Source organism: Opisthocomus hoazin, chromosome 14, assembly GCF_030867145.1.
Source record: "Opisthocomus hoazin isolate bOpiHoa1 chromosome 14, bOpiHoa1.hap1, whole genome shotgun sequence".
Lineage (NCBI taxonomy): Eukaryota > Metazoa > Chordata > Aves > Opisthocomiformes > Opisthocomidae > Opisthocomus > Opisthocomus hoazin.
In genome coordinates, this window is record NC_134427.1 from 21,335,109 (window position 1) to 21,396,056 (window position 60,948).

A 60,948-nucleotide genomic window follows, 5' to 3' on the forward strand; every position below is an offset into this window, starting at 1 on the left:
GCCTGGAGTTAAGAAACACACGTGCGCACCTTTACATCTGGTGCTTTTATGAATCGTTTTGAGGAACTGTTACTAAGCAGCAGCAGCAGCTATGTCAGGGCTCCATTTTATAAAGAGGAAGGGCTGTGTTACTCATTTTGTTTCCAAAAAATTCATTTGTTTTGCATTCCCAGAAGGTACTTTTATTCTCCCAGAAAGGTCAAGCAGAAACATTGATGTAAGTCCTGTTTATGGCAATTTTGTTAGATTTCCAGCAATTGCAATGGAACAAATTTTAACAAGTATGTTTCTCTCTAGGGTGATACCATTAGTCAAAATATGCTTTCTCATATTTCTACTACATAAACACAAATACTTTTAAGATTCAAACTTACTGGTCTTGAGGATTCCCACAGCCACATCTCATTAGTGGTTCAGAATGCTGCACTAGCCATGGTTTCAATTTGGGATGAAAAGGTTTTGTTAGGAGAAAGAACTTCAACCAAACCAGAAGGCTGGAAAACAGGATAATATTCCATGTGTGGGCTGTTGTCCTGAACAAAACAGCTACCATGAGATTCATAGAATGGTAAAGGTTGGAAGAGACCTTAAAGATCATCTGGTTCCAACCCCCCTGCCATGAGCAGGGACATCTCCCACCAGCCCAGGGTACTCAGAGCTCTATTCAACCTGGCCTTGAACACTGCCAGGGAGGGGGCAGCCACAGCTTCTCTGGGCAACTTGGGCTAGGGTTTCACCACCCTCATGGGGAAGAATTTCTTCTTAATATCTGATCTAAATCTGCCCTCTTTTAGCTTAGAGCCCTTCTCCCTTGTCCTATCACTACACACCTTTGTGAAAAGCCCCTCTCCATCCTTCCTGTAGCCCCTTCAGGTACTGGAAGGCCGCTATAAGGTCACCCCGGAGCCTTCTCTTCTCCAGCCTGTCCTCATAGGAGAGGTGCTCCAGCCCTCTGATCATCTTCGTGGCCCTCCTCTGGACCCACTTCAACACATCCATGTCCTTCAACATGCAACTTGTGATTCAATGTACTAAGGATCTGGGCAGGTCTGTATTTGGTGCCCAGGTCTCGGCTGTGTTACTGTGCCATTTCCACAGTAGCTAGCATCTCACACATATAATTATGTGCTACGTGCTAATAATATATCTGTCATCCCTGATGCGATGTAGCCACTGACTCTGTATATGGTTCTCTACAGGTATTCCAAAATATGCTGGTATCCTAACAGAAACTGTATGGAACCAAACTGTCCACTGATACAAACGTCAGGAATGGACAAATGAAAATGCGTTACTGGGAAAACAGCAGACCAGAAGTTGTAAGTACCATAGCCATGGTGATAAATGAGTTATATATCTCCACTTTCATTTAATTTCATCATTCACAAGGCTTCTGCTGAAATAACGTGACAGTGCTAATCTAGAGAGTGTCCAGATAAAGAGGCAAATACCAGTCGAGTTGAAACGACATTTTAAAGCTTAACGTAATAATGAACCGGCTATGAACTAATTATTGAAAGAAAAGCAACAGGCTCCAAGCCTCATGTGAAGTCTTAGGAGGATTTGTTTATAGTATGTGTCAGCTGTCTCCTTCTACATACACCTCAGTATGAACAGAGCTTGATACAGACACAAAAACTGGTTTTATAAGAATTTTAGATGCAGGATACCTTGAACGCCACATTTAAATGAAAGTCTCACAGATATACGTGGAGTGAAAGTGAATAAAACTTGGAAGTACAAAAATTAGTTTTCTTCCTCCTGCAGCAGTTGAAATGCAGCTGTTTAAAATGCAGACACCCCCCCAACACCACCCCCTGCTTGGGGTCTATCAGCAAATTCATTAACTATTTTTTGGCAACAATATCACTAGCTGATCTACATGTCCTAGGACCTAAGTGAGTTGAAACAGAATTTCAGGACAAAGTTCCAAGGAATAGCATTAAGGGCGTTGTTATGTATCACTATGTTAAAAACACTAACTACAATTTAGCTGGAAAAAAAATGGCAAAATACTGCCTACTTCAGTCTGCCAACATTTATGAGTACTCTCGGGGCTCATCGGCATTACAAGGGAAGATTCAATCTAGTGGTTATATTATGTTCCGAAAATTTTGGGCCAAAACTTGTTTTTCACACAGCATTTCAAGAAAAGTATTTTGTTTTTCCCACAGATTACAATGGACAATTGACAATGAATTGCATTTTTCTCAGGGTCATCAGCTATAATTCATTACATCCTTAGCAGTTAGAATCTAGATTAGCTGAAGCTTGTATAAGGCAAGAGATCATGGTCGTGGGCTGTCAAAGGCAGGTTTCACCAGCAGCAGTCACTACACTATTTTATTCTTTTTATATTGAAGACTAAAGGTGACAATTGCAGGTATTTTAAAGTGTCCTAGTTTTATATTGAAATGGATTTATTGGAGATTCATAACAATGTGAACAGAACATTTATCGCTGATGGACTCAGTTGTATCCCAGTGAATAGAATTTGCTGTCACTCAGGGCTGATGGTAAAATAGATTATGTGCCAGGTTAGAAGAGAAAAATTGTCTGTTCTAGAAATAGAGAATATGAATGACACAATACCCACCAAATCTTCTTTACTGTCTGATTAATGGAATGTCAGCAGGGAAAAAAAATGGAAAAACAGAGGTAAAGAATTAAACCATGATTTTAGAAATCAATTTCAGTGCAATCAGACTTTCATCAACATTTTGGCCATTGAAAATAAGTTTAGGAATAAAGCCATGTGGATAACATGGTCTTTTCTTCTGATTGCTTTAATTATGTCTCATCAGTTATAGACTTCTCTATACCCCCGCTTCTCTACCCTAAAGTCTCTTATCAGAAAATGAAAGCGAAGGAAATGTATGCTGGAATTGAAGGCAAAATAATAATGAAGAAAATGGACATTATCTCTAAAACATAGTAAAATGAACAATTTTATCCATTAGAATACTGTGTAGAGAGCAATGCAATGAGCTGAAGGAGTCCATTAGGGACAGTGGAGAAGACGAATCTCTAGGTGATTACCAATAGAAAATGATTCCCTGCACATATCACAATGACACTGGAGTAAATCTGTCACTGCCGAGGTGGCTGAACATTGTGAAAAGAAAAAAAGAGTAGGGAACCGCTCATGATTGACTTTTGAAAAGAGATTAAAGGATTAAATAATTATAACTTGGATAAACGACAATTAAGGATGAGAAAACCTTCTAAAAGTAATTGAAGTTGAGCTCTGGAGAGGGGGTAGAACTGTTCAGTGTTTTCTATGGGGCCACAGGTGGGAAACGGAGAAAAAGAACCTGAGGGTAAAAACTAAAATTTGGTCCAGTCGTTCTAGTTAAGGTGGTACAAGCTTCATCACCGAGTCCTTCACATTTCAATGTTACATATTTTTTATGCTGTAGAGGACGATCTGTTGCTGCCAGATGTACAAACTAAATCTAATATACTTTATAGATATTTATTGTCCTCTGTGTGTGCAATGCTTTCTCTGTGTGTGCAGCTCAAACAGGCGAACAGAGAAAAAAGATCATGGAAGTAAACATTCATCAGCTATAACATGCTTCTTTCTAGGACTATATCTGATAGAGGTATTAGCTCCTTGTGGGTTTTTCCGTAGGTTTTCCTGGTCAAGAGTTAATATATTACTTCTATATGAAAGCACCAAAAAATTGTTCATAGGACGAGCTAAACTTTTGTGTATCTTGGATTTGTAACTTTAGAAAGGGAAATATTTTAATAGATCTTTTTTTTAAAAAAATAAACAATCCCAGTATCTTAGCTACAGTTACATAGCTGATTACAAATGTCAGACTTCCCTGGGTATTATGGAATTCATTCTAACAATCCAATTTAATTAATTCTGTCTTCACACTAATTACCAGACTGACACTGGTTCTGAAGTTTGGAAGAAACATCAGATGCAAATGAGACTGGAGCATCCTCCAGGAGATGGGTACGCATCAGTGGAGAAGCAAGGAATAGAATAAATACATCAAGTCAGTAATTATGGCACAGATTTTAAAAATACCTAAAAATGAAGCTCATTTTTCTTACAAAGCCTCTGTTGGCAGTTTGTGGAGGAGGTAGCAGCATATCTGAGAGGTTTCTGCAGCACTGGTATTTATCACGTATTTGGATGCAGTGGAAGATCTGAGGCAGTTAGCTAAAGAAGTATGGACGCTACTGCTCGAGAGGACTCTCTGTCTTAGGAAGTACAAAACCCAGAAAATCTTTCCAGCTCAGAAAGTTCAGTTTGTTTTACTTTCAGAGGCTGAATGCCAGTGCGCTGCTGGGGTCACACCGGATCTGTTCTGTGGCATACGTCGGGGTTTTGTCAGTATGAAACCAGCTAAAAGAAAAACAAAGAACACCCTCCAGTAAGACAGGTGGAATTATGTAAATAGAAAAAGACTGTTGCTTTTTCCACGTGAGTGGTTCTGTAGGCAAGATAACATTGACCTGAATGTTGAAAATGCCTCCCTCTCAGTTCGTTAAAGACCGCTCCTTGCAGTGATGAGTCCAGATTGGTGTGTATTCTGTGCTGGTGATCATTCATGGGTGCTCATCAGACAGACCATCCTGTTGGATTTCTGGGACCTTGAGACCATCCGAGGGACAGGCTCTTCTTCAAGCACTGGCTGGTAAATACAGTGCTCTTGATGGTCTGCTGCTGGACTACGCTGTCATCGAGAGAGTGCAGGTACTCCTGGCTGAAATAAATTTACATTCCGTTATTTTGCAAAGGAACATACTGCAAGGACTATGAACAATGTTTTCAAGTCTATACCTTCAGTAAGAACTAAAAGCACAGTCATGCTGTTCTCCCTGTTTCCTTGAGATTTGTCCTCTTTAAGTGCCTCGGGGATGGAAACCAGTAATTTGGAATTTGCATCCATATTACCTGTTGCCTTCCCCATCCATATGCACTGTCTCCAAGAGCCCAGGGCAAAGATGCCATGATACTCAGTCACTGACAGCCCAGGTGCAGTCAGGAGGTCTAGCAGGATGTTAATAAAAGGTCTCATGAAGAACAAAAAACAAACAAGCCTGCTATTGTGCCTGTAAGACTTGCTGCTACCAGGAAATTAAACAATTACACGTGACATATGCTGCCTGCCTACGCTTAGCACTGCTGTTCAGCTCTGAAATCGTGTCCACCAGGTACAAAGAAAATCAAGTAAATTGATTTGCAAAAAATCAATTTGCAAAATCTGGTGAGATTACAAAAGATGTCATTCTCTTCTGTGCATCTCTGAGGCTACAGACCTGTTTTTATGGTTTAAAACAAAGCTCTAAAGGTTCACCTAATTGTGGACATCTCATTCTTGAAAGAGGGCATAGATTTAAATTTGAAATCCTGAGTTTTGCTGAAACTTCACCATGGTCAGAGGACTCAAAACCCCACGATCTGTTGTTTTAAAAGATAAGGAAATAGTGAATTGGCTAGACGTGTGTTAATCTGGTTTCAAAGTTCAGTAGTGTGAGGGAAAAAAGATACTGGAGAGTGATTGAAAAAGACATAGATTTTAAAAAGAAATAATCACAGAATACAGCTGTTTTAGAAGCCGGAAACTGTGTATCCTGCTACGGCACTCACATGGGCATGAGAGCTGGACCTGCATAAGCACCAGGAATCAAAAAGCCCACGCTCCTATCGGAGATGTGTTCTGTCGGACGTCGTTCCCACTGCTGCCTGCCTGTCAGAGGATTGGACGGGGCTGGGAGGCACTGGGCAGCTCGCCGGGATCCCGGGGCCAGTCCGTCAGAAGAGGCCATGGGATGCTCTTCTGAAACCTTTGGAGCGTACTCACCATTCGCAGCAGGGTGCTGGCTTGGTGGAGCCTTTTGGCTTGGGAAAGGCTGCTGGTTTGTTTTAGAGAACTGCACTGACACTTGGCTGATTCCAACCACTGAAAAGCAGGGTTTTCTCTTCTTTGTATTCCCCTCGTGAAATTTTCTGTGCTGCAACTGTTATGCGCGTGTCAGTTTTGAAGACAGAGGTTTGTTTGGCCCCAAAGAAGCAGCAGCACATGCTGCGCGTGGAGTTGCTTTAACCTCTGGAGCAGCAGGTCCTTACCCAGGATTTGTCCTCACCATCCCATCCCCTCTTTTGAGGGTGCCACGTGAGACAAGGACGCCGCTTGCTGAAAGGATACAGAGATTTAAGACATCACAGAAGTGTCTCCCCACATGTAGCGTGTTGCTCTCCTTACCCATTCTTCTCTGGGGGTGCTCTGTGAGGCAGGCCCCCCCTTTTGCTTTACACTTTTGCTTTGCAGTGGCAGGAGAAGAAGTCCCATCCGTGACGTTAGGAGACTTGGTTACTGCCAACAAATGTAGTTAGTCCAGTGTCAAATAGCAAATGTCTGTGACAAAATGCAGCATTCAGTTGGTAACTGCAGGAGAGGAAGAGGGATGAGAAGGACAGGTTTGCTGTAGGTATATGGAATGAAATTTGTTTTACTGTTTTACCTTTAAAAGATATGGAAAGATAAATATCGACTGTCGAATTAAAAGGATGTTGTTTAGGGTGCAAAATGAAGAACTCAGAAAATGTCACACTTATGGTATTTCACGTGACTTTTTACCTACATCTGTACTGTGAGTGCAGTTGATCAGATTTCCGATCTCTCTGGAGTATACGAAGACAGTAGTTTTGGGGAAATATTTCCAACAATATTCGGGTAAGGCCATAAATGTGACAAAACAAGATTATGATTTTTCATCCCTGGTGATTTATGTTTCTGTGCTTTTATATTTCTGATGATTTATATTTCTGTGCTTACCAGCAGTGAGGCTCGTACAGGTCAGTCTCCTGGCCCTGCAGTGAATGAGCAGCTCTGGAGCTGGAGGCACTGGTCTGCAGAGGGATATTGTGTGGACTCCAGCACCCTCTGATGGTGCAAGCCCTGCTCACCAGATGTTCCTGTATCCTTACAAGTGACGGCGCTGGTAATAACGAGACAAATTTTGCTGCAAATGGCCACTTTTTCACGTGGTGGCAGTTAAACGCTTTGTAATATTTTAAACAGCTTTACTTGCAGTCTAAGCTGCCAGAACTTGCTGTATACTCCATATACCCTGCCCGTATTTCCACATTAAGTTATGACAACATTTTAAAGTGGGGGATGGGATGACTGAGAAATCGGAGAGAGCGGGAAGCAGGTGATGAAGGAGAGCAACGAACGACGCCATGCATGCATCTCCCAGTCAAAGGCAGGGCAGGTGCTACCCGATAGCACCAAGAAAGCTGGGAAACCTCTGGGGGGAAAAGCCAGTCCACTTTGGTTTCAGGATTAGTGGTAGGATAATTGTCGAAATCTAACTTGTGTCGCAAAGCTGTGTAGAGAGATCTGAAAACGGGTATGTACAAGCAGCTCTGCTCACTTTGTTAGAGCTCTGCCAATTTACATTGAGTATGTGCTAGCGGTTTCCTTAATTTACTTTATCCACTACAAGATAGTATCATGATGTTGTCTACAGGTGTTGTGGCTAAATGTATGATGGCACTGTTGTATGTGTGCACAAGCTCATGTAAAATTCAGGAGTCCCAGTACAGAGACGCAAAGTCCTGCCGAAAGTAACAAAAAATAGGTTTTCCTGGAGTTTCTGGGAAGGCGTTAATGTGTAAATGTGGCAGCTTATCACACGTAGTGGAAAGTTCTTACTGAATATAACAAAAATACAGCTTGCTCATAGTTTAGTACCAGTCAATCCTCATCACACTTTCACCATCTCCAAGTGCTTAGCTGAAAAAATGGGGAAGAGAAGGGAAAGCTTTTATGAAACACGGCTCTCTGACAAGTCACCAGAAAAAATAATAGGATCCCTTGTCAAGTCTGAAGATGATCAGCTGCATCTACTTTTTCTTTTTAAAAGTATTCCCTAATCCTGATTCTTTGGCCCGTTAGTCCTTTGAACTTTCTGATACAACAGCACTCAAACAAAATTGCTGAATTCCGGCCTGTCTGAAACTAACAGTGAAGGCTACCGAAAAACTCAGCTACAGCAAAACCTGCCGCTGAAAGCTGGGCGACCTGCGGTTTGTGCTGCAGTGACTACACACCGCAGGCTGGGTGACAGCCAAGACATTAATCAGTAGGTACGGAGCTCTGCCTAGCCAGTCTCTGGACCAGCTCTCTTTTTTCCCTCTGCAATCAGCTGTTGAATTTTCATTTTTCTGCAAAAGCATGGTCTAACTCTGCTGCATGAGCTGGGCTGCAGCATTTTTGATACAAAGCCCAAATCTGATATGATTAGATTTCGCACGTAAGATTTATCTACTTACTTAGAAGTATGGTATGTGATAGTCCGAGATACGATCAGGGTAGGGAGAGTTGCTGTCTTTTCCTACAATAAATGACAAAACGGGGCAGCCTTTAGGCCCAGAAGCCTCTCTCAGATCAGCAGGGAAGTCAGAAGCCAGGGCTGTCAGCTGCCAGTCAGCGTTGGGTTTGGTTCCCTTTTTATGCCACAGATTATCACAGCTTCTTGGGTGTCTCTGTCAGTGGGGAAAGTATCTTGCGCAACTTGGATTTTCTGGGTTAGAATATAATTTTGAAAGGCTTACTGCAGTCTCTGCACAGTCTCACGTTCAACACTGGAAATATAAACTGCGTTTCCAGCTGTGTTTTTGTTTTTTACAGGACAATACAATGTAACTTTTAAGAGCTTTTTCTCCTATGAAAGATAGCATTTCAGTGAAATTGGTACATGTAGTCCTTTGGGCTTTTCTGCAATAGGTAAATTGGTGTAAAAACTGGCATGTGTTTCCTGAGTTTGTGTTGTTTCCTGATGTATTTTAGCTGTTTTGGGGTCAGTGACAAAGCCGGTGCCATCTTAGCTGGTGTCAGTCTTGCTACAGCTCTTTGTAATGACGTGTTCCCTGATGCGCTGCTGAGTCACCCCCTGCCTTTCTTCAAGCACCCAAAAAAGTTACGTTTTTTGAGAAACAGCCAGTTGTGATGGGCCTTATTTAAATTACCCTAAAGCTGCTAGTACTTGATTTTCTTGCTTATCTGCCCGCCTTAGTGCTGCAGTCTTTGACAGTAGTTTTAAATAGTCGAGCTACACCTGTGGACGAAAGCACAGCTTTCTGAACTCTGCAGAAGTTTGCTCCTTGGTTTAAGGAGCGGTGTGTGATGTGTGTTAGCAGGAACTGCTCCCGGTCAGAATGAAGCTTGAAGATACAGGTATTACTTAGGGTATCCCACGTCTCCCTAAACCTCTCGCTTAAGTCAGCCTGCTTGGAGCTGTTGGAGTTGCTGTGGAGCCCAGTGAGGCTGCACATCCAGGGAGGACTTTCTTTCCTTTTTAAAATTGGCTGAAGCGCAACTTTAGATTCAACGCTTATTTTAAATAACATGTGTAGTGTTGATTTCTGAAAAGGGCACAAGGTGCATTGTAGCAGTTATATCCAACTCCAGCTGGCAATTTCAAATGGGGAGCTACCATATGAACCACAAGTGCCAAAAAATACGTTATAAGAATCACAAGATTTCAAGGTCAGTTGGTTATTTTTGGTTTTAAAGAGCTGTATTTGGGAATCTCTTACCTCAGATGAGCTCATGTTTATATGACTAAGTCTCCCCTGGAAGCCCATGAAACAAAAGAATTTTGAAGATAATCCATGTGGATCTTAGAACACATAGAAAAACTGGCCGTCGAACAAAAAAAATAGTCTTAACTTGATTTACAGAGGCATTATCTGAAAATGTCTGCTCACTTTTACAGTGTTGCACTGCTGTCTGTCAGAGAGGTTGCCCTCCTGCTTTACATACGCACGCGCAGGAGAAACATGCCATGGATGTGCTATATGATCATCTGTATGATTAGCAGCTCTGAGATTTTAGGAGAGGAGATCTGCGAGTGGCTTCAGGCAGCGATTTAGCTCACAAGAATGATTTTTAAATCGTACTGTTTGTAAAACGTATTGCCAGCAAAAATGTTGGCTTCTCAGCTCTAAGCGGCGTGGGGCAAGAGGGAGAAAGCAAGCAGGCATTCACATCTTCCTCTTCCAAATCCTCAAAACATTGAGTGTGTGTGTCCAGAATCCCCTCCCTGAATGCCTGGAAGGGGGCATTTCTCTTTCCATTGACTCTCTCTCTATATATATTTATATTAAACACAGATTGTGGATTTCACAGTCTAATTCAGATGTCTGAGATTTTAGGTTTACACGCAGCTCAGGCCAACATGTGTTCTGGTGTCTGCAAAACACTTTTCCTACAGCAGGCACTGTCCAAAAGCTTGGTTAAGCTGGACCACCCACAGAAAATTAAAACAAGTACCAAAAATTTCAGGGTTTGTGCTAGGAGAGTTTGGTAGCCTGAAGAAGAGTAGAACAGTGACTGTACCAGCTGTGGTGGGTGGAGAAGAGGTTCAGAGACCTGTCACCTCATTACTGAACAAATTCTTTGAGACAAACAGAGGTTGTAGGCCATCATCTCCATCTTAAAATACTGAAAGAACTAAATGCAGAATTACAAATGCAGCTGAGGATTTGTAGCTGGTGTCTAAATTTTCAGGGATTTGGTCAGGAGAATGGCAAATGTACCTGCCACCCTCAAAGAGAGAGAGAAGTTGACAGGAGCAGGGCAGACCTGCGAATTTGATACCAACAACAGGGAAAATCAAGTTCTGAGAGGAAAAGATGAAGAACAAAGAGGTGACGGGAAAGCGTGGTAGATTACCGCAGGGTTTTATCAGGACTACGTTCTGTTAGATAAATCGCTCTCTTGATGAGAAAACTAATTTCCTTAACGGGGGCAGTAGAGTGGATTTAATTAACTGAAGCTTTAATTCAAAACACATTACTGAATGTGGAAACGAGGGGGATTCCTACAGGAATTCAGAGGGGTTGTGGAGCAGACCGGAGGATTCATCTATCTTCTCCTTTTTTACGTTACATGCCATGATGGCAGGTGGTTGTTGGGGATGCTGGTTTTGTGCCGCAGGTTGCCTTGGATCAGATCTCCCACGTGTATCCACGAGTAACCTCGGCTTGCGCGTAGGTAAATTTGCAGAGGGCAGGATCGCCCGGCAAGAAAAACAAGCCAAGCTGAACAGAACAAAGCACAAAACCGTATCATCACTGGTAAACAGAGCTGTTAGTAAGGAGAGTCATCAGAGAACGGACTGCTGAATTGCCTGCTGTAGGTGACCCTGCTTCGGCAGGGGGTTGGACTGGATGACCCACAGAGGTCCCTTCCAACCTCTACCATTTTGGGATTCTGTCACTGGTGCGTTTCACCGCTGCTCCCGCTAGGGGGCGCCGCAGCGCCGCGCCTCGCCCAACCCTGTCGCTGCCCGCCAGGCTACTCAGCCGAGCTCCGAGCGCCGCGCTCCTTCCTCCCCCGCCGCTCAGCCCCGCTCAGCCGCTGCCCGAGGCGGCCGGGCTGAGGGGGAAGATGGCTCTGTCGCGGGGGCTGCGGTGCTGCCAGAGGGCCTTCGCCTGGCTGCCCGTCCTCATCATCGCGCTCGTCGTCCTCTGGTCCTACTACGCCTACGTCTGCGAGCTGTGCTTGGGTGAGCGCTCCGGGAGGGGACGGGGAGGGGGGAGGGGAGCTCCGGGGCCCCGGCCCTCCCCTCAGCACCGGGCTCGGTGGCGGGCTGGCGGGGGCCGGGCGGTTCGGGCCGCGGCGGGCTGGAGGGGAACCTCCTGCTTCTCCTCCTCTTCCTGCTGTTCCTGTCTGCGGGGCTGCCGGTGTCCCCCCGGGCTCTGCTCAGGGCTGCGGCGGGGGAAGAGGCACTTTGTTCCGCGGCCGGGCCTTGGTGGGGTCAGTTAGCGGGGTTTCTGTGGTGCGGCGTCCTGTTGTGCCATGAGGTTTGTAGTTTGAGATGTTTCTGTGAAAGGAGCTGCCTTCTGGTACCGCACAGCAGATGTAAATCGGGTTTTTGTTAGGGTTGCCAGTGCAGTAAGACCTGTTGTTTTTGCTTGATGGGGACTGTCCTGGGTTTGGCCAGGACAGGGTTAATTTCCACCGGACTCCAGGAAGGGGCACAGCCGGGGGGTGGGGGCTGACCCCACCTGGCCAAACTGAGCCCGGTATTCCATACCATGTCACGCTGGGTTCCGGGGGAGGGGGGGGGCGGGGACTCACTCGTGGCTGGGGAGCGCGCGGCGCCGGTCCTGTCTGAGAAAGCGGGTCTGTTGTGCAAGTTTGTGTCGTATCTTCTCCTTACCTGTATCGTTGTTGTTCGTGTTCCCTTTGTCTGCTGTTCTGTTAAACTGCCCTTATCCCGACCCACCGGTTTCTGCCTGTTTCTTTCCATTCTCCTCCGCACCGCAGCAGGGGGAGGGGCGGCCGCGTGGCGCTTTTTGTTGCCGGCGGCAGCCGAAACCCAAACAGGGACTAAAATGAAATGCAGCTTTTTTGATCTGTCTTAATTGGCAGCTAGGCAAAACCCCCAAACACTTCATGGCATTTTGTTCCATCTTGGAGGTTGTGGGCTGTTCCTTTCAAGAATTCACATGGAGCGATATCTCCAAGGTACATCTGTCAGTTAGACCACGTGACAAATCAGAGCATTTTCCTGAAATGCTGTCAGTCCTGTGACACGTACTTTGTTTGCAGTGCTGTGCAAATTCAGTAATGTTTAACGTTGGTTAATTCCAAGTTTCAGTGCAGCTATTAGAAAAGACCCTGCTGATGTGAGTGGGGTTTGGACTGGGCCTGTGCTGCTCTGCAAATGCTGGGTTAAGCTGGCAGGAGCTCATCTCACTGCCTAGAATCGCAGCTTAAAATCACTCATTTGCCCACACCCATCTGTTTTTTTGCCCTATCTTTGTCTCTCATGCATTTTATTTCTGTGTGGAGGAGGTTATCTATACAGAAGTTGAAATGACTACATTAATTGTTTTAAAATTTGAACATTAACTGTTTGCATATGCAGTTACTTGAAAACCAGCTCTCGGGACATTCTCTCTCCTCTGGATTTCTAACACAGCAAGGCTTTATGTGTTGGCTGCTTTTTTTTTTTTCAGGTATCCATTGTGTGTTGCCGTTTCAGCTGTTGCAACCACGTAAATCGTAGCTGCTCTGTCTGGGTTCTCGATTTTCATCTTTAGTTGTGCAGGCTGCTGAGGATTGAAAGTGTGGGGGTGACGTCCTTGAGGTAGCTCGTGATACTGGGTTTAAACTTTCGATGACTGGTGTGGCCAACAAGTTGTAAGGAGGCTTTGATTGCGTGTCTGGTTGGTGGTTGCTGCCACAGTGAGAACAGTGACCCAGGGTCCTGTGATAAAACCCTTCGTATAATCTTTATTTAGGAGTTTGCACTTTTCTCGAGTAAAACCCTTAGAAAGGCCGTGCTGCAAGTGTGACCTGTACTTCGGGAGGGAACCAGGCAGTATTTGTGAAAAGCTGAGGTACTCTTCATAGATTGATTTGTAGCAAACCAAAGGAAAAACTAAAGGCTTCCTAACAGCCTTGTTCATCTGAAATTGAGTGTGCAGAGATACAGTGAATGTTTGGTCTCTTCTTTCATCTACATGGTTGTGTAGCATGGAGCGTGCAAATTAAAATTGTTTGTTAGTGTGATTTGAAGAAAAGCTCCTTTCATTAGTAAAAGCAGGACCTCTTGATTCCTACTCCGATTTCCATTTTCTGAGTCTGTTATTCAAGGTGATAGAGTGGGTCTTGAAGAGTGGAGCCTCTTTCCAGGCGTTGGCTGTAGGCTAGAATTATAAAGCTCCAGTCCCTCGGTCCCTTCTTTTTCTGTGCAGTCAAACAGAGTCACTGAAGGGGTCATTGCTGATATGTGGAGTCTCTCAAATCTTTGGGTCTTCCAACAATGCGATCTTATTTTTGTAAGGGTACTGTGCCTCTGGGAGATGATCTGTGGCAGCTGGTTTCCTTTCATTCCTCTGTTCCTCCAAGAAACAACACATCTCAGTTGGAACCGTTAGATTCAAGGCTACAGACTCAATCTAAGGGGCTCCCATCCCATGAACGATCTTTATCTTCCAAGCAGTATTCTGTCAAGATGTCACAGAGCTGCTCTATTTTCAGTTAAAGGTGTCTTTATCTTTTCTGTTAAACTTGGATGATGGCTTTGAAAATAATGAATGGATTTTAAAGTTATGAGTGTAAGCAGACATTGAGCAAAGTAGCCTTTGCTGGTTGCTCTAAGTAGTTCTGTTAGTAAGGAGTGCTTCTGTGATTATGGTAAAGTAAGGAGGGGCTGTAAAAACTCTGCTAGTAGGAAGTGTAAAAGTAGTTGAGTCATTACAGCCTATCCCTTTGTTGCTGACTAGGCCAAAGCAGAGACGATTTGTAAGTCTTTATTTGTGCTGATGCAGAAATGCATGGGGGCATGGCTTGCTGCAGAGGGTCAAGACCACCTGGAGACTAGTACAGAGCAGGCTACGAGTGCGTGCCTGTGCATACGTGTGCAGAGGTACTGCTTGGACAGCTGCTGGAGGAGCCCTGGCAATCTTGTCACACCCCTGTCACCAGTGGATTATTTTTGTCATATTTCTAATGTACAAACATACAGAATATGTTTTGTAACAAGGGAAAATACAACCTAAGTAGCAGTTGTTGAGCATCTTGTTGTGGGTGTCATTTGTGTGAGTAAACAAGGAGTTGTTGTGGATGCTTTTGGTTTGGTGCTAAATTGGGGACTCTCTTTTTGTCTGTTGAATTTGAGCTTTTTTTCCTAAAATGGTTGTGTTTCCAATAGAAACTTTATTTGTCACAAGCATTTCTGGGAATCCTATTTGCTCTGTAGACACATGTTTTTTCTTTTTCAGTGACTCTGAGCAATCCTGTGGAAAAAGGTACGTCCATTCAGTTTACTCTTTGGCATTCGGTCCTTGTGTAAAAAGATTCACAAATGTGCTGGTTAAAATATCAAGAATACTTTCTGTCAATTTTTTTAAACTCACATACTCTTTCAGTGTTTCCTTCGTATGATTACACATTCGTAAAGTATACAGCACGCACTGTTAGGCATTCTGTAACTTTTGAATGTGCTGGGAAATGCTCCTATTTAGTCACAGTGCGAGAATGTAAAAAGGCTTTGATCCCTTTTACTCTTTAAGAAAAAAATACGTATATCTCTCTGTATAGACCCACGCACCTTTTCTCCCATTGTGTTTTATGTTTTCAGAGATGATTTTACAAGCAAAACAGAAAAGGCTAGTTCTGTTCTGCGGCCGCCTGGTTTTTTTCACTGTTTATCTGATCTTTCAATGAAAGCTATTTTTCATGGGTTTTGTAGGGAGGCCTTTGCAAAAGATTTTTTGCTTGGTTCTGTTGACCGCTAACGAGATACTGAGTGGTAATTGAGTAACTTTTGGTTACTACCATGGATGAGTTAGAGCAAAGGTTTCTGCCCCAGACGCAGGGTCGTGAGGTCGCTGAGCGAGCTGGCCAGAGCAGCAGGATCGCTTGACCAGAGGGCTTCCACCGGTGCATTCTTGGATGCCACAGCCCCATTCTAAGAATAAGGGGTTAGTGGCCCTTTTAGTATGCCTCCTCTTCTTTCCTGGAGGTGTTTTGGAGGCATTGGGCTAATACAGATGGCCTCTCACCTTCATTTCTTCTTCCAGGGTTGTGAAGGATAGCAGTAGGTGTAGCAGGTTTCAGCTGGCAGGTTGTTCCGTGAAGAACAGTGCCAGCTGATACTTTAAAGCTCCTCCAGATTGCTGCTTCAGGTAAATTCTCTTTCCACTAGAGAGCTGTCGTGATATTTGAAACTGTTACAGAGAAACTATAGAAAGCGTGATATTAATGATTATTCAGCAGAAGAACGTTATTAGTCGCCTAATCTGTTAGTGCATCTCCAGGTCAGCTTCCTGTAACATGCTGCTGTATGGCTTTATCAACAAAATTAAACCTGTTGCAAGATGTATCTCCTTATATATTAATTTAAAAATGACTGAGCTCCACCTGCATGTAGTAGAAGGATAACATCTCAGGCAAACTTCAGAGCATAATACTGAATTCTCAGTGATTCACAGATCAGTCACACAGTCCGTCACGCTCTTGTGAGGCATGTCAGATCATTTGTCATCTCCTGAGTCTCAAAGCTGTGTTTGGCCTTTTGACCGATTACATTTTCACACAGTCAGTCTTGCCTGAGAAGTTAGGAAGCGTTTGGATTTATACTTCTCTTTCCACTAGCAGGAGTTACTTTAATTTTAGTTTGCTAGAATTTGAAGCTTAAAAGAAAAGGGGAGAATTAGGTTATTAGTATGATTAAATGGCGTGTTTACAGAAAACTGTCTTGTGAGTGTTAGATAATGTCTTAGTGAGATGAGCATTAAAGAAATAACGATGGAATAGTTTGGGTAGCTGAAGGATAGCTGACTTGGCTTTCTGAACCACACTGTGCCTGCTTCTGCCAAAGGCTTTGAAACGAATTTTGCAGATTGAAGTAAGACTACTCTGACACATGCTGGATTTCATGTGGTAATGTTGTATCTAGTGGATTACAATTCTTTCTCAGTAATCACAAGACCTGTTTTGCTCAAATTGAGGGATGCTTTCCTGATTTGCTCTATTATAAAAACTGTGGCAAATCTAAAAGCTGTTTAATAAGAGATTTGAGTTTTTCTGGTGATGTAAAGCTCTGCTCGAGCATGTTATTTCTCTCCGCTCTCACAAGTGGTGAAGAATGCATTGCGTGAGTGGACAGTGCTCTGACAATATGGTACTGGGATTCTGAGTGCTGCTAGTAGCAACTAAACCCAAAATTTGGAGTTGCTGGAGTATTGCGGTATTAACCTTTATGCTGCTCAGCGCCAGCCGGTTCTGCTTTGCCTATGCCTTGGCTATGGGGAAGAGACAGGGATCCCGTCATCCCCGGTGACGCAGGGCTGTCCCCTGCCCCGTGGGTGAAGTCTCTTACAGCTGTGTTCTTCCTCACCCACGGAGTCGGATCGGGTGAAGAAGGGGAGGTTTCTGTGCTAGGTAACCCCTAACTGCAGCCACAGAACTCTGAAATTCAACTGACCCTTGGCCCGTAAGGTTTAGCTGTATTGTAATACTGGTTGGTACTGCAAATCTTTCTCTGTTCCCCCCCCTTTTTTTTACATTGTGATGAAAGATTGGAATTATGCCCATTGTGAATGAAACTTTTGCTTAAGAAGTCATTTTTTTGCTTCTGTTTTTTGTTTTGTTTTGTTTTTTAGTGGCCTATCTTATAATATTCCATATTCTCTTTGTGCTCTTTGTGTGGACATATTGGAAGTCTATTTTTACTCTCCCGGTGCAGCCAGGCAGAAAGGTAAGAGTCCAAGCACTATGCATCCCTGCTTTCGTTCTGCAGTGAATGATATCTGGGTGGTCTGGGCAACTGATCAGGTGTCCTAAAGAGCTGGAAAGGGACATAGAGTTGTCCATAAAAACGGATTAATTTACTGTTCTGAGAATCCCTTAACTGCCCCAAAGAGCATCGTTTAAATCAGAGATGGTGTTAACTTTTAAAGCTGCCTTTTCAGGCGTTGCAGGAGCTGATAGGATTTTTCATGTTGAGAGTAATAGGATTGGTGATTATTAACTTTTGTATGTATATGGTGTGGCTGATCTCTAAGCATTTAATACATTGCAAGTCAAATCCTGAGGAGCTTCCTTAACCTCGCCCTACTGGAGTCTCCTGAGATAGGACCTTCAGTTTTGGTTTTCACTCTTCACAGAAGATGTGGCAGTGCAGATGGAAATGGCTGTGTTCGTAATGGTAGTGGCGTTTCTTGATCTCTTGAGCCAGATCATTGTGGTGCGTCTGGGGATGTTCAGTGTCCCACCAAAGTCCGGCATGCCTGCTCTGCTGGGAGCCCTTTGCCGGCTGGAGGAGGCCTCGCTGGAGTGGTTAAGTTTGCTTTGTTTGTCAGACTGTTTCTTGTGATAGTGGAGGATAGAAGAATCATTCTCCTTTTAAATGTGCTGAGATTCTGCTGCTGCCTGTGTGTGGTCATGTCCACAGCACATGGCATTCGGTTTGGTGTGAGGAATACATGTAGCTCCAGGAGCTCCAGTCCTTGGGCTTTCCTGGTCAGCAGCATCACAGAAGATAAATGTACCAGTATGCTATGGGAAGGAGAAGCCAGGGTTCACTGTGACAAAAGTAGATTGTTTCATGAATAATACTTTAGTTACGAGTTTGGCATGTTTTTTTTAATGTAGGTGGCTTCTTTTAGGACAAGAGTATGATGTCGTGGTTGGGGCACAGGACAGTCAGAGGCAGACATTTGTTTCAGTTCTTTTTCTACCAAATATTTACTTTTTCATGTTCTTGAATGGGTTGACTTTTTTTGGCATTTTGTTTTACCTCCTTATGAAATACTAGTAACACACTGCATTTGGAGCAATGGAATGAGGGTGATGCTTGTGTGGCACTCCACATCTGCATGGCCATAATTGGATCCTAATTACAAGAATGTAAATTTATAAATAACAACTAATCCCAGTTTTAGAAATAGAATACTGTGGCTAGGGACTGGATCTTGCTCACAAGGGAAATGCTTAAAGTAACCTGATCATAGTTAGTAATGTTATTCCTGAAAAATAGTAATCTAAGGCAGCAGTAGTAGCAATTCTAGTATGTTCGTTCGTGATCCTGAATTTCACTTCTGCGTTTCTTATTGATGTATCACATAGTATCCCGGCTGTCCAGCCCTTACTCTCTCTATTTGTCTTCTTAACAAATACATTTTCATGTTAGATTAATCTCATTAGAAGCGGTGGGAGATAAAAAGGTTTCCAAACTTGCCTGTGTTTGAGATACTATCTCTGCTGCCCATGGGTAACTGCTCCTCTCGTGACTTCTGCTTCCAGTACCACATGTCCTACGCTGACAAAGAACGCTACGAAAATGAAGAAAGGCCGGAGGTGCAGAGGCAAATTCTCGCTGAGATTGCAAGGAGGTTGCCGGTGTACACCAGGACGGGGAATGGAGGTCAGCTACGCAGAGAGCTTTGTTTCACTGAATCTAACCAGGCACGCTGAAGCAGCCTGTGCTGGCAGAGATGATCCTGCCAACCAACACGGCGTTCCTAATGCCCCTGCGTGCCCCGAGTCACTCTGGTGCGAGTCATTCCTGTGCCTTTTCTCTCAGGCTTTATGTTTGGGAAAAGAAAAAAGCCTTGAATGCTTCCATTCCTCCTCAGCGCAGTGCCAGGTGCTGCCTCTGAGAAACAATGCCTTACCCTTTGCATTGACCCCTCAAAAGCCTCCTTACGGCGTCTGCGCTCAGTAACAGCAATAGTACAGCAAAGTCTGTCGTCGTTCTTACTTAAAATGGTGCCCAGCTTAGAGAGGCAGGGCGTTATTCTGTGAGCAGGTTTCAGGACCCTGTTCTGCGGTTAAATGCCTCCTGTGCTCCCTTCAAAGGCTGAGAAACCTGCGGTCACGCTGGAGGCTCTGACCTGTTCATTCCCGGCAGAGAAGCCAGAGCATTCTGCAGTAAGGAACTGCTGTGTAGGCCCTGCTCCTGGTGACGTGTGTAAAGTCAGAGTAAATGTGGAAGCCAGAAGCCCATCTTGTGAAGTGACTGAGAAAAGAACACGAGTAGTTAGGAAATGAGCAGAATAGTAACTAACGTGTGAAAAAAGAACACTTTTCTGTTACTTGGTGTTAATGTGTCTTTAATTTCAGGTGTTCGATTCTGTGACAGATGCCAGCTGATAAAGCCTGATCGTTGTCACCATTGCTCCGTCTGTGCTATGTAAGTTCCTGGCTTGTTTTTCACCGCAGTGAATGTTGTCACCACTCAGTTATGTGACCGGGCTGGTCCTTCGCGTGTCGTTCCACACGTAAAGGTACCCAGGTGCCTCCGTTCCAGCCGCAGTCAGCAGCGCACGCTCGGGTGTGACAGCATCGGCATTTGCAGTTCTGCGATTTGTGGCCCTGGAGCGTTGGCAGTTCCCACACCTACAAGCGTAGCAGCGTGAGGTGGCCAGAAAGTGTGCTATCTGGTGAAAGTGGACTGACGAACCTGGGCAGATTAAAATAGAGTATGATTTTGAGGTTTTAATATTATTTTTTTTAAAATATTCCAGGTGTTTACCTCTACTCTTTTGCAAAAGTTTTAGGCCCTCTAGGGAACAAATAATTTTCATTTCTTTTTAATTTGCAGAGTACCAAGGACACTGGTTGATCTTGAAAAAGTAATAACTTTCCATCTTAAAATGATACCTTCCTTAAAAATTCAGAGTGACAGTGTCATCTTGAGTTGTGTCATGTAGAAATCTCAGAAAAAAACAGAGGCTTTTGCTGTTGATCTGCAGTTGGCAATTAAGCGCTAAATAAAAATCTTCCATTTTTCTCTTTTGTCCTTTTGCAGATGCGTGCTAAAAATGGATCATCACTGTCCCTGGTATGTCCTAGATACTGGTTTGTAGTTTTTCTGAAAAGAGAGGCTGTTTAAATACATTTTTTCCACAGAATAGTATCTGTGTGCCTCTTTCATTTTAAACTGTACATCTCTTGATGTTGGGAAATTCATAAAATAATTACACTTTGAAATTGCCTGGAACATTTGTTATTTTGAAAGATAGATCATTCATGTTTGTTCCATAAACTATGTGTAAAAAAGCTGTTATATTAATATACTTTAAAGCCCAACTGCTAATTCACTCTGATGATTATTCAGATTTTAAAAGGACTTCAACTTAGCCTCTAATTTTGGGTACATAATCGTTCCAGCATGCAGTTGGTGGTTGCTTTCAGTAATAATATTTGCATGGAGATTGTTTCTGAAGTGATGCCTGCCACCTGTGCATGGTCAAGACCGTTTGTTTAGAATGGTGCATGGATGCAGTAAGCTTTGTACTTTTTGAGAACTACTGCCACTAAATTTCTTAAACTCCTCCTTTTTTTTAAAAGGAAGACTTCAGAAATCAGAAGCAACATTTCCCCATCTGAACCTCCCTGGTAATCTAAATTGTAGAGGATTTGTCCAACCTGAGTTTTGAAACAAACACCTATCCTTTTTTTCTGCATTCCCTTGTTCCTTTCTAGAGTTGTCCTGTGCATGGAGAATTAAAATGCTATTTGGTTTTATTTTTTTTATATGCAAACAAGCAAGCAGTGGTGAATCTGGCTCGTGAGTTTTACAAATGAACGCAAAAAGTAATGCAGAAGTCGCAGATCTGATTGCCTTTGTAGACAAGGAACAGACATGAGTCATTAGAGCCTGTCTCTGTGACAGATTTACCAGCCGTACCAACTTAAAACAGATTCCAAAATTATGAACTGTCCTTTTACTTGGAATAGCAAGAAGTCCTCAAGTGAAAAGCAAGACTTCAGTTGTATTTCTTTTTGACCACTAAGAGGAGCTATTTATTGACAAAATTGTGTTGTATAATCAAGAGGCTTAATAAAACCAAAAACATTGTAATGTTCATTGTGTTACAACTGTGTGCTGTACATATCCTGATTGATTTCAACTTTGCTTTTGTTCTCTAGGGTGAATAACTGCATTGGATTTTCTAACTACAAATTCTTTCTGCTGTTCTTAGCCTATTCTTTGTTGTATTGCTTGTATATTGCTGCAACAGTCTTCAAGTATTTCATTAAGTATTGGACAGTAAGTCGTGAAATCTGGTTACTTTTTCATATCTATGAGTCTCGTGGGGTTTAGTCACTCTTGTTACTTTTTTGCTTTCATTCGATGGAGGGGCTGTGTTTCTTCCCTGAGGTGTTTTCCCACGCCCTTTTTTGAGTAGAACTCCTGTTATATGTCTGAAACGCACAAAGTGAGAGGCAAATAGACCTCAGGAATTTCAAACTGTAGTTAGCGTCTGGCGAAGAAGTTCGATCCTTTCCCTGTTCTTGTGTTTGCTTGTATGCATCTCGGAATCTTTGGTATCAAGTAGGACATCCTGGCATTGATCTGTACACATTTACTGAACCATATCAAAAAACCTGGTTCATTTCCTACTGCCTATATGGCTCCTTTCTCAATCTAAAAGTTCACTGACATAAAGTATGCTTCTTACAGGGTGATCGATTATCATTCATGTGCAAGCAATGCCAGCTGACAGTTCCACTAAGAGACTGGCCTTTTGTCTGTAGTTTTTTTATGTCCCCTCTTCTGCTAACTCTGTATGACTGCATTGGAGTAACTTAACTTTGTTGTGCATGAATTTACTAAATTTCTGTTGGTGTAATGGCTAACCACTTACATGAAATGCCTCCTGAGATGCTCGTGGGACACTAGCAGTAACTGTTTCTTATGCTAAGAAAGGCACGGAGACTTGAGCTCTGTGGCTGCATATATGGGATGTGCGGAGGCTGAGGAGGGATTTTTTTTGCCTTGGAGGCCCCTGCAGCCTGCATGGAGATGTATGCTTAGGAGGATCTCTGGCACTTGGCTCTTCTACTGTGGAAGGAAAGAAGTGTTTCTTCTCCTTGTAAGATCCCGCTTGGCTTTTAAACCTCTCCAAACTATCTATGCTCAGTTCTAACGCTCCCTGATTGCTGTAGCTATGGAGGCCAGGTTTTCTTGGCGTGCCTTATACTGCAAGAGGTGCAGAATTTTGATACATGGACAGGAAACTGCAGGACGTAAGCAGGGCTTCAAGAGCTCGTGCCTGCTCGTTTCCCTGCAGGCACAGGGCATGTTTCCTGTGCCCAGGCGGGAAGCTGTGATTGTACTGACTTGGTTACATACAAACAGTTAGTAGCAAAACCCTGCTCTTTCTGCTTTGGTTGCAGGAGGGGAAACGAACCAGGTGATTGCTTTGTCTCTTCTTGCTTTTCATAGTAGGGTGTGACTTTCGTGTATACAAGTTTGAGAACTCCAAGTAGGAGTTTTAGAGGATATCTTTCTTCTCTCTAGGAACAAAGAGTTTCCGGCTTTTATTTGTTCCTATCACTTGTTCTCTGTTGTTTTTCTTTCCAGGGTGAACTGACTAATGGACGTTCCAAATTTCATATCCTTTTCCTTCTCTTTGTGGCGGTCATGTTCTTCGTGAGCCTTATGTTTCTGTTCGGCTACCACTGCTGGCTCGTCAGTAGAAACAGATCTACTTTAGGTAAGGCTCTTACTTCTTTAAGTAAGACACACCAAAAATGCTGTAAGAAGAAAAAAAGAAAAAAAAAAAGGCATTTGTTTTCTATTTCTATACATTCCTGCTGGCTTATGAGGGGAGGAAGATTTAAGATCTTGGCACAATGCTGCAGAAATTTGTCACTTCAAATGAGCTGCATTTGTGAGCTGGTGTGACAAAAGCTTTGTTAGGGAAGCGAGAGCCTGAAAGTGTAAGAGTCCGATTATAAAAATGTTATGTGTATGTATAACTACATTTTCTGTGAAATGAGTGCAGCTTTTCGGGCACAAGGGTTCTTTATGCTCAGATGCTGGACTGCATCCTAAGCCAGCTTAGTAAGGTTGGGAAAAGCAGTATCTATCGACAAAGGCAAAGAAGTTATGACTATGAAACCAATGAAATGAAGATCTGAGAGAGTATGATTTTGTCAAGTGATTTCTTTGTCTTTCCTCAGATAAATGTTGTTCAATTTTTAAAGGTTTTGGATAAAGTTTTATAACAAAACACAGACTATCAAGAGTTTGAGCAAATATTCTGATTCTGTATAGTTACTAAGTTTAAAACTCATTTCATGGGGCACTGAAGCTTGTCTATCCCAAAACGTCAGACCTCTGCAGCAGCTTAGAAGGTAGATAAAATTGTTTCTAGTGCCACTCTAGTTCTCCTCCCCTCTCTTTCTTTTCTTAATTTTATGCCTCACCATAACAGAGGGTCTATTTGCATATGTTTGTTCCTAATGCTTGTTCAGTATATCATTAATGAATGAGGCAATTCAAATCTCCAGTGCCACTTCTGAAATATGCATTGAAGACCAACCTACTTAATTCTCTGATTTTTTGCTTAGAAATTTGTACCCACTGAATTTCAACAAGTCTTACGCAAAGATCTTTTAACTCTGTTCTCTAGATTAAAAAAACCGCTTGTAGTTCGTCTGGACTGTTCCATATGGGTCAGTTGTAAGGCCAAATTCCTGCCTTCAGTTTGAAAATCTTTACAGGCTTGCAAAATTAAAAAAATACTATTTTCAAACTTTGTATCTTTGTAATGCTAGTTCATAATCTGTTAAATCATGTTGTCTTTAGATGGCTACAACATGCACGATCCTGTTTCAGAGTATGTGGCATTGATTTTCATTTTTTTCACTGAAATTGCATCTGTGTGTAGAGGCTTTCTCAGCTCCAGTGTTTCAAAATGGCCCAGATAAAAATGGATTCAATCTTGGCTTTGTAAAGAATCTTCAGCAAGTGTTCGGAGAAGAAAAAAAGCTCTGGTTGCTACCTATTGCCTCTAGGTAAGTAGGAATCAAGCCAGTGCTAAAAGCTCATACAACGAAGTGAAGGAACATCTAAATGTCTGCTGCAGCCTCGTGCGTTACGGCTGTTACCGTGTGGCTCGGCTGACTGTTGTCGTGCATCGTTATCAGGGAACCACCAGCCACCACCTGCGTTCATCCTGTTCACCAGAAGTCTGGAAGGGAAAGGTTTTTGGGGGCTGATGTGTGGCGCAGGGTGTTTGAGCTCTTCCCAGACTCCTGTGGCACACGTGTGGGTGGGGCTTCACTTCAAAGATACCGTTTTCTGCTTCCGTCAGACTCCTCTGCCTGAAACAGAGTTTAGGTTTCTTAATGTAGCGGAAAATGGTGTTTTGGCACTTAGCAGACCAGTAGTGAAGTACACTGGAATTGAATTTCTTCAGTAATCGTATAAAGATAACTAATCAGAGGAGAAAGGTGCTTCGGTTAGGGTATAGCTGCTCTGCCTGCACTGCTGGGTGTAGGGAATAGAGTGGTGCAGACCAAGCTGGACATCCCGGGTTTAGCTCTGGCAGTTTACGCTACATGAATCTGAAAGTGCTCTCAAACTCTTTTTTGATATCTGGGTACGCATTCCTGTTTGGGCAGTAGTAAAGCAAAAATAGTTTTAGCAATTTGAGATCTTTGCAGAGCGGTTTAGGTTTGTTGTTTTTTTTTTGTTGTTGTTTTTCGATTTTGTGCACAGGTTTAGGTCACAAGAAAGTGGGTCTTTATTTGTGATCGAACTAAGATTTGGGCCATTTTCTATTGGGTATCATTCAAACACAGAACTGTAATTTCTGCCCTCAAGAATCTGTGATATAAACTGATAAAATTGCTCCTTCCACATAAATGTTTTCCTTAGTTCTGCCCTCACTTCAAACTGGCCACAAGTTAATTTTTTTCTGTTTTTTGTTCCTGTATCCCAATGACTTGATCAAGTTAGGCACATGTAAGTTCTGCCAAGAGTTACTTAATTCCAGAGTATAGGTCTGAACTTTCATTCTCCAGAGAGCTTGAAGGAATTGGGGACCAAAACTACTCGCAAGTAAAACTTGGTATCCCAGCTGCCACAAAAAATAAACACGGTATTTTTCAAAACTTAAAAATAACGTCAGGTAAATGTTGGAAATACAGGCAACAGAAAACTTTGTTGGCAGATGAAACGTGTAGAAATGGTCATCCGTCAAGTCACCTGCTGCTTTTTACAGTGTGTTTCTCTGCCTTCTTCCACGCAGCCAGGGCGATGGACATTTTTTCCCAATGAGAGCTTTGTGTGAAGCTCAGAATCCTCTCCTAGCACATGAAGAGCAGTGGGAAGACGATGGAATGGATGAAGACCCTCATGGTAAGGTAACGCTAAAGGAAATTCATTGTGTCTTGACCTACAGTGACTAATGGATGAATTATAAGACCTAGTCAAATAAAAATTGTTGGCTACATCACTGGGCAGCTCTGACTTGACTGATGAACACAGACTAAAAATAAACCCTACTTTGGAGTCAACTTTTTTTTTTTTTAGTAGCTTTCTACTTGCAACTGAATGAACTGAGAGGATGTTGCAGGTTGCAGGGAGAAATTGAAATTTCCACCAGCGGAGTGTATTTATAGGTAAGCGTTGCTGCCTGCAGCACGGTTGGTGGAGACAGAAAGTTGTGCCTGTAAAAACGAAAAGACTAAGATTCTTTTTTTAAGTGCATTTATCCTCTGAGAGTTTGTGCAAACATGCGTGCAAACCCCTGAATGCAGTGATATGTTTAGGAAGCTACTTTATACTTTGTTTGCTCAGCTTTATTACGAGAGTGAAGCAGCTCGGTTGGCTTTGCTGCTTGCCTCGCTGTGCGCTCATCTCCGCAGAAGAAACCAATGCGCTCAGAACAATTCTAGGTGAACTGGCGTGTTTGTACAGTAGATTTGATCAGTTTCTGAAGGTAAACAAACCTTTGATGCTATGGATGTCCTGTTAGAAAAAAGACTTTATATGTCTGTCCGTTCTTTGATGAGCTTTGTTAGAGGGATTTTTAGTTTAGCGATTCTTCACTGTTACATTTCTTTGTTTGCACTTGATTTTTTTGCCCTTGCGTATTTACCGCACAATGCTGCATTGGTCCGTTCAGTAAACTGAGACAAAAGACTAAGTTTGCTTCTCTGGATTTTAGCCACGATATAAATGGTTAAATTGTGTCTGACAGAAAAAGACAAAGTTAAAGCAGTGCTAAACCCTGCATCAATGACTGCCCCACAGTCAGGTTTGAAATGACGGAGGGGTACCTGTGTGGGAATCTGTGTCAGTTCGACTGAACTAATTGGTGAATATATTTAGTAAAACCATTATGGTTTTGTATGTGGATCAGACCTGCAGCTGCTAAATCAATTAGATGAAAAAAGATGTTCCACACAAAGTCGGTAGTGAAATTTCAGTGAGACTGATGTCCCAGAGGCAGCGTGTCTTATAGATCCTTTTACCAGTTCCCTTTTGACATTCACATTCATATTCTGCTTTCCTAAAGGTATGCAGAATAAAGGGTTGTTTTCTGGAACTGCCCACCTGCATAAATGGACGAGATTTTGCATGGTAAAATAGATGTCTGTGCTAATAGAATAACTTGATAATGAAAATAGCACCGATTCTTTCTTACGTAAGAATGAAACAAGAGGCCTAGGCAGCTTTATTGTGTATGTATCATTGAGTGGTAAGGGGGAGGTGTTTGCTCTTTGTTTTTCTTTCTTTACCTTCACAGAGAAAATTAATTTGGAGAAAATTAAAGTCCTGTGGCAAACTGATATTTGACACTGCTTGATGCCATTGTTGCATTTTGACAATCATGTATTACAGTGAGCTCTGGATTTTAAAACTGAGCAGCACAAGACCCGTATAAGATGTCTACAGAGCAACAGAGTTTTGAAATCCCGTTTTTGGCAGGCAAGGGAACAACCCTAGAAGTACGAATTTGGGAACTGGATCTTATTCCTATAGCTGCTGCAGATTTTATTGGGGTTGTTTCACAGGACATTGTGTTTTACTTAACCATGTTTTGCAGGTGGGGAGTGATACAGCGTGATAACCTGCTATCTCTCAGGCAGGCTGTGCAGATAGATTTATGCATATGAATTGCTTTGACTTTCTTGGGTATTAGTTACTGTAATAATACAGATCTACAGCAGAGCAAAATGTTGTTGCCTACCATCAGCAGGATGCTGTTTCCATTGAGTATGAGGTGTGAGCTGCTCTCAGGCTGGTTGTCATTTTAAACAGTCTCCGTAGTTGCAGACTGCTGGTGGGCTGACCCTGAGCTTCCTCTTCATCAGATGAAACGAGCCCAGCTGCCTCAACCTCTCTACATAGGTTTAAAGTAGACGTTTCTGTGCTGCTTCTATACGGCTTAAGTCAAACCTCCACAGCTTCAGTTTTCCAAGATTTAGACTGAAACTGTGTTCATAGAAAAATTATGTTTTTATTTTGCAAGTGAAAATGTTTAGGAATAAACTTACCGTGAGTGCATGGAATGTATTACCGTGTGTTTCTACCCTGGCTGTACTAACCCAACGGTATTCAGAGAACATAATTTCCTGGTTCATTAAGCTTTGGTACCCTCACTCCCATCTGGCTGAAGGGTTTCAGGAGGCTGCGTCGTAGGCACAAACGATGTTTTACTCTTCCTTGTTTTCTCACCACTGCTCTTCTTTCTTGTAAGGCATCAGCAAATGAAGTGCTGTAAGCTTAGAGTTTTCAGATTCCATCTTACACAATAGAAGTAAACCATTATAATTTTCTAGCCGGAAAGGCCTGAAATGTTCCATTAAAACTGAAAGGTCTTTATTGGTCTGTCTGGCTTTAAAGCTGGTGACAGTTTTAAAATGGATAAAGCCAATAATAGAGTAATCTGGGTTGAAAAACTGCTCCTCAGTTAGCTCTGACACTCCCACACTTAGTGAAAAATATATTGTCAGTGAGAAAAACAGATGTACGTACCTCTAACTACCTTGTTTTTCCTTCTGTAGGTTCTGGTGAAGCTTCATCCCTTGCCATAGAAAGGGAGACGTAGCAGTTTGAAGACGCAGCAGTGTAAAGCTTGTTCCGAAAGGTCAGTATTTCTTTTGTCATTACCTTCAAAACAGCTGCTCCGCGGGCAGGTTGGTGGGTCATGGTGGGCGGGTTTGGGCTTTAACAGCAGCATGCCCCACAGCGCACGGGCAGAGTCACCCAACGCGCAGAAGGCTGTGTGGTGCAGACCCTCACGCTGGCTTTGTGGTGGTGCAGCTGCAATGGCAGCATGCCATCCTGCCCCCTGAGCCCACGGACGGGCAGAGACCCTCTCACCAGAGCGTCATGCTGATGTGTGGTAGTATTTCACTGGTATTTCTCCATCTTGTCCAGAAATACATTGTTAAAACAACCTGAAAGAAAACGGTGGCTATCGCGTAGCTCAGGGCGGGATGTCGACGCAGTTAACACAAGAGCCGAGAGCAGTTTGTAGGGGAGGATACAAACTGTGCGGCTCCACTGGTAAATGTGGCAGGAATGACTCTTGGCATTAACTTGCACGATCACAAGACTGGAAGTCTGTTCAGTGGTTCGTGCAAGGTGCAGTAAGGTGGCAGACACAGTCCTGAAAAAAACTGAAGTTTAGATCAGCCAAGTTGCAGTTAGGAATAGACGGAAGTAACTTGCGGTGCCCACATCAGCTGCTACTCTTTTACATATTTTGTTTTCACCCTGGAGAAACTTGGGTACAACAACGGAAGATACGGTTTGGGGCAGGTGCTGCTGCCAGGGTGTTCGCTGGGGTGTAACCTGTTCTGACTCTTGTCGCAGTGGAGGGGGGTGTCCTGCAGGCTGCATCCTCTTCCGTCTCCGTGCAGCACTTTCACAGGGGAGGGCAGCTGACCAAAACGTAGGACGCTGTCCCACTTGCAGGAGGTGGAATAGTCAGGTAGAATTTGCCCTCTGTTTTCCGTGGGTGTTGAATAACTGTGTTGTATGGTGGAGCCCTGTAACCCGCTGCCTAGCTCTGCACACAAACGGGGCAGCTCGAGACTTTTATAAATGGGCTTCTTGCATTTTCTAGATGCGACTCCATTTTCTTCCACTGAGGCGAAAAACCCCAAAGTGTTTTTTCTGTCGATAGTCAGCGAGGACTGCGTATTGCCATGCTACTGAGTGAAAAACCAGCGTTTTCCCTGTCGTTCTGCTTGGCTTTGAAACCAAGCGCAAAGTCAAGATTTGACAGCCATCTGTTGCTCGTCGGATCAGTGCTTACAGTTCTGCATTCTCCTTTATTTAAATTTCAGCTTCCCTCTCAGGACTCAACATCCCTTCTCTTGGCATGGACTTCAGTTTTGAGGGGCAGAAAACAAATGGATCTTCAAGATGAGAAAGCATCATGAAGTATCATCTGATCGGAATCTGCATTCTAGAGTGCTTCCTCAGAAATCCTGCTATCCAGATGTTTCGAGGCTTTATAAGTTTAAGTTATGGAGTGAACAGAACAGTTTTATAGAGTGATTGTGGCCAATCTTCTATGGCCTGCTCTTTATTTTATAAATAATATATATTTTTTATTCAAAATAGGTAAAAAGTATTGATGCGAGGGCATTTCCAAAGGCCTTTTCATTGTGCAAACATCAGGGACTCGAGTTTGTGAAATTCTTCCAAGCCATAATATTCTTGGGGATGGTATTTATTTTGAGACTGATTCTCCAACCTTCTCTGATGGGTGGCGTTTCCCAACGCTTTTGAAGTTCTGTCGGAGTCAGTTCAACTCAATGAGAGACAGACCCACTTAAATTTGGCACTAAATCGATAGTTGGATGTAAGCGTGTTGAGAAAGTGCTGAACATGCATATATACATGTGCAGCTGTGTATGAAAATAAAATATTCACATTGCTGGTATGAAGATTCAAGAATATTGTGGCCATAGATCTTTTTAAAATTGATTTTAGGAGGATGTAATTGTCTTAGAGTTTGATTTATAGTACCCTTTAAGGCAAATCCTACTTTCAGGCACCTAAAATGCAAAAGGGAACTTCAGACAGTCCAGTTTGCATTAATTCCTAGGGCTAAAATATCAGCTCATTCCTGGGTCGGTGTTTGATGGAAATGTGTGTGGTTATGGAGTCAGAGAGGAAGATGTAAATTCAAAACAGGAGTTGGAAATGTGCACTGAAAGTTTAGCTCTGACGGTAGTGTTTGGAGTTTACGCTCCGCGAAGGTGGTTTTAGTCCCATGATGCTGAAGAGACAGTTGATGCCTTGAATTTTTTCAAATTCTTCCTAAGTAAACGTATCAGCCGGTGGTTTGAAGGGTTGGCAGCACTACGAGGTGGTCAGAGTTTTTCTTCATTTTGCTCCATTTGCAGGCAAAGGAACGTATCGCTGTTTTTATTCAGTAGAATGGAACGGAGAATTTGCTGGCAGGATTATAGGCATTTTTCTAGACTTGAGTCTTTTTTTTTTTCAATCTGCATGATTCAGACCTGGCAACTCCGTCATTCATGTTTGAATTAGGTGCATGCTGAAAGTATTAGTACACTGCCTTTAAGATCATTTGTTACCATTTTCTATCCCGTTTTTGTGTTTGTTTCTCAGCCCATTTGTGTGGACAGTGACTACAGAAGCAGTTGTGCGTGTCATGAGGAATTACCTGATAAGTATCTGTTTGGTGACAAAGGCCTTGCCTACATACTAAATCCTTTTTTCCCTCTGTTTCCTCTGCCGCTGCTACCAGTGGAAGTGTGTTCGTGAGACAGAAGAGTCTTGCAGAGACTATCTGTCCGTAAGAGTCGACGTGTAACTCCCTGGTATAACCCGTGTCCTGTGGACAGACATTTTATCCGTCAGCCTCTGTGGTTTGGTGTAGAGTGGGCAGTAAGCTGTAGAAGGTCTTATAGCTGAAGCTGAGTTAGGACTCGGGGTGGGCTCAGCCCGGGTCACTCTCTCTGCTCCTCGAGGTAGAACTGAGCACTCTGAGTGTTCGTGTGTCAGCCACTTGTGTCTGTTGGGTGGTTCTGTCAGCAGATGGCTGTTGAGCACTGAAAGTATTTTTTCTCTCAGTCTAAACCTGCATTTCTAATGTAAACCTCGTGGTGGACCTTATGCTGTATTCAATGAAAGATGGCAGTGGAAATAATCACCTCATTTCTGGAAAAAATGTGTTCTGGAGGGGGAGCTGGAGGGGAAGATGGCAGCTAAACACAATAGGAAATGTGCAGGAATTTAGCACCAACAGAGGTGCTGTCCGTGCCTTTTAAAACTCTAAATTCCTTGTATGTAAAAGCAAGAAGATGAGTTGGTGGCTTTCTGTGTCATCCCAGCTGCAGTGTGTTTTTAAGACAGGAGTCGCAGAGCTGGGTCTGAAGCCGCGTGGGTTTACGGGAGTTTCCTGAGCGGGTTCTCGCCCCCGTTCTGGATTTGGTTCCGTTTACAGCCGTGTCGTTCCTTCAGCGCCGTTTCTCCGCCAAGCAGCAGCAGCAGCCGCCGGCGAGATCCCGAGGCAGCATCCCTGCCTGCGGTCCCGCGGCAGCACTCTTCAGGAGGCAGCAGAGAAAACCAGGTTGTGTCTCCTAGCTCTTGGTGAAACAGATGTCTCTATGACAAGGCAGCGATCCAGCTCAGATTTGGGACCCGCGTTAAGGGTTTCCAGGTAACTTGCTCTCATTCAGTAACTGTTCTTGTAATTAGTTATGGCCAACTTTGCTCTTTCCCTAGAAGCAGCTCAGCCTCGCTTGGTTCTAACAAACGGGTCCAGGTGGAAGCAGCAGATCGTTTGATAGCTGCAGAACCACTTTGAATCAGCAGTCACGCGTCAGGTTTTTGAAAGCTTCAGAATGAAACGTGAAACAAATACAAAAGTTGTGTACAAATGAGGCAGAAGAAAATGTGGGAAAAAAACGCGTGTCTGAGTGACCGAACAAGCTCCATTTTGCTCTCTTCTGCTTACTTAAAGGAGATGCTGAGAGCAGAAGGCTGCCGTGGAAGGTCGGTGTCCGGGAACGCCGCGGCAGCGCAGCGTTTGCTGGAGACGTTGTGCGTCCGTGCTCGTCAGGGCAGCGCAAATGAGCGGTCAGGTCCCTGGGGGGAACTCGCTGTTCCTCAGAATACTGGCGCCGAGATGTTTTTGCTTGGTGCGTTATTGCAGTGGATGCCACTAACATAAATGCAGATGGCCTACTAAGGAGAGTGCAGTTTTTCCAGTTGGTACTTCTGGCCTTTAAAAAGGCTGTTAACTAGAGATCTGGGCAGCGGAAAAGCAGTAATTCTGACCGCAGCCCCCGCTACCTGTTCCCACCAGGATTGCCACCTCACGCTGCTTACTGGCAGTCTCTGCCTGGCTAGGTGCTGTGAATCCGATTACACCCAAGAAATTGGGTAGACTCCTGAGGTTTGGATCTCGGTTCTGATGCTGGCTGGAGCTGCGTGACCGTAGTGCTCCTTCAGCCGTTGCGCGGCAACCTGGTGCAGTGTGGAAGCACCAAGGCAACTGCCTCAACCCCATCCAGGGAGCTGTCTGCTCTGGCTTAGCATCACAAATCTGCTGCAGAACAACGCAGAAAAGTGGTTTGCAGCTCAGGATCAGACACAGTTCTGTCCTTGGGGGAGCTCAGACTGCCAGTAGAGCCTGAGTAGAAGCACCTGTATGTAGAGAAGAACGACTTTGTGGGCTTAGCGTGACATGGCCAGCCCTGCTGCCAGTTACTGCCAGGGTTGGTGTGATGAGACTGTGGAAGCTGGAAGAGGACCGCCAGATGCTGTCTGCAGCGTTGCCAGCAGTCCTCAGGTAGCAATATGTGTGGCGTGAGTGACGGCCGGCGTTGCAGGTGTCGGAGTCGCCAGGATTTGGATCTCTGGAAGTGTGGAATGCAAAGCTTACATCAGGGCACAGAAGTGAGAGTTCAGCCGGGGTACAGCACATTCCACCTTGCCTTCAGCCCGTTTGCTGTTTGTATTTCAGCGTTTCACAAATGCATTTCACCTCCTTGGTGTGAGCGAGGGCTTCCTCTGCTGAAAGCAGCTTTTCCAAGTGGATGTCATTGTGTGGAGGAACGACCATTCTTGCTGGACTTTACTGTGATACCTGCCACTCTGTCTCGCCCCTTTGCTCGTAGATCAGCGCTCCAGAACAACTGACCACTATCAACCACCTCCTCACCTCTCTCCCATTCACATTCAGGTACACTTTACTCTTGAAAAGAAATAGAGAAAACATCACATTGATGTTTCTGTGGATAGTATTGTGGCAAGTCCTCTCCTTGGCCGGCGAGTCCTGCCCGAGGAATCAGGACTCCGTACGCCTCACTGCGCTGCGATTTTGGTTTGTCTCTTGCTGAGTTGGTACGGTGTGGATCTGGAGTAGGGTAAGATTGTGTGCCTTTACCGGGGACACAGTCCTGTGTGTTTCCAGTAGGCTGTGCCTCGTGTACCTCCTGCAGTGTCCCGTCGCTGCCCAGGACCGGGAGCTTCCTGACAGCACTCGGCAACGAGTGTTTGCGTCCTGCAGCAAACCAGAAGTGTGATTCAGCAGAATCTACCCTAGCTGCAGTTTTTTAGCTCTGTGTGCTGGTGTGGACTGAAAGCACAACTTAGTTTTAGTTACCAAACCTGATGCATAAAGTCTGTAACGTAGTATGAATGGAAAGTGTCAGGGGGGGTGGAATTACCTTGTCTGCCCGGAGTTAGCTGGAAAGAACGGTGTGCTCAGATGTATTCAGGGACCCGCTGCCTCCCGCCTCGTCGTGACGCCAGCAGAGCAGATTTACTGTTTGCATAGCGGGCTCAGGCACGAAAGCATTGCATTAGCAGGCTCAGGAGCTACTGCTGACCTTGGTTATTAAGCCAGAATTAATTAGCTCAAAGGGCCACATTCTCATTTCCGTGACTCCTGTGGTACAGATTTTTGAAGTTGATCCATGGTACTTGAAAATACCGTCATTTTATTGGTATTTTTCCAATTCTGTCAGCTTGTGTTTTGATACAGAACGCTTGCAAAAATAAAGTCGTTCTGAACCCATCAGTGAAAGCGTTTGCATGGTGGGGTGGCTTTTGTCATTATCATCACGGTCTGTCAGAGAGCGTGGCCGCGGCAGGCATTGCGAGGTTGCGGCATTGCCCTGCGCTCTTCCTGCTTGACGCTCTCAGTCCTCTTCTGGTGACTAACCTTGAGATCATCCCCACTGTTACCCCATTTTATTCTTCTTGTCTTTTCTCCGTCTCCCTTTGAGAGAGTCCTTCCTCTTCCTCCTGCCTATACAGTTAAAATACTGTCAGCTTTCCGCTGTTTGTGCGGTTGTGTGGATGCTCTGAAGGTGAGTAGGAGTCATTTTAAGCAGTTGTGCTGCATATTGATTTGTAACTGATCTTAATGTTTGTCAGGTACTGGCTTGAGACTCTCCTCATTTGGCGTGAGATTCTCCTCATTCAGGCTGAGCTTGCTTTGCTCGGAGCGCTGGGATCCAGCTGCCCACGCTGCTTTTCTCTCTTTCCTAAAACTCTTTATTTCTTCATTGCCTAGCTTCAGCTTGGAATGCAAACCTTGTGAAATAAAGTGTAAGTTTACATTTCAGACATGAGCCTGTAACTTGGTTATGCTTTCATGCTGCTTAAAATATTTCTTTTCTGTATGAGGTTTTAAGATTTACAGCAGCATTTGTATAACTTTAGTGGATAACAGCTGCTGTTAAAAAAAAAAGTAGAAGAGTTAAGGAGGGGAAAAAAAACCCCGACCAAAAAAAAACCCAACAAAAAGGACAAAGGGATCATCTTTGCTTCTTGTTCCAGTTGTGTTTGAAAAGAAATGCCTGGCTGCATCAAACACCCCGCAACACGCGGGTACTTCCCCTGCAGGCATTCCGGCTGTTTCAGTACTTACTAGACTTGAACTTTTCTTGGGCTGATGCTTGAGCTCAATCCCATGGGAAGCCTGGAAACAAACCAACGAAATTGTCCTCCATGACCCCTTCCTGAACCGGGAAAGGTATGTGCTGCGCCTCCTCGGATCAGCACTGCCCTTGGTAACAGGCAGGAAAATCCAGTGGATTCCTCAAAGTGTTGGTGTCTGTATTTTTATTTATTTTTGTTCCCCTGCCTTTTTCGGGAGGATCCAGGAGCCTCCAGGATGTGCAGGAGAGGGAAGTCTCTGGTATTGGCGCCTGGTATCCTGATGATGTCGTGAATGATGTAGAGAGCTGTGGTGCCTCTGTTTTTGTGGGGAAGAGGTTGTGCGAGGAGGCAGGTGGGACCTGGCGTGCTGAGCTGGATTAACCCGGTGTGTGGGCATCCCACTCCTGCCGCGGTCACGTTAACTGCTGCCTCTTCCCGCCGCGCTCACGGGCAGTCTGAGCAGGAGCTGCTCCCGAGTAATTCCGCACGGCATTGCTGGAGCTGGGAACTCCTGACAGCGTCCCCTTCACCAGTGACACAGAAAACGGAAAAGGTGATGTTATTTTAGAAATGATTCTGTCCGTCTGGCTCTTTGTCATCTGAAAGTGATCTGTGTTTGTTGTGAAAGTGGGTCCCTCGAAGACAAAAATTGAATCTCAGGGTCAGATAATCACAGCCCTGTCTGTACTTCACAGTTCGGCGTTAGACGGGGTTTTCTGCCTTGCTGGGACGTGAAGCAGGTGGGTTTCACTCACTGGCGCTTTGATGGGCAGGGGCGGCACAGAACGCTGCCGGCCAGCGCCGGTCTGGGATGGGACTGGGAGCCCCCACACTGCCTCTGTGCTGGCTCTGACCCTTCCCCGCAAAGGGCTCTCGGGCAGCGGCTTTTGCCCGCCGAGGAAGGGAGCTCTGCAGGCTCCCTGCCCGTAGCTGCTGGAACGCTGGGAACGGCACCTGCACCTCGTAGCACTGCTCCATCACCGCGTGCGGCTGCTCTGCGGCTCGCCAGTACGGGCTGCTGGTGGTGGCTGTAGGTGTCCTGCACGCTGCCAGTGCTGTTCCGCGCAGCTGAGGACGTGCCACTCCGCCAGGGTGTTTCACCCCCATTTCTACCCTTTAATTTCATGAAGCAAATGTCCCAAATGCTCTGCTGACCCTGCCTGGGATGGTCCATCGGGTTCAGGAGTTTAATGCAGCTGCCGGCATCGAGACTTTTGGTCTCAGGTGGGTTTTTTCAAGAGCTTTGGATACTCGTTTTTACTGTCCGACACTCTGACTTGATGCTTTGTGTACGGTTCACTGCCGTGTTCCAAGTGTTTGTGTGGTTTCTACAGCTGAAGTACCGTCTGCTTTGTCGTTTTCTATTACGGTTTATACTGGGAAGCCTGCACGGTTTGTACTGTACTGCAGCAAGGACTGCATTAAAACCATTTTTGGCTAATTTGTTGTACTTGTGAATGGTTATTTCCTACGACTTAGACTGCGCTCGGGCTAACCATTCTCTCTCTGGAAGCCTTACGCATCGTAATGAATTGAAATTACTGCTTGCAGTGGGGGTTTTTACCTGTGTGGAAAAAAGGATTCACCAAACGCTGCCCGTTGTCGTCCGAGGCTGGGGCAGCCCAGGCCTTCGCATTCCGCTTGTCTGACGAGAGCCGTGAAGCACTCTGCATGCGAGGACGTTCTGTAATCCTGCACTTCTTGGGATATGGATATAGTTAAAAAATAATAATGGGCGACATTGTCTTTACAAATAAATTTACCCAAGGTTCTAGTGAGGTAAGATACGAGCTGGGTTAAGTGTGGGATATTGGGTACTTGGTGTCACGGGATTTAAAACCAAAGGAAGAATCTGGCGGCAGATTTACCTTTAATCTGATCGATACGATTACCGCGCCGAGTGTTCTGAAGGGGTGCTAAGCCACGAGGGCCGCGTTTGTCTGTGGACTGGAAGCCCTGCTGCTCTGCCCAGAGAGCTAGAAACAGTTCGGCTTCCTGCCGCAGCTCTCCCTTGGCCAGAACGGCTGGCGACGCCGCTGCAGCCACAGCCGCTGCAGGAGGCAGACCCTGAGCGCTATGCGTACCGGGTGGCTGCGGCAGCGCTGCTCCCGCCCGCCTGCCAGGGCACCTGCACCACCCTGGGGAGCTGCTCTGTCCAGTGCCACCGAGCAGGGCACCTGTGGGCGTTTTGCTGTTTGAAAAGCATCTATGCAGAGCAAAATTCAACCTGTTGTGTCTTTAGTGCTTGGCCACCACCCAAAGACTGAAAAATTCTGCCAGAAATTCAGCGTGGCCGCTACGAACTACAGCGAGTTCGAAGTGCGCACCCCGTGCTGTGGAAGCACTGGGAGTGGCCGTACCAGTTGACCTGCAGCGACGTAAGTACTGCCACTAGAGAGGAAGGACACGCCTTCGTTGTCATTTAGCTGTTTTATTCTGCTCTTGCAAGCAGCCACAAGACAGGCTACAGAAGAATAAATAAGTTAAAGCAGAGAGTGGAGCGGTTTACATGACCCCGGCACTGAGATGCTTGGCTTTGTAACGGCAGGGTGCTTCGCTGCGCACCCCAGTCCGTGTCCAGGCAGCGACTGACCCCAACTAATCTAAGTCAAGTATTTCCCCCTTTGGCCATAAACGATTTTTAAGCATGCCCTCGACCAACTCAACAGTAAGAAAACGTAGAAAAAACCCCTCTGGTAACATCGTCCAGTCATAGCCGTGTGTTCCACCTGTGTCAGTCTGTTCCAAAATACTTCTGTCCAAAGTGTGTGGGTGCAACAGGGTGAACTTCCGTCGTTAAAATGGTGATCTCTGGGAATTCCTGGATGATGGATTTGGCACCTTTAGAGAGAGGGCAAAGGCAAGAATGACTACCGCGCTGCGGCTCTATTTCAGCACCACAGGTTAAATCATGATTAGCAGAATTCCAAGGTAAGTCAGGCTCTGTTCCTGCATCTCCGCTTCGTGTTTCTGGCTTAGCTGACCGTCTGTGAGGAAGAACTTGCTGAATTTCGTGGATTGCTTTTTGGGGGTTTCTTGTTTTTTTCTGTTCTTTACCACAGACTTATACGCCCAACCGAATCACCAATAGGGTTTCAGACTGCCACGAACAGCTCTCTGCAGTCCAGCTGACTCTGGACAGTGCTTTCTGCCATGGCCAATTTTTAAAGCAAGGGACAGGATCCATTTTCCTACTGCACAGAAACACGTTCTGTTTTTGGATCCCCTTTCATAGCAGCAGCAGGACTGCCGCTGCTTTGCGAGTCACTGAAGCATTCTGCTTACCTGGCAGTGCCGCAAATTCCTGCTTTTAGGAATACGTTACCGTCTGCAGTTCTGCCTGTTGCTGTACCAGGCCTTCTCCTGTCTGCTAGCCCTGGCCTCTGCCCACCCGGACGGGTCGCTGTTTGTTCTTGGCTTTACAAATCAGCCAGGAAAAAAAAGAAAACCCCTCTTTTCTAGCAAAGCGACGCTGCTGTCGTTATTTGCAAAGGAACAGCTCTTCACCGCCGTCCGAAGCGCATGGCAAATGTCAGTCTTGCCACTAAACGTACCTGGGGTCGCTCGCTGTCCCCCCCAACTTACCGTGAGGTGTGGAGAACAGGCTTAGCAGGATAATGACGCTTGGTTGTACGCCGTGTTCCACGAGAACTTTGACAGCTTCAATGACAGTATTCCCAGTGCCTAAGAGGGGAAAAAGGGAGATTTTCACTTTTATGGTGTGTGACTGGCTGATGACGCTGTCCTTTCCCCTGGAAAGCTGTCACCTCTGCCTGTAGTAATTGCAGCAAACTTTGGTCCCTTGATGAAGGGACTTCACCTCTGCTCCTAAACAGCCAGCTCTGCCAGGCTGTGAGCACTGAAGCCGCTGGATTTGATTAAAGCCCTGAGGCAAGAAAGCTCATCTAAAATAGTAAAATGGCAATTAAGAGCTCCACGTGTAGAACCAGAATTAAATCTTAGACTGGAAAAGTTACTTCATCCTGACAAACTCCTTACCACGCTTACCAGATTTTTTTTTTTGCAGTATTAACTGTATTTAATTTTACAATAATTTACCTCTAGGATTATAATATTAATCAAAAATTTCATAGCATGAGAAAAATAGTATTTGAGTCTTTTCTCATGGCACAATTTAAAAAAATAAATTTATGTCAAGCCTTAATGCTTCCCCCTTTCTCACAGAGGCAGGCACGCCCGAATGCTTGGCTCTGCATTCACGCCGGTGCAGGCTGATACGTTTCCTGGCACAGCCGGACCAATGCCCTGCTGCGTCACCTAAATCAAGGAAAGAACCTAATCAAAGTCCCCAAAATTGGGAAATTTTCCTTTAAATTCAGCACACTCCCCGCTCAGGTGAGTCCAACTGTACGTAATAATGAAAGACACTTACTCAGTATTGGGTACATAAGAAGAACTTTTCTCCTGTAAATGTCTGGTGGGAACTTAGCGTAGTACACTTTCGCTCTTTGAGTCTCCTCGTCGCTCTGTATCAGGATTTTTCCGATGCGGATCGACCTACAGCAGTCCCGTAAACCTTGTTCCATTGCCTCTCCTCAAAACGAGCAGCAAAAAAACCCAACAACAAATGGTTACATGCTAAGAAATGGCACCTCTGCAAGATGCGACAATGAAACAGACCGTCCCAGGACTGTACTGGGGAAGGTTCTAAAAAGGAGATTTTTATTTCCCTCAGTTCTAAGTGTTAAAAGCCCTTGAAGCTCTTTTGCTGTCTTCTCTGTTCAGACAGAATGACGAGGCTACGTGGTGTTACTTAGCTGCTGGGTATCAGTGTTCCCGCGCAGCAGCGCTGAGCTCTCCAAGGCGAGAGCCGGCAGCGTCAAACCCAGCGCTGGGGTCTGGAGAACATCGCTGAGCTCTGCCCAGAGACACCGCGGTGCAGAACGCAGTGCAGGGGCTGAGGAGCCGCAGGATTTTACCCCACAGACACAAAGGTTTTCGCAGCGCGGGGCAAAATCCCAGTGCCTCTGCCACCAGTGAGCATGGCTGGGCTGGAGACCAGTCTCTGAGCAGAAGTCATCAGTGGCAAACAGGGGAGGAGAGCTGGCCCAGCCTCCCTCAGTTAGCAGCTGCTGGAGAAGAGGCCAGGTGGAATCTGTTGCAGCTATTTGTCTCCTGACAAGTTAATGAAACACATTAGTTGAAGTTCTGTGACCAAGGATACCTAGGAAAGACTGACAACTAGCAGGCTGGGGTAAAACTTTGCTGCAGGGAAGTGTTGTTGCACATTTTTGCAAGGCAATTTCTTACGGCTTTCCAAAACGTTTAATTCGGGCTCATTCAGCGCCCAGGAGCTGCCTACCACTTCTCATGATGCTGACTCCGCAGTTTCCCTTTTCAAATCGGACTCCTTCGTACTTGTGCCCTGTGAGAAGAAAGAAACCAGAGGTCAGTGGCAGTGACTGCTCCCTTCTGCCCCATCTTCATGCCCCTTTGGGGGATACTGCTGTAAGTGACCTTGGTGTCACAGAATCCCAGAATGGTGGGTGTTGGCAGGGACCTCTGTGGGTCACCCAGTCCAACCCCCTGCCCAAGCAGGGTCACCCAGAGCAGGCTGCACAGCACCGCGTCCAGGCGGGTCTGGAATATCTCCAGAGAAGGAGACTCCACAGCCTCCCGGGCAGCCTGGGCCAGGGCTCCGTCACCCTCAGAGGGAAGAAGTTCTTCCTCGGGTTCAGCTGGAGCTTCCTCTGCTTCAGTTTGTGCCCGTTGCCCCTTGTCCTGTCGCTGGGCACCACTGAAGAGTCTGGCCCCATCCTCCTGACCCCCCACCCTGCAGATATTTATCAGCATTTCTAAGGTCCCCTCTCAGCCTTCTCTTCTCCAGGCTGAACAAGCTCAACTCCCTCAGCCTTTCCTGGTAGGAGAGATGCTCCAGTCCCCTCATCATCCTCGTAGCCCTCCGCTGGACTCTCTCCAGTAGCTGCTCAGTGGAACCAAGACTCCCTTGCACGCCCAGGGGACAGCAGCGGGCTCCGCGTCTCTCAAGAAGCGGCGCGATCCAACCTGCACACCCGAGCCCCCAGCCAAGCAATGGGAATGGGGCCAAACCCACCACTGGTAACAAACTGGTGTTTTTTTCACCTTTAAAAGTGGTGACGGCGAAGGGGCGCAGCAGTGACCCTTTCCAAGTACGTGTTTTATAACTCAGGTGTTCTGTGGTTATTTTAAGTGAAGGACACTACGCAAAATTAAGGTAAAAGGGATGTCCCCTACGCTGCCAAGTAACGGTGGTGCAGTGCTGCAGGTGGCAGAGGCAGAACTGAGCCGTGATGCTACAAAGCTGCTGTCCCTGTGCTCCTGAGCACTGACAGAAAAACGTGGGCAATGGCATTCATATGGGAGAGCTACGGTCACCGCTGCTGTGAGCTCAGGTCTCCTGTGAGTTCAAAGACAGCAAAGCGGGACTGTCCCAGCCGCTGTTCTCCAGATCTAACCCCAGAAGCAAGTAATCAGCTTGCCCAGCACCACTGCTGGGAAGAACATGTGGTGATGTTCCTCACAGGCCTTGCATACTCCGCTGCCTGCCCGAAAAAAAGTCCAAAGGTTCCCTTAAAGGAGAAGGAATGAGGTGGGTCACTGATGTCTGTGAGGGGTGTTCTGCTGCTGGGCCCCAAGACCAGAATCACCTGGGCAAATGCGTGGAGGGGAGGAGCTCGGCACAGACAGGCAGGAATTCATGCAGGAGCAGCGGAGTTCTTGGGGCCATGTCCCACTGGAGGAGCATGGCTGAGGCCATTTCGGCTCCTCACAGGGCACAGGTGTGGGAGTGAGAGGGCAAGCCCTGACAGCAGAGCCGAGAGGTTCACACAGCCCGACTCCCTCGGCGGCGCGGCTAGGAGGAACGGCAGGAAACGAAGCCTGCTCAGCAAGGCGCCATGCGCTCGGAGGGCAAGCGCCGAGACTCTGCCCACGGCCTGGGCAGTGGCCCACTCAAAGATAACTGCAGAGCTCCCGAGCGATGCGATTTGCAGGGCACCTGGCAGCCACGCTGTGTAACGCAGAGAGAAGATGGCCATCGGTCATCACCGACTGACCCGGAACAGATGTGCCGCCGCCGCTCAAGAAGCAAAGCAGCTGCCGTGTTGTTCAACAGGAGCAAAGGTAAGCGATCGCGGCTCCCGACTCCTTCCTAAACTCTGTCTAGTTTCACAACTGAGCGTTTTCAGTCCATCTTTTCTCTAACTAAAAGTGAAGACACACAAATGATTCACTGTGAAGGGCAGAGGGGAAGAGGGGGTGAACGTGCAGAGCTGCTCTCACCCTGCAGAAACGCAAATGAAATTCTCAGGGGGACAAGGACTCGCCTGGTGTGTGTCTCACAGGTGTGCTTGGGCCAAGTTCGTTAACGGGCATGTGAAATGACGTCAGTTTTAATTCAACAATGCAGTATGGGCAAGTAAACTGATCCTGCACATACACTGGTAAATATTCATCACGGTTTTGCAAGACCAATTTAAAACCTTAGTAAAATAACAACTATATGAGACTATGTTTTGCTCAACTGGATTGTCACGCACCTTTTAAATACCGGAAGGGCCCTTAACTCCGTACCCTACCCTGAAGGTTAAACTGTTCCAGCCTCAGGCTCCCCAGGGCAGCAGCCACAGCACCTGACCTGCCAGCATTCACGGAGCGTCTGGACGACGCTCTTAGTTACAGGGCTCTGTTTTAGGCAGTCCTGCGAGGAGCAGGGGGTTGGACTCGCTGATTCTTATGGCTCCCTTCCAACGATATTCTATGATTCTTGTAACACTTCCATATTTTTTTTGTTAGTTTTTTTTTATTAATTAGTCCTCCCTGAGGTAGTAGAAACTTAACTAACTTCCCACCTACCTGTTGGAGTGGTCACGGTACATTCTGTGTATGGCAGTTGATTCAGTCCCTCTTCAACCACAAGCCTGATCTGCAGAACCAAAGAGATCAGTCAGCTTACAGGGATTTGTTATCTATGGAGATAAGATACCACGTGTCAGTAGTTTGTACAAGTACCAGGCGAGCACCTAACAGCCCAGAAGGTCTAAAAGGGCCCCTTTAATCGTAGTTAGGGACTGATTTAGAGACCTGTTGGGGGGGTGATGCCTACATTTTTTCCACAAATCAAATGAAGGCACTACAAAACAAAATTGGGGAAGGGGAAGAAGTTCATCAGCGATCAAAAATGACTTTATATCTGGCAGGCATAGGCACCACACACCACCCTCTCTCGGTTCTCCATCAGCCAGGCTCCGAGGTCTATTTTCACATCCATATTTCTAGGACTGAACTGCAGCGGGGCTGCCAGAACAGCCACCGAAGCTGCAGCCATGTAAACGCACCATGGAGTGCCCGAAGACAAGTCAGCAGATCCAGAAACCTCTTTATCACCACCTTCTTGTGGTTCCTGCGGGATGCTCTGCCAAGCACCGGTGCTTTCACACGGCGCCGATGGCCCAGTTTGGCAGGGACATCTCTGCTGGCGGTGCGGCTGGTAGGACACACAGCCCTCCAGCTCCGCGTGGCCACAAAACCTCCAGCTCTCCCCGCTGCTGGCCCTGCAGCTGTACCCCAGGCAACGCTACTGACACGTATTCACCTGAGCCCAGAATGAGCGCCCGTGAAAGATGCTCTGGTATTGAAGAGGTAAAAATTCTCCCTGCTAGGGAGAGCCAAAGATTCACAGGCCAGAACTGCTCTCGAAAGCTACTGCCAAGCCGAAGATGAAACCTGTTGAGCAAAAGTCACCGTACGATGGCAGAAATGAGGTGACTGCTCCTGGGACTGAGCAAGTATACCGCTCACCTCAGACATTTCTCACTCCAGACACAGGGCAGGGCAGACCGGAGGGTTTTTTCTGTTCCTCCATTCTGCCCCAGTTCCTAGCACACAGGCAGCCTCTACTAGGAATCAGAAACGGTCCCTTAAATTTACAATCCCTCTTTGAAGATATTGTTAGTCATTTTAGTATGACAGTTTTTTCCTAGAGCTGGGTTTGTGGCAGCCACGTTCAGAGGCGGTGGTCAGACCAAATCAGCGCAGGGGCCAAAGGGTGCAGCCGGCATGCAGCGGGAGCACAAACACTTCACGGGGTGGTATCTCCACTGTAGCAAAACTGCGTGTGGGAAACGGGTCCCGCTGAACTGTCAGTGCCCTTTGTGCTTGGCCCGCTGCATGGCTGGTGGCTCCAGGAAGCATATGTAGAGCAGCCAGCTCTGCTACCTTCCTCCTCCTCCTCCTCTTCTTCCTGTCTCTCTGCAAGTAGGGTTTATGACTGTGTCTTTTGACTAAGTCACTTTAATCCTGAGACTGAAGGCACCAGTGCTCTTCTACCGAAAGACAAATCTTCTCACAGAAACAAGCCAATAAATCCTGGATTTCATTTTAGGTTTCTGGGACATTTGTACACCTTTTTTTTTTTTTTTTTTTAAAGTTATTCCACCAAAAATCCAATCTATGAACCAGGTTTGGAAGAAAGGCCTTTTTTTCATCCTGCTGTCATATTGACAGGCTTAGCACCGCTCCACATTATCTGCCAAACGTTTAGAGTAAACTAGTGAAGGTCTACAGTCAAATAATGTCCTTCGTTTTACTACACGTATCAGTTTTATAGAGAGGCTGGGAAGGATTCTTCTGTAAACTTGCCAGGGTTGGTAAAACTTTTATTTCTGCACTATGCTTTCTGCCACCCCCACGCCTGGGGACTGTAATTCCCACCTCTGGCCCTGAGAGCCAGCAGCCCTGCTCTCTCCCAGAGAGGTGGCTGCCGCTGCTTGGAAGCTCAAACCGGTATTTTGCTGGCCCCACATGAAGCAGGCAAGTAAAGCTTTGGTCCCAAGGTAGAAGAGTTTGACCAGAAATTAAAGCCATTAATTAAAGTTATCAACAACAAAAATAAAACCTATTTTTAATTGGAGGGGAAAAAAAAAGCTAAAAGGGACATTACATTCTAGCAGGCCTAGTTAAACTGGCAAGGCTTACAGAGTTATGCTGAAGTTTTGGATTAAGTATTTAATGCTGATATACAAAATTATGTGTCAACATACTCCTTTATTACAATTCTACGTTTAAGCTTTACTCCAGAGCCTTTGCAGTAAGCAAAGGGAAATACTGTTTGCTTTGAACCTTCACTAGTACAAGACCTGCTAGAACTGTTAGCAAAACCAACAGTTACTAGAGGTCCAAGCAGCTGCAGCTCACTACCACGTAAACATGTCAAGGGTATGAAAACGTTAGTGTAATCTACCTTTTCTCAGGCAGCTAAGCACGTGAATAAAGTCTCCTTACCACACTCAAATACCACTGAGGAAATCAGGTTTGACCAGTTCCTCTGAGGCTGTGAACAGAGAAATGTGGATATAGGCAAGTACAGAAAGCGGGTGGCTGCCAGCACTCTCAGTTAGCAGCGGTGTAATCACGGAGTAAGGAAACAGCCAGGGTGCAGTCAGAGCGGTGCTGCTCTGCCCGGACAGCACTGGAAAAACAGGAGCCCTTTTAGAGCCACACCAAAAGGGATCTGTGATCCTCAGCAGCTGCGTCTTGCAACTCTTCTGCCTGCCTGCAATTTGGAAAAAGGTGAAGCATTTAAATGCCAAGAAACTAGAATTTAAATAAATTCTGGAGTGACCATTATTATCTTCCCTTATTTATGGGAAGACAGTAGCATAACTATTTTATGTGATAGCCATGCATCATCTAATTTCTAGGATCACAGTAATTCCTAGTGGGATCACAGAATCACAGAATGGTAGGGGTTGGAAGGGACCTCTGTGGATCCTCTAACCTGTTACGTCGTGAAGCTGAAGGGAAGGCAGAACGGTGGGGCTGCCAGCCATGCTTTGTATCCATACAGCTCTCTGCACCTCAGCACTTCAACCCACTGTTAAAGCACGCGTTATCACCCCCCCGAAAGAGTGGTAGGTGGGCAGAAAGGTGACGTGACCTGTTTGGTGTTATGTAGGGAGTTGCTGGTTGGGCTGAGAAACGAGCTGATTCCTCAGCCTCAGACCTGCAGTCAAACCACACAACCTGCCTTCTGCTGAGGAGCACCACTGTACTTGGGGACTGGGGCTGCAGGTCAGCGCTGCGTAAACAACAAATGCCCGCCTGTATCCCAGCTGCAAGTCAATTTTCCTTGGTCCTTGGCAAAGCTCCGGACATGCGATGTCCTCCGTGCCTCTGGGAGATGGCTCCTCTTCCTCGCCTGGTCTCAGCCCACACCACCGCTCAGCTTGTGCAGCCGCAGCTGAACTTCACAGGGCTGGACTAGCTTACTGTGTGCCTCCTGCTGAGCAGGCTTTGGAAAAAATCCCCAGGTGGTCTCAGTAAAAGTGCTGCAGGCTTTGTGAGCGTCTCACTAGTGCTACAGCAATCCTGCACGGTGTCATCAATTAAATGCTGCCACAGCGTGTGGGTGCTGGGCACACGTACAAGGGTTCAGTGTGAGCCCCTTGCACTGAGAGCAGTTGTCTGCCAGTGCTTCTCAAATTGGTCTCGCTACCGCTTTGAGGTCTACCTGTCCAGGTACCTGCTACTGCAAGTCGTAAGGATTGATTGCCTCCTGTGCTAGAGGCTTGCTTCCCACAGCTGCCTCTCCCCCTTGTCTTCATCCTCATGACTTTAACCCCATGCCTTTCAGCTTCAGGATCACAGCGCTGGCTTTCAGAAACTCCCTGCTGACCTTTACGGCCTGTTAACTCCTTTCTCTAGCAAGTATCTTTGAACGTTTCTTTTGTGTCAGCCCATTAAGTGGGAAACAAACTGCCAGGCAAAAAAAATGTGCCACCAGAAATTCATCAGCTTTAGAATCCCTCCTTAAGACCTCTTCCTGTGGTGACCTTGCGAGATACTGCCACTAACAACTGCCAAGCTAGCAGCAAGCTTAACTCCACTCTCATTTTCTCTCTGCAACAAGACGTATTTTGTCACCCTGCAATCCCATGCGTGTTTCTTCTCTTCCTGTATTGCATCCTTCCATTAAGCTCTGTTTACTAACTGGGTGGAAAACATAGCAAGTCTTAACTATGTTTGCATCCCACCAAGTCCAGCAGACACCACATCCCACATGAAACTGTTACTGTTTTTCACCACACCTAGCAACAGCATACAGAAAATGAGATAGTCCTAGGTACTGTTTTGTATAAAATTCCTCCTACAAAATGGACACCAGACCAGCAGGTTCCGTAGCAAACACCTGCGCGGCCAGCAAGGAGAGGCGTTTCTGTGAAGAGCAGCTCCCTGTTTGCACAAGATGCTGGTACGAGGGCCTGAACTTCACCCGCTGCCTGGAAGCTGCAGTTTCTAACAACGAGGGATAAAAAGCCAGTGCTTCCCTCAGAATGGCGCAGGACCTCCAAGTAAAGCGAGAAGGTATGTGGGAGAGGTCCTTCGCATTAATTAATGGCAACAAGGTACAGTCAAGACTGTTGAGGGTTTTCCTGTCAGTATTAGAATAACCATTGTTTATCCCTCTTTGAAAATGCAGATTAGGAATATCGTGCTTCTCTTTCATTCAGAGAGGTCGGCAGGAATGAATGAACGCTCCTCAAAGGGTGCAGCACGATGGGAGTCTCATACAGGTAAAATGCGAACATTAGCCAGAAACCCTTCCTGTGCAAGGAGTCCTGGTGGGGAGGGGGCACTGGAGACCTGCAGCCTGTAAACGCGTGCGAGTGCTGGTGTTTGCCTTTGGTGGCTTCCTCAATCTTATTCGCACATTTAAGCACTTGAAGAACCTGAAACCACAAACCCCAGGAAGAACGACGCGTAGTTGAGCTGGTCTTTCACAGGTGGTGGGTGTTTCCTGGGCTGTTCCAGTGAACTGTAAAGGACACGTGTCTATTGAAATGCACCTGCTGAGAACCGCTGGCACAGAACGAAGCTGGGGCTGCGACCTTCTGCCTGTCCGTTACGCAGTGCTATTGGCCAAGAAGGCACTCCAGTCAGTCGCTTGGTCTGCGAGTTACAAGTGATGGCGTTTGCTAGCTTGGGGCTTTACTGTTCTTGGTGAATGGGAACGCAAGAAACATCCTCACGACGGGAAAAGCAAGAGGGGAAGTAGAAAAGCTGCAAAGATAAAAAGCCCTGCAGTCACAGTCCTAGGCTGTGGTCATAGCTAAGCCCTGAGGAAGCCTGGATCAGACGTGGGTTAAGACTGGGCTCCTCACACGAACCCTGCCTGCCGCAGCAAATGCTGCTGGTAATTGGTCTCTGAGCTCATCTTTGCTAGAGAGGGAAAGACGACTTTCCTTGTTAATGAACGTGGGTCTGCAAACAGCAAACACCCTCCCGACTACAAGGAAGATGATGTGGGGGCGTTGTGGTTTTCTTTAAGCATGTTATTGAAATGAGATAGATGCTGCATTCCCAACAGTCTTTGTTCTGACGTACTAAAATGTGTGAAAACTTCAAATTGCTTTGTCCCTGATAGTAACTACCATATGGCTAAGAACAAATTCCCAGCGTGGATGCACCCAGAGCTACTAATGTAATACCCAACAAATGCCAGGAGGCAATTCTGCATGCGAGCAATTGCTAACATCCAGACTGTAAGAAATTGTACAGCTCTGTTCACAAGATCAAAAGTACTGTTTCAAAGTAAAACTGAATTATCTCTAGCCTTTGTGCATCTGTTTTTAACCAGTACTCTCTTATTACTACTGCTCTCTGTCCTGAAGTAGTTGTGTTTGATAATAACGTGGTTTCTGGAACCCTCTGAGATGAAAGCAGTCCATAACAGAGAACAGAAGTCCCTACGCAGAAAGTTACTGTCTAACAGCAATTTTCTTTGTGTAGGAAAGTTGCTCTCGCACCACCATTATTCTAGCCCGAAAGACCCATTTTATGGAAGAGTTACAAAGTACAATATCAAGAGGAAGAAATTCTTCACCTACCAGACGATCAGCAGAAAATACGAAGTCTCCTCTACTGGATTTCCTGAAAAAGGTAACAATTTAAATTTTAAATTGGGGAATAATTTCAAGAACATTGCTTAAATATCATATTAATTCAAGGACAATGTATTCTGAAGGCAGTTCAGAGAAAAGTCTTCTACCATATACAAAATTTACCCCACGGAGATTCTGCTCCATGGGTTCCCTGCTCGGTGGCCCAGACTGAGACACAGTGAGCTAACGCAGGGGTTTGCCTCTTACAACTGCCAACGCTGCTGCACTGCACCAGCGGCAACTGAAGCATGAGAACGTACAGATGATATTCTGCAGGTTTCCCATGGTACTGCCGTTCCAGCTGTGTTCCAGAACACCTCACAAGCTCAGGTGTGCACCAGCCTGGTACATTCCTCACAGGTCTGAGCCAGAGAGCTTTGCTCCGCCCGTTCTTAAGTTAATCAGAAACCATGGGACAAGGATACCGCAGATCCCAAGCCCTGAGACGGAGTTAACACACCCGATAAGCAGGATATAGGTCCTATCTTATCTGGAATTTATTCACAGTGTGACTAGATTAGCGAATTTAAGACTCAAATGAGCAGGGATTAACGAGTATTCCCATGAAAACACCTCTGCCTGCAACATTTTGCTCAGGTGGCTGCGCTGCTTTTGGCCCATTCAGAAGATGGAATAAGCTCCCTTCCCCCTGCTACCTGCTGTGGAAGCAGGCCATCCAAACAGCCTGAGTTTTAAAAGCAGATTTTAACACCTTGCTTCCCATCTCAAGACCAACTCTCACTAAGCAAGAGCAGGACAGATTTCCCATCAAGGAGCCAACGCTTAGAGTATGCCAGCCTTAGAAACACTCAGACAAAGCATCAACATCGTAAGAAGGTACTTTTTAGTGAAATTTTCTATTAATCACAGCAGAAATACCTCTCTCTCCTTTTCAAACACTCTGGATGTCTGCTTAGAATACCATAAAGAGATTTGCAGTTAATATCCAAGATTCTGCAACATCTTATGTTTACATGAGTGAAAGTCAAGAGGTTTGCTTATTTCCTGGGCAACTGGTAACTTAGTGACATTAAAAAAAGGAGTTTTAAAGAGTGTCAGCCTAATCTAATTTCCTTCCTTGTGCTAATGACACATTATTAAAAAAAATTGTTTGTTTTTCCTTCTGGTAATGGCACTATATTCATAACTTTCTGCTACTTTGACATTAACCAGAAAGGCAATGTTCAAAAAAACCCACCCTAAGCCCAAAACCGCAAAAAACAACCCCCAAACCCCTACAATCATAGGAACTCATTTATGAAGATTTTTGAAGGGATTCATATTTCCATCTTAAGTGTTCATAAATATTTTTTAAAAAGGGAAGTATCAAAGTGTGTAGGTGGCATGTCGAGGTTCCTCCAGGCTAGACTACGGCACTTCAGAAAATGTAGCCGTATTTCATGACTGGGTGGCAGGACAAACCCAACAATGTCAAGACTGCGGTTTTGACTGCAAAGCGATACATGTTTAGAGCAAATACTGTGAGTTATTAATACAGATTACTAGGCTTTACATTAACTACTCTGCAGAGTGACACAGATGTTTTCATGCACAGTTCACTGAACACCCTTAGTCAGTTATGCCTGTTTTTAGAGCGGAGGAGGACAACAGAAAACAATGGTGGATAAAAATCAGAGACAAATAATAATGCTGAAAATAACAGACCTCTTGTACACCAGCAGCTGGAAAGCTGTGACCAGATTTCAAGCCCTGCATCATACGGGAATTGCTAGGGGCCAGAAACAAAGGCTATGTGAAAACACTGTAACTGCTCACCTTAAATACCAGACAGAAGTATAGAAAGTAATGATTGATGGCAGACTAGAAACTTTTTCAGCTGCTTAATCAAGCAACAAGACAACATCTGAAAACGAGAGGCATTAAAACTTGACTTGTAGGACACAGCTAACACCACGAGCTTTGCGTTAAAGAACATAAATCAGTTTCATTTTGTTTCTGAAGGTATGGAAGCATGGCTGATGTACGATTAAAGTCAGGTGCATGTCTTCAGAGGTGAGAAGAAATGTTTTGGGGGAATGTACCGTAACACAAGCTAACTGCAGGGTTTCTTCCTGCTTTAGCACTTGGTACTAGTTACAAACGGCTGCAGGCTATGCAGGTCGTGGTCTGACGCGCTTTAGTACCTCCTGTTTCTCTGGTTACCTTACAGAAGAACTTCTTGAGAGACCCCCAGGGTACTGTGAAGGCAAGACTGAAAAAGCACGCTTCCCTAAAGAGAATTTGTAAAAGGCCTTTTATAAGAAAATTTAAGGCACTGGATGAACTGCTGCCATTCAGGGGAGATGATGCAGCTGGGGAACAGGACCCTGCTCTTTCTACCTGCAGCACTTCAGTACTTAATGTGCTTCAGTACTTTACTTTTTCAGTGCCAGGGCTGGGGTAAGTGGTATGTGAAAGGGGTCCCACCCTTCCCGCCTGCAGCAGTAATCCTTACTCATCACAGGCGAGTTACACGCTCCTGAATCATCCTGCTCTGTATAGCAGTCAGGATTGCGTGTCCTACCGCTTTACTGTCTTCATTTCCATTTTGTTCAGGCGGTTCCCTAGGGAATAAGAAGCCTCAGCAAAACACAACAGAATGATCTCACGTAACAGACACAATAACCTTTAAATACCTACGTTTAAATCATGTCTATTGTTAAATCAGGAGTTAAAGTAACACTACCAATCTGAGCTAACAAATTTGCTTCTACAGGAACCAGAGCCCTATGTTACAAATGGCTGCACTACTCATTCCAGCTTCCAGATCCCTGGTTCTGATCTGTGCAGGCCAGAAATGACTTTGAGATCATACCCTCCTTAAAAGAGGCTGTAGCTGTTTGTTCCCAAACGTTCAATACTTAAACGCATCAGTTCACATCCCGTTAAGAGGACTCAGAATTCATATCCAATACACAGTGCAAAAGGCATCTGCCCACCCATTAAGCGTTCGCTAGACGGAAAAGTGAAGAAGACTGAGGAGAAACGAGCAAACCCAGGCGCACTCAAGCTGAGGTGATCTATCCATCTCCCCAGTTCTGGCACACAGACCTCGTTCTTGTTAACTTGAACGAAGCAAAAGAAATACATGGTCATTTCAGTCCATTATACAGCCATTACCGATTCAGCCAGCTGTCTCCGAACCCACCACAGGACACGACGACCAGCCACACGAAGGTGGGTTTTTTCTTTTATAAACTGGACAGTTATTCCAATTGAAAGGCTGTGATTTCTTTGTCTGAATCCTCTCAGGAGCAAGCAAAGAGCTTTCCACTTTTCTGAGCAGCTCACACCATGGACAAAAGAGAGCCCGTGAGGTGTTCTGCGAATGGCCTGACCATCCCTAGCTCCATGTAAGCACGCCTGATTCTAACTTGGATTGCACTAGGAGTATCCATCCCTTACTTATTTCACTCCCTTCCTTACTTCACAGTTAATAGCCCTAAACTGACTGCTTTTTTCTCTACTTTTCTTCTGTTTCTCTCCTCCCAGTAGCTTGCCTTTTAATTTCTGCCCTTTTCACGACTTTTTCAAATGATTGCCGTACCTGGAACATCCATCTTCTGCAGGATTAAGTAATCCAAGTATCCTCCTTGAGTTAAGGCAGCTCTGGTGCTACCTGTTCTTTTTACAATCCAGAAAGAAAGATTAAGTGATAGGTATCTAATTGCCCTGTAGATGACACAGCTATTCCACGTTCCCCAAGCAGTGGATGTGAACATACCTTTTTGTCAGTCTAAATCGGATTTTTGGACCAGTAGCTCCTCTTGGCCGTATAGCTGCTTATTCACAAATACGATACTGCTTCTGAGGAGTTTCTTTGAGCACTTGGTTTGAATGCTACAGTGGTCCAGAGTCGTCTCAAGGCACATTACACCTGGCCAAGGAAAGGTTACTGCAACTGTTTCTAACCAGTGAGTAAGAAACCCTCTCACCCTTGCCGCTCAGCACAGTTTAGCATCTTTCTGCATGACAGGCACTAAATCAGGCCAGTCCGAGGCCTCTTATTTACTGAGACGCAGCTGACTTCCTGGGACAGAACATAAAAATCGTGTTTCCCTACTGCCCTTACATACAAAGCCTACACCTGCCTTTCTGAGCAGGCTGTTGTCCAATTTTCCTCACTGGCTGGGAAGGGAGCTTGGAAGTGACAATGACTGCCATGGCAGCGTCACGCTCGGAATCGAGCACAGTTTGCTATCACTGCAGATGTTATGAGTAATTCATAATCTACAAGTCTTATCCTATACTTCCCCTTACCAAAGTCTTGCGCAATGAATCTGACGCAACTCTAAAAAACTCTCTTTAAAGTTAAAATATCAGTTGCTGGTTTCTGGACAAGTTCACTGTAACCAGAAACTTACTAAAGATATTTGCAACCTACTTACAATAAAATAATAATAAAAAACCCTAACTGGGTACAGTAACCACATTGCTAGTACTTGCCCAGATATCAAAACTGTACGCTACTTCCTTTTCACTAACCTCAAAACCTTTTATAGGCCATCACCAAGCCTAGTTTGGATTTACTCTCATTTTCTCTGCTTAGCCCACTTAACACTGCCCTTTCTGCTCAGCGTGGAAACTGCCAGGCAGACATTCTCACCTGCAGGGATCTTCTGTGTGGTCTTGCCACAGCTGCCCTCCTTACATCGAGACTGCACGACCTCTGTGTGCCCCTGCCTGCAATGAGATTATGCTTTTCCGTAATGCTTTGAAGATTAAAAAAAAAAACCCCAAAAAATTAGTTTAAGGTAACAAGGCTCATGTAAGGTAATAAAATTAATGTAGGTATTGTCTTGGAGAAACGATCATTAGTTTTGCATTAAAATGTTATTAGCTACAAAGTTAAGAGTTCAAGAGCCAGGAATAGCAAAACAGAGACTACGGACAGATACGAAACAAGGGGAAGAACTGTGTCTGTGCTAACTGTGCGTTAGTTATTGCAGATGTCAGAAAGCCAATCTGTTGCAGGAAGAGGTGGGTTTATTCAGAACTTGATCGCTCTGTCAATAAACTTGATTTCACACCCCTCTCTGCTGGTGGTTCTTGCACCACAGTAGGTAAATTGTGCCTTCAGTAGACGGCTGCTGCTTATGTTTGTCCTATGTTGCATGCTAAATTTAATACCCTACAACATCACCTTCCAAGTGCTGAACAATCAAAGCTACAAATGTGCTCAGTGGGAGGTATGCTTTCAACATCTGAGATGCTACGTAAGGCATAATAAGACATTCAGTCTTAGGGACTGGATGTTCAGCAGTGGGGCACAATTCTGCACGGGTTTCTGCTCTTCAGCTTAAAGTTTGTCAAACTGCAGTAACGCCTTCGTGTCCCACCAGGTACGGTGGCAGCAAGGACTCTCGGGGACACAAAGTGCTAACAAAGGAAAATAATTCCTTCAAAAAAGGCAGTCTCCTTTGCGGGGAATGTGCCCTAAGTAAACAAACTGTTCTCTCCCCATCTGCCTCCCTCCTCTCTCCCGTTTCTCCCAGCCCACCATGATCTAGTCTCTATGCTATCCCCAACTTTTGTTCCAAAACTTTTGGCCTACTTTGTTCCACTCCCTGCTCCTCAAACACCTGACCTCAGTTCACTTTTGTTTCAGCTTTTTCTGGGGTGCATTAAGAAGAGTGTGGCCAGCAGGTTGAGGGAGGGTCTCCTCCCCCTCTACTCTGTCCTAGTGAGGCCCCATCTGGAGCATTGTGTCCAGTTCTGGGCTCCCCAGTTCAAGAAAGATGAGGAGCTACTGGAGAGAGTCCAGCGCAGGGCTACGAGGATGAGGAGGGGATGGGAGCATCTCTCCTACGAGGAGAGGCTGAGGGAGCTGGGCTTGTTCAGCCTGGAGAAGAGAAGGCTGAGAGGGGACCTTAGAAATGCCTCTAAACATCTGCAGGGTGGGGGTCAGGAGGATGGGGCCAGACTCTTTTCAGTGATGTCCAGCGACAGGACAAGGGGCAACGGGCACAAACTGAAGCAGAGGAAGCTCCAGCTGAACATGAGGAAGAACTTCTTCCCTCTGAGGGTGACGGAGCCCTGGCCCAGGCTGCCCAGGGAGGCTGTGGAGTCTCCTTCTCTGGAGATATTCAAGACCTGCCTGGGCAAGGTCCTGTGCATCCTGCTGTGGGTGACCCTGCTTGGGCAGGGGGTTGGACTGGGTGACCCACAGAGGGCCCTGCCAACCGCGACCATTCTGGGATTCTGTGATTCAGCTAGTCCCACTTTTCTCCAGTCTTTTTCTTATTTCTAGCTATCTCAGGCTGCCCTTGTGATCTATTTTCTCCCAACCAACCTCGAGCCTCCCACCCACACTAAGACAGACTGCAAAGACTTGCATTTTCCTCAATGCGGCAGTCCCAATCTTCAAACTCCCATGATTTCCCTGCCGCTTATTCCCAAACCTAGCACCTGTCCTCTGCTAACCTCCGGAGCAAGGGATCGCGCCGGGGGAACCTCTTCGAAGTGGCAGAACTGCCAAAACAAGGCCAGGTTGGATGGAGCTCTGAGCAACCTGGTCTGGTGAAAGATGTCCCTGCTCATGGCAGGGGGGCTGGAACCAGATGATCTTTAAGGTCCCTTCCAACCCAAACCGTTCTATGATTCTATGAACACTTAAACCCAGTCCGTGCTCACCCGCCCGCAGCCCACGGTACCCGGCAGCATGAGGAGACTCAGCTGCCGCCAGGCCACCACAGGTTGCCGGGGAGCTGCCCCCTCCTCCCTCATGGGTTTCGCGCTCCTTCACACGGCCATGACAATCACAAAATCATAGAACAGTTTGGGTTGGAAGGGACCTTAAAGATCATCTGGTTCCAACCCCTCTGCCATAAGCAGGGACATCTTCCACCAGACCAGGTTGCTCAGAGCTCCATCCAACCTGGCCTTGAACACTACCAGGGAGGGGGCAGCCACAGCTTCTCTGGGCAGCCTGGGCCAGTGTTTCACCACCTTCATGGTGAAGAATTTCTTCCTGATGTCTAATCTAAATCTGCCCTCTTTTAGTTTAGAGCTATTCCCCCTTGTGCTATCACCACACACCCTTGTGAAAAGCCCCTCTCCATCCTTCCTGTAGCCCCTCCAGGTACTGGCAGCTGCTCTAAGGTCACCCCGGAGCCTTCTCTTCTCCAGGCTGAACAGCCCCAGCTCCCTCAGCCTGTCCTCATAGGAGAGGTGCTCCAGCCCTTGGATCACCTCCATGGCCTCCTCTGGCCCCGCTCCAACACATCCACGCCCTTCCTATGCTGGGGGCTCCAGAGCTGGACGCAGGACTCCAGGTGGGGTCTGACAAGAGCGGAGTGAAGGGGCAGAATCCCCCCCCTCGCCCTGCTGGCCACGCTGCTCTGGATGCAGCCCAGGGCACGGCTGGCTTTCTGGGCCAAGAAAGCTTGAGCTTCTCACCCACCAGCACCCCCAAGTCCTTCTTCCTCAGGGCTGCTCTCCAGCCGCTCTCCGCCCAGCCTGTGCTGGTGCGGCGGGTGAGCTCGGAGCCGCTCCCGGTGCGGGGACAAGCAGAAACCTCGCGTTGGGGAGCGCGAAAAAATAATCCGTCAGGGGTTTGAGCAGCCGCGGAACTAAGGCCGTGGTGACCGAGGGCCCGGGCGGAGCGGGCTGCCCAGGCCCCCCCCCCCCCCGGGGAGCGGCGCGCACCTTCCCCCCCTCGGCCGCGCGTCACCAGACATGGCCGCGCCGAGCGGAGCCCGGCACGGGAGCCCACGGGCAGCCGCCAACATCCCTCGGGAGGCGGCCGCCGAGCGCTGGAGGCCGGCCGGGAGCGGGCTCGGCGGGGCTGCGGCTCCCTGAGGGGGCGGGGGGGGGCGGCGGGCGGCGATGCCCCCTCAGCCTCCCCCCCCTCAGCTCCGCCTCAGGCCACGCTTCCCGCCGCCGCGCGGCCTCCCCGGCGCCGCCCGCCCGCCGCCCCGCCGCGCTCACTTGTCCCTGATGATGGTCTGCAGCTCCCGGAGCTGATCGTTCATGGGCAACAGCTTCAGCTGCGGCCCGATAGGCGGCGAGCCGCCCTCCCCCGCGGGGATCGGCACCGCCGCCGCCCCGCTGCTGCTGCTGCTGCTGCTGCTGTCCGGGCTGGGGCAGCCGCTGTCCTCTCCGGGCTCCGCGAAGCGGATCAGCCGGGAGCCGCCGCCCGCTGTGGCCGCCGCCGCCGGGGACTGCTCGTCCTGCGGCCGCGGGCCGAGCCGCTGGTTCTGGCAGGGCATCGCCTCCATGCGCCGGGGCGCGCCCCGGCCCCGCTTGCGCCGCCGCGGGGCGGGCGGGGGGGGGGGAGCGCGCCGGTGCGGCCTCGCCCTATTGGCTGCCGGCGCCGCCACTCAAGGTCCGCGGCGGGAGCGCAGGGCCGGGAGGCGGGCGGGCTTCGGCGGTACCGGGCGGTGCGGGCCCACTGGCGGGCAGCGGCCCCGGGCGGGAGGCTCGCCCTCCGCCGCCGCCTCCCGCCGCCGCCCGCCAGCCTGCCGTTCTCCCCGGGGAAGCTGAGCGCCGGGCCCGTCGCATGGCACGGGAGCTGCGCTGCCGGGGGCTTCGTCTGCGCTGGGCTGGGCTGTGGCGGGGGTCCGGGGCCCTGCCGAGGTGCTGGGAGCTGAGGGAGCGGCAGTGCGGGGTCGGAGGAGGAGGAGAGGCAGGGTGCGAGGAAATGCAAATACGCGGCTGCGGGTTTCTGCGCACCACGAGGGCCCAGCCGTCGGGCTGATGGCAGAGACGACGTGGGGAGCTCGGCGGCGCAGGCCGCGCTTCAGCCTGTGACGCCGGCCCAGTGTTCCTAGCCCGTCGAGCTCTTGGGACGCGCTGCGCCGAGTGTCCCACACGTGGGTAAAGGAGCCGTGAGCTGTGGGTAGAGGAGCCCTGAGCTGCGGCGTCGCAGTGGGTGACACAGCTCCAGTGCCTCTCTGCTGGAGATCCACGAAACCACTCGGCAGACGTGGATTGTCAGACTTCACGGTCCCGTTCTGAGACAGCTGGGTTACCGCAGCCTTGGCTTCGCTGAGGGCGGTTGTACGTGCACTGCCTCGGGGACAGAACCTGTTACGTGCTTCTCAAGACCCCAAACCTGAAGATGGAAAATGTGCATTTGGTCGTGCTGTTCATACTCTAGTACAAGCTCACACTATTTGTCTACTACAGTTTTAAGGTTTTGAAGCAAGCACCAACTGCGTAAGAAATCTAGTCCTCTCCTGAAACAGGAGGAGGAGCGTTTAACGTTCTGATGGAACATTGGAAAGGACGTTCCATCGTTCATCTAACACAAAAAACACATCAGCAGACTGCTGGAGAGGAGGCGATTCATTCTGAAAAAGGGATTTAAAGTGCCGAATGCTAGCAGCTTAGCTGACAGATAGCTCAGCGCTGACTATACCCAACGCTGGAAATATTTAAGATGGGTGAGCAATTGGTAACGACGCCTGAAGGAAGGCGTGCCGGAAGTAACGGGATCAAATTAAACAAGCTAAAGCTTGTTTAAAGCTAAAGGAAAGTTAAAGATAAATATCTGGCAAATTATTGCCACAATGGAAATGTGATAGCATAGTTGGTATCCCCTCACTGAGAATTAAAATGGCTGAGACACGAGCAAATTATCTGCACTGAAAAATCTAGCATTGCGTATATATGTGTATACCCACAATATCTGATGGCTGTGTGGTATTTGGTGGAAAATTTTATAATTAATTATTTTAATATTCCATTATCATGAACTGAGCAAAAAATCACCTACAGAATTTCCATTTTCTGTGCTAATGCATATCGTGTTGTTTTTTCCTACACTTTTAAGGCTAGTAAGGTACTTAATATATTTGATATTAATACTTTCCCTGCAAATTTTGCCACTTCACTTTCACCAGATGGCACGCTTTCTGGCCACCTCACGCTGCTACGCTTGTAGGTGTGGGAACTGCCAACGCTCCAGGGCCACAAATCGCAGAACTGCAAATGCCGATGCTGTCACACCCGAGCGTGCGCTGCTGACTGCGGCTGGAACGGAGGCACCTGGGTACCTTTACGTGTGGAACGACACGCGAAGGACCAGCCCGGTCACATAACTGAGTGGTGACAACATTCACTGCGGTGAAAAACAAGCCAGGAACTTACATAGCACAGACGGAGCAATGGTGACAACGATCAGGCTTTATCAGCTGGCATCTGTCACAGAATCGAACACCTGAAATTAAAGACACATTAACACCAAGTAACAGAAAAGTATTCTTTTTTCTCATGTTAGTTACTATTCTGCTTATTTCCTAACTACTTGTGTTCTTTCGGTCAATGCAAAGGGTAAGGCATTGTTTCTCAGAGGCAGCACCTGGCACTGCGCTGAGGATGAACAGAAGTGTTCAAGGCTTTTTTCTTTTCCCAAACATAAAGCCTGAGAGAAAAGGCACAGGAATGACTGGCGGCATGCAGGGGCATTAGGAACGCCATGTTGGTTGGCAGGATCATCTCTGCCAGCACAGGCTGCTTCAGCGTGCCTGGTTAGATTCAGTGAAACAAAGCTCTCTGCGTAGCTGACCTCCATTCCCTGTCCTGGTGTACACCGGCAACCTCCTTGCAATCTCGGCGAGAATTTGCCTCTGCACCTCCGGCCTTTCTTCATTTTCGTAGCGTTCTTTGTCAGCGTAGGACATGTGGTACTGGAAGCAGAAGTCACGAGAGGAGCAGTTACCCATGGGCAGCAGAGATAATATCTCAAACACAAGAAAGTTTGGAAACGTTTTTATCTCCCACCGCTTCTAATGAGATTAATCTAACATGAAAATGTATTTGTTAAGAAGACAAATAGAGAGAGTAAGGGCTGGACAGCCGGGATACTATGTGATACATCAATAAGAAACGCAGCAGTGAGATAGCACTAGAGCTATGTCGAATACTGCGATACCACAATTCAGGGTTCTTTTATCCACACGCAGGATGTGCCATGTGGCGCATGTCCAAATACCAGACAGGTATGACATAGCTGAGAGCATGGGCTGCAGGCCGGATCAATCCAGAATGCCCGGTACCTGCAGATGTACATAGACTGCATGCACGAAGGCTGTCTCAGCAATGCATGCAGAAACATTTGAAATCACTCGAAAGATGCTGCAGTGTCGGCCAGCCTGTCTGTGCAGGCTATCCCAGGCAAAGGGTCACGATGCCCACATTTTGCCTGGTCAAACTCCCATGTTGAAAAGGGCATACTGAAGGACACGGATGTATGGAAGCCGTAAGCCTAGAATTTCTGTTCATCCTCCTGAATGATGCCACTGGGCGGCACTGTTCAGACCACGCTCTGCTGAATGCAATTATGGTGAAGAATTAGATTAGTGACAGAGAAATGTCACCTCTGTCGTTGAAAGCGAACCCTGGTCAGAAGGAACGTCAAAGCACAGGCTAGAGAAAGCTTGCCTCATTAAAAATCAGCGTTAAGCCAATTGTCCTCTTCCTTTCTGTCTGTCTTTTTCCCCCCACAAATGAGCTTACAACTCTCCGTCAAGGCAGGAGCATCAGTAGTCAAGCTCTGGTAGCTTTGAAGAAATCTTTACGTGATGAAAAATGCCACACAGAGCATTACGGCTTCCTCACAGCTCGGCATGCTGATCAGGCGGGAGTACATAAGCTGTTGGAAATGTAACCCATGGCATATCTCTATCTTCCTAACTATTGCTGTGTTATTTGGATCCCAGAGGGGCTGTGGCTGAGCGGTGTTAGCCAAAGGAGTTCTCCAAGGCAGCTCGCAGCTTCCCCTCTGGCCGGGCTCCCCTCATGGCTGGGGCCCCCGAACCCTGCGAGGGGGACTTGAGCCGGCTGGGGCCCCTCTTCTCGTCTGACAGCGATGTCTGTG

General features: G+C 46.6%; 2 protein-coding genes across 3 annotated transcripts; one reads left to right on the forward strand and one right to left on the reverse strand.

Annotated features, from left to right (window-relative positions):
• Nucleotides 1-11,387: 11,387 nt before the first annotated feature.
• On the forward strand, nucleotides 11,388-36,614 carry ZDHHC15 (zDHHC palmitoyltransferase 15). Of its 2 annotated transcripts, none has more exons than XM_075435261.1 (12): nucleotides 11,388-11,544; nucleotides 14,774-14,800; nucleotides 17,159-17,253; nucleotides 18,801-18,921; nucleotides 19,620-19,689; nucleotides 20,308-20,340; nucleotides 21,432-21,552; nucleotides 22,870-23,002; nucleotides 24,182-24,308; nucleotides 25,547-25,656; nucleotides 28,311-28,393; nucleotides 29,601-36,614. In XM_075435261.1, the coding sequence occupies exons 1-11, from the start codon at nucleotides 11,427-11,429 to the stop codon at nucleotides 28,352-28,354; spliced, it is 999 nt and encodes a 332-aa protein (XP_075291376.1). In that variant the 5' UTR covers nucleotides 11,388-11,426; the 3' UTR covers nucleotides 28,355-28,393; nucleotides 29,601-36,614. The 2 variants fall into 2 exon arrangements, with proteins under 2 accessions (XP_075291376.1, XP_075291377.1); XM_075435262.1 differs by lacking the exon at nucleotides 29,601-36,614 and adding an exon at nucleotides 29,378-29,594.
• A 981-nt stretch (nucleotides 36,615-37,595) lies between these two features.
• On the reverse strand, nucleotides 37,596-57,371 carry LOC104339112 (uracil phosphoribosyltransferase homolog). The gene is made up of 7 exons (XM_075435623.1): nucleotides 57,057-57,371; nucleotides 49,074-49,116; nucleotides 43,042-43,111; nucleotides 40,508-40,570; nucleotides 39,578-39,739; nucleotides 38,770-38,868; nucleotides 37,596-38,025 (listed from the first exon to the last, which is right to left on the reverse strand). Exons 1-7 carry the CDS (start codon nucleotides 57,344-57,346, stop codon nucleotides 37,919-37,921), a joined length of 834 nt encoding a protein of 277 aa, XP_075291738.1. The 5' UTR covers nucleotides 57,347-57,371; the 3' UTR covers nucleotides 37,596-37,918.
• Nucleotides 57,372-60,948: the final 3,577 nt, after the last annotated feature.

Coding starts and splice junctions, on each gene's coding strand:
- ZDHHC15 (XM_075435261.1), top strand. CDS start 11,427: ATGGCTCTGTCGCGGGGGCTGCGGTGCTGCCAGAGGGCCTTCGCCTGG. Junction 20,341..21,431: donor ATGGATCATCACTGTCCCTG/GTATGTCCTAGA, acceptor TTTGTTCTCTAG/GGTGAATAACTGCATTGGAT. Junction 21,553..22,869: donor ATTTCATTAAGTATTGGACA/GTAAGTCGTGAA, acceptor TTTTCTTTCCAG/GGTGAACTGACTAATGGACG.
- LOC104339112 (XM_075435623.1), bottom strand. CDS start 57,346: ATGGAGGCGATGCCCTGCCAGAACCAGCGGCTCGGCCCGCGGCCGCAG. Junction 49,117..57,056: donor CAGACCATCATCAGGGACAA/GTGAGCGCGGCG, acceptor TACCTTTTTCAG/GAAATCCAGTAGAGGAGACT. Junction 38,026..38,769: donor CCTGTTCTCCACACCTCACG/GTAAGTTGGGGG, acceptor CTCTCTCTAAAG/GTGCCAAATCCATCATCCAG.